This window comes from Phyllobates terribilis, unplaced genomic scaffold, assembly GCF_046119375.1.
Source record: "Phyllobates terribilis strain yellow unplaced genomic scaffold, ASM4611937v1 Scaffold_10__3_contigs__length_209671492, whole genome shotgun sequence".
In the NCBI taxonomy this organism is placed as follows: domain Eukaryota; kingdom Metazoa; phylum Chordata; class Amphibia; order Anura; family Dendrobatidae; genus Phyllobates; species Phyllobates terribilis.
The window spans coordinates 179,857,357-179,928,816 of record NW_027362770.1 but is presented as its reverse complement, the minus strand read 5'-3'; the positions used below and the strand labels follow the sequence as shown (position 1 = coordinate 179,928,816).

The 71,460-nt window shown below is 48.7% G+C and overlaps 1 protein-coding gene, 2 long non-coding RNA genes and 1 pseudogene across 5 annotated transcripts; 1 reads left to right on the top strand and 3 right to left on the bottom strand.

The window, feature by feature from the left end:
• Nucleotides 1–19,434: 19,434 nt before the first annotated feature.
• LOC141164746 (E3 ubiquitin/ISG15 ligase TRIM25-like) lies at nucleotides 19,435–23,251 on the bottom strand. The gene has a single exon (XM_073650258.1). It carries the CDS (start codon nucleotides 23,211–23,213, stop codon nucleotides 21,144–21,146), a length of 2,070 nt encoding a protein of 689 aa, XP_073506359.1. The 5' UTR covers nucleotides 23,214–23,251; the 3' UTR covers nucleotides 19,435–21,143.
• Nucleotides 23,252–42,728: 19,477 nt separating this feature from the next.
• On the bottom strand, nucleotides 42,729–45,924 carry LOC141164745 (E3 ubiquitin-protein ligase TRIM39-like; annotated as a pseudogene).
• Nucleotides 45,925–55,032: 9,108 nt separating this feature from the next.
• On the bottom strand, nucleotides 55,033–56,973 carry LOC141164744 (uncharacterized). 2 transcript variants are annotated; one of them, XR_012250942.1, is made up of 5 exons: nucleotides 56,401–56,973; nucleotides 55,941–56,309; nucleotides 55,724–55,859; nucleotides 55,483–55,644; nucleotides 55,033–55,236 (listed from the first exon to the last, which is right to left on the bottom strand). It is a non-coding gene; the product is annotated as an uncharacterized lncRNA (long non-coding RNA). The 2 variants fall into 2 exon arrangements; XR_012250941.1 differs by having other exon boundaries at nucleotides 55,033–55,412; nucleotides 56,401–56,972.
• On the top strand, nucleotides 56,964–58,531 carry LOC141164220 (uncharacterized). Of its 2 annotated transcripts, none has more exons than XR_012250887.1 (5): nucleotides 56,964–57,163; nucleotides 57,255–57,623; nucleotides 57,705–57,840; nucleotides 57,920–58,081; nucleotides 58,328–58,531. It is a non-coding gene; the product is annotated as an uncharacterized lncRNA (long non-coding RNA). The 2 variants fall into 2 exon arrangements; XR_012250886.1 differs by having other exon boundaries at nucleotides 56,970–57,163; nucleotides 58,152–58,531.
• Nucleotides 58,532–71,460: the final 12,929 nt, after the last annotated feature.

Sequence of the window (71,460 nt, the reverse complement as noted above, 5' to 3'; positions counted from 1 at the left end):
AACTAAGACAGTTCCAGTGTTGCCAAGACTTATTTCAGAGAAACGAAACAAGATTATAAGCTGACGGCTGCAATATCTGCCCAGAGACTGAGATAAGGAGATGTGGACCAATCACACTGGACTTTCATGGCTTACCCCGCCCCGGACAACCCCTTTCCCCTCCCCATTATGTAGTGTATTTAGGTTTGTGTATGTAGGAATAAACACAGAACATTGCTGAGAACGTTGTCTGTAGTAGTCTTTTGAGCGTGCTCTGAGTTTGAACCAGCTTGTTGTCTGACTCATTCTTTGAATGGTTGACCCATGCTCATAGTTTGAATTTGGAGTGACTGGAGGACGAGTGGAATGTCATCACGACCCCCACAGGGTGAACACCAAATACCAAACATGGAACGATAAGAGGAAAAATATAATAGAAACTCGTCACCACTTTTGCATTTATCACCCACTCCTGGTTTTGGCTTACAAATACTGCGGTAAAATACTGACCAAATACTGAACGTGTGAACGAGGCCAAAGGGTTCGGCCGTTTTCTCTTCTTAGTGCAGTTTTCCTCACAGACTGCTCAACACTTTTGTCTATAAAAAGGCCGCTTGTTATAGGACCATGTGACCAGATCAGGCCATCGGCCTCCTCCAATAGTAAAACACCTCACATGTGAAAGCTGCTTTTTTATTGGACGAGGCTGGTGGTACTAATTAGGAGGGAGAACAACTGATTAGACTCCTAATGCAGGGGGGTCAAACTCGAATACACAGAGGCCAAAATTAAAAACTTGGAGAAAGTCGTAGGCCAACCTTGATATTTATTAAAAACATGTCTACAATTGAGGAAGTCCTCACAGAATAATGACCCCACGTAGTCCTCCATACTAGTGATGAGCGAATGTGCTCGCAACTGCTCGGCGCTCTGCGAGTATTTCCGGGGTTGCTCGGTGGGAGCTCGGGTCCCCTCCCTGCATGTTTGGCGCTCTTTAGAGAACCAATGAACATGCGGGGATTGTCTGCCACACACTGTAATGCCGTAGCCATGTTGGTTGTGGGCATTACAGTGATTGGCTGGCCGCACAGCGTCATCAGGTCTATATCAGACCTGGCACCGCCATGCTCGTCACAGTCACTCCGGATCAGACAGTGTAGGGAGATTTGCTTGTGTATTAGGTAGTGTAGGGAGAAAAACCGTACATAACACATGTCCATCTTAACAAACAGTCCTTCTGAGGACTAATCCAACTGCATAGATATAGCATATATATAGTGTACTGTATGTGGCAGACTGCAGTGCATATAGCAGGAGGGTGCATTCCAGTTCTGTCTGCTGCTGGTGCTTTTACAGATATTTCTAGAAATAGGCCCAGATCTCAGGGGCCAGGAATAATTTTTTTTGGATCTTAATCCAGATTATTTGCTTAAAAACCAATCCAGAGAACACCGCTTTTCTGCGCCATTTGCTTGTTGGCACTGCAGAATACAGCCAGGTCCTTTCCATATTACAGCGCTAGAAATCCAACTATTTAAAACTGTGGTTTGTCCATCACACGGATCACATATAAGTGCGCTGAAAATTCTGCCATTTCTGGCCTCCATTGAAATTTTGTTGCAGTGTGTCAGCAAAGTTATTGACACGAGCTACAGACCAGCTATTTAAAACTCTGGTTTTCCGTCACATGTATCACATATCACTGCGGTTCAAATCCAGCCATTTGTAGTGAACGTGGAAAATATTGTCCTCCATTTAAAAGGAGCAAGGCGCGTGGCAAGGGACGAGAAAGTGGACGTGATGGTGATGATGGTGTATGCAGAGGACGAGGCCGAGGCCGTGGGCTAGCTGAAATTGTGCCACAACAAACACCCACATCTTCTCACTCGACCTTCCTGTCCCAATTAATAGGAGACCGTAGAACACCACTATTGAACACAGAGCAGTGTGAAAAGGTTATTGGTTGGATAGCAGATAATGCTTCCAGGCACTTTGCCACCACCACCACCACCACCACCCTGTCTTCCACACGGTCAAGTCTCAGTAGCCGTGAGTCTGGACCGCATATTCCTCACCCTGATCCTCCTTCCTCCCACCATGCCGAGTGCCCGGAGACAACTGATCCCACACTTGGACACTCCGAAGAGCTGTTCACTTTTCCATTTATAGATTCGGGCCTCTCGCCCGGTCCACTTGAAGTGGGGCAATAGGAGATCGCATGTAGCGATACCCAAATATTTGAGCAGCCACGGTAACACAAAGGCGACGGTGGGAAACTGTCACAAGAGGTGGATGATGATGAGAAACAATTGCCAGAAAGTCAGGAGGAGGACCAGGGTGTGGAAGTGGAAGACGAGGTGGTGGATGATATAGTAACTGACCCAACCTAGCAGGGAGACATACAGAGCGAGGACAGCAGCACACAGGGGGAGGGAGGCAGAGCACCCCAACAGGCAGGAAGAAGCAGTGTGGTGGCCGCAGACAGAAGGTGGGCAACCGTTCCCCGTAACATCAACATGACGGAAGTTGCCAGTACAACTATTAGGTTTTCCTGAGTCTGGTTGTTTTTAAAAGACTCTGCTGATAACCCCAAAAAGGCCATTTGCACCACCTGCTAGGCCAGCATCAGCAGGGGTAGCAAAACTACCAACCTGACTACCACCAGCATGATCAGGCACTTAGCAGCAAAGCACCCCACTAAGTGGGTTGAACCCCATGGTCCAGGAACAGTGTCTGGGGGTGGCACCACTGCTTCTTCCGCTGTTGTGCCTGCAAGCCAATCCTCTGTCCATGGCGCATGAGAAGATGCCTCCTGCCATGCACCTGTCGTTGCACACTCTCAACTAGCACCACCAACAAGCACGTCCATGTCCTTGTCCCAGCGCAGCGTTCAGTTGTCCCTACCCCAGTCCTTGGAATGCAAGGGCAAATACGCAGCCAACGCCCCACAGGCAACATTACTAAATTCACACATTTTGCGACTGCTTGCGCTCGAAATGTTGCCTTTTAGGCTCGTGGAGACTAAAGCTTTCCGCAACCTGATGGTGGCAGCCATCCCTCGGTACTCGGTCCCCAGCCGCCACTATTTCTCCCGTTGTGCCATTCCCACATTACACGAGCATGTGTCCCACAACATTAGCCATGACCTCAACAACGCAGTTACTGGGAAAGTCCACCTAACCACGGACACGTGGACAAGTGCTTGTGGGCAGGGACGGTACATCTCGCAGACAGCACACTGGGTTAACATAGTGGAAACCGGGACCCAGTCGGACCTTGGGACAGAACACGTCCTCCCGACGCCGAGAATTGCGGGCCCTAGGTCAATCAGGGTTGCCCCCACATTCTACAGCTCCTGCACTTCCTCCTCCTCCTCTTCAGCATCCATCTCCGAAATGACCACATCAGTCGCAAACTGGAAGCACTACCTCGGCCAAGCGGCAACAGGCTGTGCTGAAGCTATTATGCTTAGGTGACAAACCACATAACGCTGAAGAGTTGTGGACAGCTCTGAAAGAGCAGGCAGATCTGTGGCTGACACCACTGAATCTACAGCCAGGCATGGCCGTGTGTGACAATGGAGGGAACCTGGTGGCGGCTCTGAGGCGAGGCGAGCTCGCACACATACCATGCCTGGCCCATGTGCTTAACCTTTTGGTTCAGTGGTTTCTCAAAACCTACCCAGATCTGCCTGAGCTGCTTGTGAAAATATGCAGTATGTGTGGCCATTTCAGAAAGTCAACTACATATTCCTTCGGCATGGAAGTGCTTCAGCAACGTTTGCAGCTGGTGTGCGACGTCACCACGCATTGGAACTCAACGTTGCATATGTTGGCATAGATTTATGAGCAGCAGAGGGCAGTTGCTGAGTACAACACGCCAACTTCAACTCGCCAGTCAGTATTTAGGTCAGCCTCTGCACATAAGAGCTGATGAGTGGGCATGGATGTCAGACATCTGTGCCGTCCTCGAAAACTTTGAGGACTCCACCAAGATGGTGAGCTGCGATGATGCCATAATTAGGATCACCATCCCACTTCTCTGTCTACTGAAATGCTCGCTGCTCACAATTAAAGAGGAGGCATTGCAGGCAGAGCATGATAAGATGGAGCAAGGAACTATACAAGGTGACGCTACACAGCCCAGCCTCATATCATCTCAAAGCGGATTAGATGATAATGAGGAGGAGGAACAGGAGCTGGTTTCCTGCGCTACAGAAGGTACTACTCACACAAGTTTATACCGTTTGTTCAGCGTGGATGAGGAGAGGGAGAACCAGGAGGAGGACGAGGAGAGCATGGACTGTCGTCCTCTTGGTCAGGACAGGGAAGTCTTGGCTGTTGGCAGTCTGGCACACATGGCTGACTTTATGTTATGCTGCCTTTCCCGTGACCCTCGGGTTGTACGCATTTTGACCAACGCTAATTATGGGTTGGTCACACTTCTAGACCCACACTACAAGGAGAACTTTCTATCTCACCTTCCCGCGGCAGAGAGGTCTAATAAAATGTTGCAGTACCAGAAGGCCCTTGTTGAAGAATTATTAAAAAAATTCCCATCTGAAAACGCAGGCCGCAGAGGTCACAGTTTGTTGGACAACCAAGGAGTACAAGCGAGGGAGACACAAATACGATGTGACAGAGGTCTGGGACAGTGTTCTCAGACCCTCCCAGCGCCCAGACACTGATGCGCGGGTTACTCTGACAAGGAAGGAAACGTTTTGGAAGATGCTGAAGGACTACCTTGGTGACTGTACCAGCGTCCTCCGTAATTCCTCTGTGACTTACAATTGTTGGGTATCCAAACTGGACAAGTGGCATGAACTGTCTCTCTATGCCTTGGAGGTCCTGGCCGCTAGCGTTTTGTCAGAGATGGTTTTTAGTGCCACCGGGGGTATTATAACATATCTATATATATAATCGTCTTATCCCGTCTGTCTATCTGTCTGTCTGTCTTTCTGTCTGTCTGTCTGTCTGTCTAGGAAATCCCGCGTCGCTCATTGGTCTGGCAGCGGCCAATCAGCGCCGCGGGATTTCTGAAAAAAGATGGCGGCCGTTAGTGGCTCATCTGCGGGACGGAGCTGAGCGGCGATGCAGCCGGGAGATGAGCGCCGCGAGGCGCTCATCTCCCGGCCGGTACCAGCAGAAGGACCTCGACCGCCGGACCCATCTGCGGGACGGAGATGCAGCCGGGAGATGAGTGGCGCGAGGCGCTCATCTCCCGGCCGGTAGCAGCGGAAGGACCGCCGGCGTCGCTGACCTCCATGCGGAAGAGAGGACCGGGGAGCGGCGCTGTGGGTCGGGATACTTCTGCTGCGAGCGCCCGCTCATGTCCCGGGTTCTCGCAGCGGAAGTACCCGCACAGGCAGCGCCGCTCCCCGGTGCTCACCAAGACGATTCGATGATTGGTCGCGGTCTTCGGACCCGACCAATCACTGATGTTAGCGCAAAAGTTAAACACCGCTGTGCTGATTGGTCGCGGACGCTGCCCACGACCAATCACCGATTTGGGCGCCACATTTAAATATCGGCTGCGACCAATCAGCACAGCGGTGTTTAAATGTGGAGCCAAGATCGGTGATTGGTCGCGGCCGATATTTAAATTTGGCACCCAAATTGGTGATTGGTCGCGGGCAGCGTCCGCGACCAATCAGCACAGTAGTGTTTAACTTTTGCGTCAAGATCAGTGATTGGTCGCGGGCCAAGACGGCGACCAATCACCGATTTGTGCGGCACATTTAAATAGCGGCCGCGACCAATTGGATGTCAGCGCCGCTCCCCGGTCCTCCCTTCACACCGTAGCCGCATGGATGTCAGCGGCGCTGCCTGTGTGGATACTTCCGCTGCGAGAACCCGGGACATAAGCGGGCGCTCGCAGCAGAAGTATCCCGACCCGCAGCGCCACTCCCCGGTCCTCCCTTCACACCCTAGCCGCTGATGTCCCCACAGTATCCGCATGGTGTTACAAAGATCCGGACATTTGTGTTAAAAATCGCTGATTGGTCGCTGGCGCTGCCCGCGACCAATCACTGATTTGGGCGCCAAATTTAAATATTGGCCGCGACCAATCACCGATCTTGGCTCCACATTTAAACACCGCTGTACTGATTGGTCGCGGACGCTATTTAAATGTGGCGCCAAAATCGGTGATTGGTCGTGCCCAGCGTCGGCGACCAATCAGCACAGCGGTGTTTAAATGTGGAGCCAAGATCGGTGATTGGTCGCGGCCAATATTTAAATTTGGCGCCCAAATCGATGATTGGTCGCGGGCAGCGCCAGCGACCAATCAGCGATTTTTAACACAAATGTCCGGACCTTTGTAACACCATGCGGATACTGTGGGGACATCAGCGGCGCGGGTGTGAAGGGAGGACCGGGGAGCGGCGCTGCGGGTCGGGATACTTCTGCTGCGAGCAGTCGCTCATGTCCCGGCTTCTCGCAGCGGAAGTATCCGCACAGGCAGCGGCGCTCCCCGGTCCTCACTAATACGATTCCGCTCCCCGCTCCTCACCAATACGATTCGCTGATTGGTCGCGCTCTCCGCACGCGACCAATCAGTGATCTTGGCGCTAAAGTTAAACACCGCTCTGCTGATTGGTCACGGCCGCTGCCCGCGACCAATCACCGATTTGGGCGCCACATTTAAATAGCGGCCGCGACCAATCACCAATTTTGACGCCGCATTTAAACACTGCTGTGCTAATTGGTCGCGGACGCCAGCCGCGACCAATCAGTGAGCTTGGCGCCAAATTTAAACAACGCTCTGCTGGTTGGTCGCGGACGCCAGACGCGTCCAATCTGCGAGATTGGCGCCAAATTTAAACAACGCTCTGCTGCTTGGTCGCGGTGGCCGGCCGCAACCAATGAACGAGATGGGCGGCAAATTTAAACGCCGCTCTGCTGATTGGTCGCGGCCTTCTACTGCGACCAATCAGCGAGATGGGCGGCAAATTTAAACGCCGCTCTGCTGATTGGTCGCAGCCGGCCACCGCGACCAATCAGCGAGATGGCCGGCAAATTTAAACGCTGCTCTGCTGATTGGTCACGGTGGCCGGCCGCAACCAATCAGCGAGATGGGCGGCAAATTTAAACGCCGCTCTGCTGATTAATCGCGGCCGGCCACCGCGACCAATCAGCGAGATTGGCGGCAAATTTAAACGCCGCTGTGCTGATTGGTCGCGGTGGCCGGCTGCGACCAATCAGCGAGATGGGCGGAAAATTTAAACACCGCTCTGCTGATTGGTCGCGGTGGCCGGTCACGACCAATCAGTGAGAAGGGCGGCAAATTTAAACGCCGCTCTGCTAATTGGTCGCGGTGGCCGGCCACGACCAATCGGCGAGATGTCCGGCAAATTTAAATGCCGCTCTGCTGATTAATCACGGCTGGCCACCGCGACCAATCAGCGAGATGGGCGGCAAATTTAAACTCCGCTCTGCTGATTGGTCGCGGCCGACCATCGCGACCAATCAGCGATATCGCCGGCAAATTTAAACACCGCTCTGCTAATTGGTCGCGGTGGCCGACCACGACCAATCAGCGAGATGGGCGGCAAATTTAAACGCCGCTCTGCTGATTGGTCGCGGTGGCCGGCCGCGACCAATCAGCGAGATTGGCGCCAAATGTAAACACCGTTGTGCTGATTGGTCGCGGCCACCAGCAACCGCTACCAATCAGCGATTTTGGCGCTAAATTTAAACACCGCTCTGCTCATTGGTCCCGGCCGCCGGCCGGCTGAGACCAATCAGCGAGATTGCCGCCAAATTTAAACAACGCTCTCCGGTCCTCACTAACACAGTTCGCTGATTGGTCGCGGCCGCCACCCGTGACCAATCACCGATCTTGCCGCCAAATTTAAACACCGTTTTGCTGATTGCGCCCGGTCAGCCGCATACATATTCTAGAATACCCGATGCATTAGAATCGGGCCACCATCTAGTACGCAATAACAGTATAGGAAACCCACTCCTTAATAATGGGAAGACCTATTCAAATCGATATTCTACAATATTACCTCTCTTATCTGAAATTCGTTTATGGGTGAGCTATCGCAGTATGGATAGCGCATTACACCAATCAAGCCAGGTATTATTGTCTTACACTGCATACTGCTGCTGCAAAATAAAATTAAAATCTATTCTATTCCCTATTGATACCGCTGTTAGCTGCATTTACAATAGGGACAGGTGCAAGGTATCATCAACTGGAGATAAGTGTTGTTCATTGTCATCGAATACATCTCTTTCACAGTGCATTACTTGATATTTTCCATGCACTCGTTGACCGATTCATATTTTGTAATGGTGATCTTTGCTCACAAATTCATAAAAGCAGCCAGGGTTGCTCGTGTCCCTTCACAGTTTGTTCCTGCCACGTCCAAAAAAAACTTTTTGGGGCCAGTTAAAATCTATTTTTTATTGGACAATATTACCTTTCATATCTGAAGTTCGAGTACGGGTGACCTACAGTGGGTACGGAAAGTTTTCAGACCCCTTTACATTTTTCACTCTTTGTTTCATTGCAGCCATTTGGTAAATTCTAAAAAGTTCATTTTTTTCTCATTATAGTACACTCTGCACCCCATCTGGACTGAAAAAAAAACAGAAATGTAGAAATTTTTTCAAATTTATTAAAAAAGAAAAACTGAAATATCACATGGTCATAAGTATTCAGACCCTTTGCTCAGTATTGAGTAGAAGCACCATTTTGAGCTAGTACAGCCATGAGTCTTCTTGGGAATGATGCATCAAGTTTTTCACACCTGGATTTGGGGATCCTCTGCTATTCTTCCTTGCAGATCCTCTCCAGTTCCGTCAGGTTGGATGGTGAACGTTGGTGGACAGTCATTTCCAGGTCTCTCCAGAGAAGCTCAATTAGGTTTAGGTCAGGTCTCTGGCTGGGCCAGTCAAGAATGGTCACAGAGTAGTTCTGAATCCACTCCTTTGTTATTTTAGCTGTGTGCTTAGAGTCTTGTTGGAAGGTGAACCTTCAGCCAAGTCTGAGGTCCAGAGCACTCTGGAAGAGGTTTTTATTGCCCGCATTCATGTTTCCTTCAATTGCAACCATTCGTCTTGTCCATGCAGCTAAAAAACACCCCCATAGCATGATGCTGCCACCACCATGTTTCACTGTTGGGATTGCATTGAGTAGGTGATAAGCAGTGTATGGTTTTCTCCACACATACCACTTAGAATTATCACCAAAAAGTTCTATCTTCGTCTCATCAGACCAGAGAATCTTATTTCTCAGTCTGGGAGTCCTTCATGTGTTTTTGAGCAAACTCTATGCGGGTTTTCATATGTCTTGCACTGAGGAGAGGCTTCCGTCGGGCCACTCTGCCATAAAGGCCCAACTAGTGGAGGGCTGCAGTGATAGTTGACTTTGTGGAACTTTCTCCCATCTCCCTACTGCATCTCTGGAGCTCAGCCACAGTGATCTTGGAGTTCTTCTTTACCTCTCTCACTAAGGCTCTTCTCCCACGATTGCTCAGTTTAGCTGAACGGCCAGGTCTAGGAAGACTTCTGCTGGTCCCAAACTTCTTCAATTTAAGGATTATGGAGGCCACTGTGTTCTTAGGAACCTTGAGTAATGCAGAAATTCTTTTTGTAACCTTGGCCAGATCTGTGCCTTGCCACAATTCTGTCTCTGAACTCCTTGGGCAGTTCCTTTGAGCTCATTGTTCTCATTTGGTCTGACATGCACTATGAGCTGTGAGGTCTTATATAGACCGGTGTGTGCCTTTCCAAATCAAGTCCTATCAGTTTAATTAAACACAGCTGGACCCCCGTGAAGGAGTAGAACCATCTCAGAGAGGATCACAAGGAAATGGACAGCATGTGACTTCAATATGAGTGTCTGAGCAAAGGGTCTGAATACTTATGACCATGTGATATTTCAGTTTTTCTTTTTTAATAAATTTGCAAAAATTTCTACATTTGTTTTTTTCAGTCAAGATGGGGGCAGAGTGCACTTTAATGAGAAAAAAAATGAACTTTTTGAATTTACCAAATGGCTGCAATGAAATAAAGAGTGAAAAATTTAAAGGGGTCTGAATACTTTCCGCACCCACTGTATAACAGTAGGGATAGCGCCTTACAGGCATCTAGTCGGGTATTATTATATTATACTCTGTGCTGAAAAAAAAAAATCTGTTCCCTATTGATAATGCTTGATTGATGGTATTATCAGCTGGAAATGAGTGTTTATTCTGGTTGCATGCATCTTTACAACAATCCATAATAACTTGATAGATTTTTTCCATGCATTCATTGACCGATTCATAATTTTTAACAGTGATCTGTAATTAGAAATTGATGAAAGCAGACAGGGTTGCTTGTGTTCTGTCAGATGTCAAAGTCACATATCAAAGTCAGATGTCAAAGTCACTTTTCAAAGTCACATATCAAAGTCAGTTCTCAGACAGGGTATTTAGCTCAAATTGGCATTATTCTGTTGTTTGACTTTGATATCTGATCAAGTCCTAAAATGGACACTGTATTTGAAGATGAAGTGAAGTGAAGATGAAAACTGGAGCCAGAGGAAGGGACTAGTCAGAGCTGGAGTGTGAATATGAAGATCGAAGCCAGAGTCAGTGATGGAGAGTGAAGATGAAGACCGGAGCAAGTGGAATGGCCTAATCAGTGTTGCAGAGTGATGATGATGAGGACTGGAGCTGGAGGAAGGGCGTAGTCAGTGCTGGAGAGTGCGGATGAAGACCTGAGCCAGAAGAAGGGCCTAGTCAGGGCTGGAAAGTGAAGATGAAGAACGGAGCCAGAGGAAGGGCCTAGTCAGTGCTGGAGAGTGAAAGTGAAGACTGTAGCCAGAAGAAGGACATAGAGCTGGAAAGTGAAGATGAAGACGAGAGCCAGAGGAAAGGCCTACTCAGAGCTGGAGAGTGAAGATGAAGACCAGAACCAGAGGAAGGGCACAGTCAGAGCTGGAGAGTGAAGATGAAGATCGGAGCTAGAGGAAAGGTCTAGTCAGTGCTGGAGAGTGAAGATGAAGATGAGAGCCAGAGGAAGGGTCTACTCAGAGCTGGAGAGTGAAGATGAAGACCAAAACCAGAGGAAGGTCACAGTTAGAGCTGGAGCGTGAAGATGAAGACCTGAGCAAAAGGAAGGGCACGGTCAGAGCTGGAGAGGGTATATGAAGACCGGAATCAGACAAAGGGCCTAGTCAGTGCTGGAGAGTGAAGATGAAGATCGGAACAGAGGGAGGGCCTAGTCAGTGCTGGAGAGTGAAGATTAAGACCAAAGCAAGAGGAAGGGCCTAGTCAGTGCTGGAGAATGAAGATGAAGACCGAAGCCAGAGTCAGTGCTGGAGAGTGAAGATGAAGACTGGAGCCAGAGGAAGGGCCTAGTCAGTGCTGGAGAGTAAAGATGAAGACCGAAGCCACAGGAAAGGCCTACTCAGAGCGGGAGAGAGAAGTTGAAGACTGGAGTCAGAGGAAGGGCCTAGTCAGTGCTGGAGAGTGAGGATGAAGACCGTAGCCAGAAGAGGGGCCTAGTCAGTGCTGGATAGTGAAGATGAAGACCGGTGCCAGAAGAAGGGCTTAGTCAGGGCTGGAGAGTAAAGATGAAGACCGGAGCAAGAGGAAGGGCCTAGTCAGTGCTGGAGAGTGAAGGTGAAGACTGTAGCCACAAGAAGGGCCTAGTCAGAGCTGGAAAGTGAACATGAAGACCAGAGCCAGAGGAAGGGCCTACTCAGAGCTGGAGAGTAAAGATGAAGACCGGAGCAAGAGGAAGGGCCTACTCAGAGCTGGAGAGTAAAGATGAAGACCGGAGCAAGAGGAAGGGCCTAGTCAGTGCTGCAGAGTGTAACATACATGGTGGCGTTCTTGCATAGTGCTCCATCCCCCACTGTGCAAGATCGCAAACTTGATCATCAGTCCAGTCTGCTAGCCTTGCTTCCCTCCATGCTGTCTGCTTGCCTCTGTTCTGGCTGCTTAAGGGCGGCGCCCGATTACTTCCTGCTTATTGAAGCTGTTGCGGGCACACCCCTTATGCGTCCTCAGCCTATTGCTGTCCGTCACTGGATATTTAAATCAGCTCCACTCTGGAGCTGATGCCTGAGCATCTCGTTCCTTCAGAGGGCTTCTTGCCTCTGTTGTGCCAGGTCCTGTCTGAATTATCTCCTAGCCTGTTGTCTGTCCGCCTTCCTGGAGGCTGTATTTCCAGGCCAGTCTGAACACGCTCCTAGCCTGTTCGTTCCGCCTTCTAGGGGCTGCATACCTAGATCTGTTATCTGTGTTTTCTTGCCTGTCTGTCCACCTTCCTGGAGGCTGTATTTCCAGGCCAGTCTGAACACGCTCCTAGCCTGTTCGTCCCGCCTTCTAGGGGCCGCATACCTAGACCCGCTCCTGTATCTCGCTGCAGTGTCAGTTCTTGTCTGAACACTCTCCTAGCCTGTTACCTGTTTTTCTCTATGTCCGTACCTTCCTTTTTCCTGCAGAGTCTGAACCTGTACCTATCTCCTACTTGTTGTCACTGTACTTCTGTTTGTGAGTTTAGAGTCCACTCGCTACTTCATTGCTAGTACCTTGTGTGTATCTGGTTCTGCTTGTCCCTTTTCCCTTCCTCCGTATCTTCCTGTATTTTCCAGTCTGTTCCTTGTGAACAGAGCCCTGTCCTCTCTGCCTTGTCCACCGCACTTGCGGTTTCTCTCGGCTCTGACTTGCCCACCGCTCCTGCGGTTTCTCTCTGCTCTGACTTGCCCACCGCTCTGGCGGTTCCTTCCTGCTCTGCCTTGCTCACTGCTCCGGCGGTTCCTTCCTGCTCTGCCTTGTCCACCGCACCTGCGGTTTAGTTCTACTCTGCTTTGCTCACCGCTCCGGCGGTTTCCGCTCTGCTCTGCCTTGCTCACCGCTCTGTCGGTTCCTTCCTGCTCTGCCTTGCTCACCGCTCCGGCGGTTCCTCTCTGCTCTGCCTTGTCCACCGCACCTGCGGTTTAGTTCTGCTCTGCCTTTGCTCACCGCTCCAGACGGTCTCGCTCTCCTCTGCCTTTGCTCACCGCTCCAGGCGGTCTCGCTCTGCTCTGCCTTTGCTCACCGCTCCAGGCGGTCTCGCTCTGCTCTGCCTTTGCTCACCGCTCCAGGCGGTCTCGCTCTGCTCTGCCTTTGCTTACCGCTCCAGGCGGCCTCGCTCTGCTCTGCCTTTGCTTACCGCTCCAGGCGGCCTCGCTCTGCTCTGCCTTTGCTCACCGCTCCAGGCGGTCTCGCCCTGCTCTGCTCTTGTTCACCGCTCCAGGCGGTCTCGCCCTGCTCTGCTCTTGCTCACCGCTCCAGGCGGTCTCGCCCTGCTCTGCTCTTGCTCACCTCTCCAGGCGGTCTCACCCTGCTTTGCTCTTGCTCACCGCTCCGGCGGTCTCGCCCTGCTTTGCTCTTGCTCACCGCTCCGGCGGTCTCGCCCTGCTCTTGCTCACCGCTCCAGGCGGTCTCACCCTGCTTTGCTCTTGCTCAACGCTCCGGTGGTCTCGCCCTGCTCTGCTCTTGCTCACCGCTCCAGGCGGCCTCGTTCTGCTCTGCTTGTCTACCGCATCTGTGGTTCTGTTCCTGAGTCCCAGTCTGTATTGGACCTTATCCCGTCTGTGCTCCAACCTGCTAGTGCCTCCCTGTCTGCACTCCAGCCGTGCTTGCCAGTACCCCCTGCCTGCATACCAGTCGTGCTTACCAGTGCTCGCCTGCCTGCATACCAGTCGTGCCTGCCTATACCCACCAGTCAGTGTGCCAGCCGAACCTGCCTGTTCCTGTATTCCCCGGTGTGGGTCAACAGCCGTGTCCGGGGTCTGACCTGGAGTAGCACCTGGTCCCTCTGCTCGGTTCCTCCCTGGTGCACAGGCATCGTTAGCCGTCGTGCGACCTTGGTCGGATCGGGCAGATACTTAGTTACGCCCCTCCAGGCACTCTCCGGTTCATGGTCCAGTGGGATCACTAAACACGCACACGCCAGTCAGTCCGGGCGTGTGCATAACAGTAACAGTATGCTCAGGCCATGGTTCCCGTTGAGCCCCATGGCCTTTCGCTCTCAGAGACCTTTTTGAATCTGGGTCCCGCAAATACGTGCATCAAGGAAAAAATTTTTTTTCCTCTAGCCAAGGTCCAGGTGAATTACGCACCCGTCCAGATGGAGCTTTCTGCACCCGTTCCCCCGGATCCGCCACAGTACTATGGGGATCCAAAACAAAGCCATGCGTTTGTATGGCAATGCATGTTGCAGTTCCAGTTCTATGCTCCCGATTTTCCTACCGATCGGATTAAAGTGGGATTTATGATGTCCTACCTAGCGGGTGATGCCTTGAAATGGATCACCCCCCTATGGGAAGCACAGGATCCCATCATCCTTGACCTGCAGGCCTTCCTGGTGGCCTTTCTAATAGTCTTCGATGACCCTAATCCTGGGGCCTCTGCCGAAGGTTCCCTTCCCAGTGTCCCGGAGCAGCCCCGATGGGTGATGTGTGTGGGTAGCTCACCAGTTCTCCTGCCTGAAGAGACTGCTGCCCACCCAGAAACCAGACTGCAGATGGTCCCAAAGCAGGGACTCTCCATCTTTAATGAATCTGGCGATACGTCCATCGAGGCGGAGGATACTCCCAAGTCTCTGCACCCCTCTGACCTGGCGGAGGACCTCCAGTTGCCTCCTGAATCCTCCGGGATACCACCTGATGGCAAATGGAGAGAGACTTTCCTACACCCGGTACCCGATACTTTGCCCGCTCCGTCCAGTGAGCTTGACAAAGGGTACTTCAAAGCAGTGGTTACCCCCGAGTCCCTGCACCCCTCCAACCTGGCGGAGGACCCCCTGTTGTCTCCTGAATCCTCCGGGGTACCACCTGATGGCAAATGGAGAGAGACTTTCCTACACCAGGTACTCTATACTTCTCCCGCTCCATCCAGTGAGCTTGACAAAGGGTACTTCAAAGCAGTGGTTACCCCCGAGTCTCTGCACCCCTCCAACCTGGCGGAGGACCCCCTGTTGTCTCCTGAATCCTCCGGGGTACCACCGGATGGCAAATGGAGAGAGACTTTCCTACACCCGGTACCCGATACTTCGCCCGCTCCGTCCAGTGAGCTTGACAACGGGTACCTCAAAGCAGTGGTTACCCCCGAGTCTCTGCACCCCTCCAACCAGGCGGAGGACCTCCAGTTGTCTCTTGAACCCTCCGGGATGCTACCTGATAGCAAATGGACAAAGACTTTCTTACACCCTGTACCTGGTGTTTCGCCCACTTCATCCAGAGAGCTGGACCAAGTGCTGTCCGAAGCAATGGTTACCCCTGAGTCTCTGCACCCCTCCAACCAGCCGGAGGACCTCCAGTTTTCTCCTGAATTCACGGGGGTGCTACCTGATAATAAATGGAGAGAGACTTTTCTGTGTGCTGTTCCCGGTACTTCACCCATTTCATCTGTTGCTAAAGATGGCTTGATGGGAGGAAGCATCCTAGTTACCAAGATAATGAGACCAGGTTTGTTTCCTCTGGTGGACAGAAGAGGTAGTCCTCTTGAAGAGAAGGATTGGCCTCCAAATTCTCTGCGGAACACCCTTGCAGGCTTGAAGAGGGGACGTAAAGGGGGGGTACTGTAACATACCTGGTGGTGTTCTTGCATAGTGCTCCATCCCCCACTGTGCAAGATCGCAAACTTGATCATCAGTCCAGTCTGCTAGCCTGGCTTCCCTCCATGCTGTCTGCTTGCCTCTGTTCTGGCTGCTTAAGGGCGGCGCCCGATTACTTCCTGCTTCTTGTAGCTGTTGCGGGCACACCCCTTATGCGTCCTCAGCCTACTGCTGTCCGTCACTGGATATTCAAACCAGCTCCACTCTGGAGCTGATGCCTGAGCATCTCGTTCCTTCAGAGGGCTTCTTGCCTCTGTTGTGCCAGGTCCTGTCTGAATTATCTCCTAGCTTGTTGTCTGTCCGCCTTCCTGAAGGCTGTATTTCCAGGCCAGTCTGAACACGCTCCTAGCCTGTTCGTCCCACCTTCTAGGGGCCGCATACCTTGACCCGCTCCTGTATCTCGCTGCAGTGTCAGTTCTTGTCTGAACACTCTCCTAGCCTGTTACCTGTTTTTCTCTATGTACGTACCTTCCCTTTTCCTGCAGAGTCTGAACCTGCACCTAACTCCTACTCGTTGTCACTGTACTTCCGTTTGTGAGTTTAGAGTCCACTCGCTACTTCATTGCTAGTACCTTGTGTGTATCTGGTTCTGCTTGTTCCTTTTCCCTTCCTCCGTATCTTCCTGTATTTTCCAGTCTGTTCCTTGTGAACAGAGCCCTGTCCTCTCTGCCTTGTCCACCGCACTTGCGGTTTCTCTCGGCTCTGACTTGCCCACCGCTCCTGCGGTTTCTCTCTGCTCTGACTTGCCCACCGCTCCGGCGGTTTCTCTCTGCTCTGACTTGCCCACCGCTCTGGCAGTTCCTTCCTGCTCTGCCTTGCTCACCGCTCCGGCAGGTTCCTCTCTGCTCTTCCTTGTCCACCGCACCTGCTGCTTAGTTCTGCTCTGCTTTGCTCACCGCTCCTGCGGTTTCCGCTCTGCTCTGCCTTGCTCACTGCTCTAGCGGTTCCTTCCTGCTCTGCCTTGCTCACCGCTCCGGCGGTTCCTCTCTGCTCTGCCTTGTCCACCGCACCTGCGGTTTAGTTCTGCTCTGCCTTTGTTCACCGCTCCAGGTGGCCTCGCTCTGCTCTGCCTTTGTTCACCGCTCCAGGCGGTCTCGCTCTGCCTTTGCTCACCGCTCCAGGCGGTCTCGCTCTGCTCACCGCTCCAGGCGGACTCGCTCTGCTCTAACTTTGCTTACCGCTCCGGGCGGCCTTGCTCTGCTCTGCCTTTGCTTACCGCTCCAGGCGGCCTCGCTCTGCTCTGCCTTTGCTCACCACTCCAGGCGGTCTCGCCCTGCTCTGCTCTTGCTCACCGCTCCAGGCGGTCTTGCCCTGCTCTGCTCTTGCTCACCACTCCAGGCAGTCTCGCCCTGCTCTGCTCTTGCTCACCGCTCCAGGCGGTCTCACCCTGCTTTGCTCTTGCTCACCGCTCCGGCGTTCTCGCTCTGCTCTCCTCTTGCTCACCGCTCCAGGCGGTCTCACCCTGCTTTGCTCTTGCTCACTGCTCCGGCGGTCTCGCCCTGCTCTGCTCTTGCTCACCGCTCCGGTGGCCTCACTCTGCTCTGCTTGTCTACCGCATCTGCGGTTCTGTTCCTGAGTCCCAGTCTGTATTGGACCTTATCCCGTCTGTGCTCCAACCTGCTAGTGCCTCCCTGTCTGCACTCCAGCCGTGCTTGCCAGTACCCCCTGCCTGCATACCAGTCGTGCTTACCAGTGCCCGCCTGCCTGCATACCTGTCGTGCCTGCCTATACCCACCAGTCAGTGTGCCAGCCGAACCTGCCTGTTCCTGTATTCCCCGGTGTGGGTCAACAGCCGTGTCCGGGGTCTGACCTGGAGTAGCACCTGGTCCCTCTGCTTTGTTCCTCCCTGGTGCACAGGCGTCGTTAGCCATCGTGCGACCTTGGTCGGATCGGGCAGATACTTAGTTACGCCCCTCCAGGCACTCTCCGGTTCATGGTCCAGTGGGATCACTAAACACGCACACACCAGTCAGTCCGGGCGTGTGCATAACAGTAACACAGAGTGAAGATGAAGACTGGAGCCAGAAGAAGGGCCTAGTCAGAGCTGGAGAGTGAAGATGAAGATCGAAGCCAGAGTCAGTGCTGGAGTGTGAAGATGAAGACCAAAGCCAGAGCAAGGGCCTAGTCAGTGCTGGAGAGTGAAGATGAAGACCGAAGCCAATGTCAGTGCTGGAGAGTGAAGATGAAGACTGGAGCCAGACGAGGGGCCTAGTCAGTGCCAGAGAGTGAAAATAAAGACTGGAGCCAGAAGAAGGGCTTAGTCAGTTCTGCAGAGTGAAGATGAAGATTGGAGCCAGAGGAAGGGCCTATTCCGTGCTGGAGAGTGAAGATGAAGACCGGTGCCAGAAGAGTGGCCTAGTCAGTGCTGGAGAGTGAAGATGAAGACCGGAGCCAGAAGAAGGGCCTAGTCGGGGCTGGAGAGTGAAGATGAAGACTGGAGCCAGAGGAAGGGCCTAGTTAGTTCTGCAGAATGAAGGTGAAGACTGGAGCCAGAAGAAGGGCCTAGTCGGGGCTGGAGAGTGAAGATGAAGACTGGAGCCAGAGGAAGGGCCTAGTTAGTTCTGCAGAATGAAGGTGAAGACTTGAGCCATAGGAAGGGTCTAGTCAGTGCTGGAGAGTGAAGATGAAGACTGGAGCAAGAGGAAGGGCCTAGTCAGTGCTGGAGAGTGAGGATGAAGACCGTAGCCAGAAGAGGGGCCTAGTCAGTGCTGGATAGTGAAGATGAAGACCGGTGCCAGAAGAAGGGCTTAGTCAGGGTTGGAGAGTGAAGATGAAGAACGGAGCTAGAGGAAGGGCCTAGTCAGTGCTGGAGAGTGAAGGTGAAGACTATAGCCAGAAGAAGGACATACTCAGAGCTGGAATGTGAACATGAAGACCAGAGCCAGAGGAAGGGCCTACTCAGAGCTGGAGAGTAAAGATGAAGACCGGAGCAAGAGGAAGGGCCTACTCAGAGCTGGAGAGTAAAGATGAAGACCGGAGCAAGAGGAAGGGCCTAGTCTGTGCTGCAGAGTGAAGATGAAGACTGGAGCCAGAAGAAGGGCCTAGTCAGAGCTGGAGAGTGAAGATGAAGATCGAAGCCAGAGTCAGTGCTGGAGTGTGAAGATGAAGACCAAAGCCAGAGCAAGGGCCTAGTCAGTGCTGGAGAGTGAAGATGAAGACCGAAGACAGTGTCAGTGCTGGAGAGTGAAGATGAAGACTGGAGCCAGAAGAGGGGCCTAGTCAGTGCCAGAGAGTGAAAATAAAGACTGGAGCCAGAAGAAGGGCTTAGTCAGGTCTGGAGAGTGAATATGAAGACTGGAGCCAGAGACAGGGCCTAGTTAGTTCTGCAGAGTGAAGATGAAGATTGGAGCCAGAGGAAGGGCCTAGTCCGTGCTGGAGAGTGAAGATGAAGACTGGTGCCAGAAGAGTGGCCTAGTCAGTGCTGGAGAGTGAAGATGAAGACTGGAGCCAGAGGAAGGGCCTAGTCAGTGCTGGAGAGTGAAGATGAAGACCGGAGCCAGAAGAGGGGCCTATTCAGTGCTAGAGAGTGAAGATGAAGACCGGAGCCAGAAGAGGGGCCTATTCAGTGCTGGAGAGTGAAGATGAAGACCGGAACCAGAAGAGGGGCCTAGTCAGTGCTGGAGAGTGAAGATGAAGACCGGAACCAGAAGAGGGGCCTAGTCAGTGCTAGAGAGTTAAGATGAAGACCGGAGCCAGAAGAAGGGCCTAGTCAGGGCTGGAGAGTGAAGATGAAGACCGTAGCCCAAGGAAGGGCAGGATGAGGCAAGTATAATTTTTTTAAACTATTCTGAGCCCTAAAAACAATCAAACAAATAAAATCCTAAAAAAATAGGCTCCTGGTGAATCTGAATTGTTGTGATAATTTTATTATCCTCAAATTAATTCACTAATCTGCAATCCAATCTATTTTTAATACAATTTTACTGTGACCAGAAGTTTCTGAGAAAGATCAACTGAATGAACTGAAGTAAGGTTGTCATGTTTTATGACGATTTTACAAAAGTGATGTCTGGCAAAAAACAGCACATATAAACAGGAAGAGCGATAACCAGTTCTTCATGACGCTCATTAAATCATAAAACATTTGTGTGAATCAGAATTTCTGAGAAATTTAAAAAAAAATTCAGTTTGCTCATCTTGAAAGGAATTTGTCACTATGCTCTTGCTAACCCATCTGAGAGACATATGAAATAGGGACAGAAACCATGATTTCAACGATTTGTCACTTCCTGGGTTGCTTGCTGCAATTTTGATAAAATCACAGTTTTCTCTGCTGCAGACCTAGCAGTTCTCTGAATGCTGAACTCTGTATAACCCCGCCCATACCCCTGATTGGCAGCTTTCTTCATACACTGTGCATAGGTAGAAAGTTGGCAATCAGCGGTAGATGGCGAGATTATATAGAGCTCATAAATATGGAGGACTACATGGAAGCAGTAGAAACTAGTCCTCTAGTGATAATCTCCTGCAGATAAGACTGTGATTTTTTTTTATATACGGCAAGCCACCCAGAAAGTGACACATAGCTGGAATCAGGGTCACTGCCCCTACATTATAGAGCTCTCAAATTAATTGGCAAATACCTGGTGACAACTTCCCTTTAATACAATTTTACTTTTGCCCATAGACTTTATACTGTACATCCGGACAGTCCACACTTATTCTACAATGTAAATGCAGTCTAAGCAGCTTTCACAATATTGTACAGCTGTGGGGTAGGTAAGGTGCTGTAAGACACAGCCAGACTTCCCACAGAGAAGATAAACATGGTTTATTACCATGTTTACCTTCTCCATCTCTGTATACATAGCTCTGAACAACTAGTACTGTATATACCGATCAGCAAGTACTGACTGTGCTTCCTCCTCCAGACCCTATGGTCATGTGATCACTGGGTGTAAGGAGGGAACAGGAGCTGCTGGGTCCCAGGAAACCCAGTCAGCTCTGCTATGCAGCCAGGAGGCAGATATTTTCTTGTAAGTGAAGCCAATATAAGAGAAATCATCTAAAAAAGGAATGTATTAATATGTTAAGATGCCCCCCCAAAAGTTTTTTTAAGACCTTCAGAGGGACACAGCGTATAAAATAATTAAAAAAAATAACAGCAAAAATAAGAAAAAAAGTAGGAATAAAAAGTTAAAAAAAGAAGCACTGCCAGTCTAATTCACTTTGTCTAGCCCCGTGCCATCAAAAAAAATTTCAATATATAAAAATATTTTCTACAGAAAGGGGAATGCAATTTACAATGGTTTTAGCGACCCTTTGTAGTGGTAAAAAAAATAAAAAAATCACAATGTGAGAAATATACTGTACACATATCTTCTATTTTTCTTTATATTTTTCCCTGATATCAGTAAAAAAAAAGAAAAAGCAATACAAAAAGGACATAAAAAATAAGCCCCATATATTGTGCAAAAAAAGATCAATTGAATATCTGAACAAGAAAAAATTATAGATGTTAAAAGTGATTTACAATACTAGACATAACCACTGGCTGAATGCTCCACCAGTCATAGACTCTGCTCCCTGTAATGTCACTACGCTCTGGGTAGATTTCTTCTATGATGATGGATTCTCACAGTTTTTTTCCCCTGATATCTTTATAGAACTATTACATACATATAACACAGCATGAAGGGGCTCGGTGAAGGTGGCAGTGAAGGTATGTAAGTGTCTGATGGGGTCACACAGCTCATAAAAGGACAGTTGCCTAGCCTCATAATCCAGACATATCCTGACTCTATAACTGGAGATCTTGTGAGGTAACTGGATCACTTTACTGTTATGTCTCACTGAACAATGATTAAACCACCGCCCTTTATATAAACCCCAAGACTTGTTATTATATCCAATGAGTGACTGATCCCCCCTCCTGTCTATACTCGGATAACACATCCCCAAGATCCACCATCCTGATCCACTGATCTCCACATCCCAGTAATGTCGTCCTGAGGTAAATATCCTGCCGCTCATCACCTGATCATGCTGGCATCTCTTCTTTGTTTGTGGACGATTCGGTATATTCCATGTCCAGGTCGCAGTTTTCAGGTCGTCTGATATAAGGAGATTATTACAAGCTGTGTTTACATCCAGTAATATGTCTGCAGGACCCTCCCCGTAGAAGGTCACATTTAGAGCTCTTATTATATCGGATAATGTGTGTAATGTGTGTGCGATCAGCTTCGCACCCCGATCACCTCCATCATGTCCCCCTGTGTCCTCATCACCTCCATCATGTCCTCCTGTGTCCTCATCACCTCCATCAAGTCCCCCTGTGTCCTCATCACCTCCATCATGTCCTCCTGTGTCCTCATCACCTCTATCATGTCCTCCTGTGTCCTCATCACCTCCATCATGTCCTCCTGTGTCCTCATCACCTCCATCAAGTCCCCCTGTGTCCTCATCACCTCCATCATGTCCTCCTGTGTCCTCATCACCTCTATCATGTCCTCCTGTGTCCTCATCACCTCCATCATGTCCCCCTGTGTCCTCATCACCTCCATCATGTCCTCCTGTGTCCTCATCACCTCCATCATGTCCCCCTGTGTCCTCATCACCTCCATCATGTCCTCCTGTGTCCTCATCACCTCTATCATGTCCTCCTGTGTCCTCATCACCTCCATCATGTCCTCCTGTGTCCTCATCACCTCCATCATGTCCCCCTGTGTCCTCATCACCTCCATCATGTCCTCCTGTGGTCTCATCACCTTCCTCCTCCTCAGGATCACACAAGTCACCGGTGTCTGGTTCCTGTAAGACAGTCAGTGGATCCGTCATGTTACACAGCTTCTCAATGTGTCTCATCTTCCAGGACAGCTCGTCCTTCTTTATTTCAAGCTTCTGGATCCCATCAGACAGTGACTTCTGCTCTGCCTGTCTGGAGATCTCACTCAGGATACTCTTCTCCAGTTCGTCCACCCGTCTCCTGATGTCTATAAACAGGGCAGTGACTCTCTCGGCTTCTCCAGCTGCTTGTTCTTGAGCTTTACTCCTGCGCTCCTCCAGACTCTGGACTGTTTTTTCAGTCTTTTCTCTCTTTGTGACCAGTTTCTGGAGAACATTTTTCAGTTTCTTCTTTTTCTTCTCCGAGGCCTCAACCAGCATCTCCACCCGATGTCCTCGATGTTCTCCAACTGAACTGCAGGAAGCACAGACACAAGCAGCGTCCTCAGTGCAGTAATATTCCAGGATCTTCCGGTGGATGGAACATTTTCTGGTTTTCAGAGAAGTGCTGGGATCAGTGAGGACGTGATCTCCAGCTGTTTTGATGTGAACTTTTAGGTGTTTATCACACAGAGAAGCCTCACAGTGTAGACAGGATCTAACAGCAGATACAGAATAATCCACACAGTAAGTGCAGCAGATCCCGGTGATCTTCTGATGTGACTGAGTAGACAGGAAATTCTCTACTACGTTACACAGAGTTGTATTCCTCTGTAGTGGAGGCCACTTCTGAAATGTTGCTCTGCATTCAGGACAGGTATAAACTCCATACCCGCCCTCTGTATCCTGCACTCCATTAATACAGACCCAGCAGAAGTTGTGTCCACATCTCAGGGTTACGGGATCTGTATAAATGTTCATACAGATGGAGCAGATCAGCTCGTCTCTGAGATGAGCAGACGCCATGGCTTCTGGATTTGTAAGAAAAGTAATTGAAGGTGTGTTATCGGACATGTTCTGGCACGTTACATTGCACAACATACAAATGAAAACTTTTATTTTCAATGATATAAAAAGAAGAAAACTGCTCATTGTGTAGATCAATAAACCATGTGATTCGGTGTGTAATAGAAAGGCTGCTCACCTGGTAAGGTTGTGCAAGGAAGGCACAACACAGGAAGGAGTATAAGCAGATCCACAATAGTTGACTGCAGCTCCAGCCACTGATTCCAGGACATGTGAGTGCTGGGAATGGAAGGAAACCTCAAAGTAAAGAAAAATTGCGACAATGTGTGGGCGCTCCTTGTGGATTTCCTACATTTTGTTGAAACTAACGCGTTTCGGAGTTGATCCAACTCCTTCATCGGGTACATTTAAACAGGATGTCACCTCTGACCTTCATAGGGGTCATTGGTGACGTTACAATTCAGAGTTACATATGAAAAGGATTAACTAAAACAATGAAAAAACTGTGAACATTAAAAGCAATCGCCTTTAAAAATAAATGTCTTTAAAATACAATCTATCCGTTATTAACCAAATCCTCACAGTATTGCATTAAATGTTAGAAATAAAAACTAGGATATGTATTCTTCATTGAGCAGTCCCTCCTCCTGATGGGCCACATCCTATTCTATAAGAGATTCATAGATGATCTTTTCTTCACTTGGACAGGGATGCTAATTGAAGCACAAACGTATGCAGTATGTCAAGAGACAGGCTGCCCAGGCCGAAAGAGACGCTGCAGACCATCAGTCCAAGAGTTCCAGCTCGAGATGCCTTATACTTTTCTTTTGCGGCTTGAAAAACCTGCAGGCGACACCATTTACCTCAGCCAGACCTAGATGGGCACAATGACACAATTGGACAGAACGTATGTGGCACCCTGCTATTACAGGTACCACAGAACCCCAAAGGGTGCATGGACGGACTTCTCCACAAGAGGCCCTCATTACATAACAGACACCTCCACCCTTCCACCTCATACCACCAGAGGGAGTCTGTTAGGGATATATATACAGGAGGGTGGAGTTAGGTAGGTAGAGTGTGCTGGCACTTGAGATCAGTGAAGAGGCAGCACCTGTTGTGCTGCTGTGCTGAGGGCAAGCCAGGGCCCAAAGCACGTGCTGAAGCCTGAGGGCCTAGAGCGTGCCCGGAGGCAAGGAGAGGAGAGAGGAGTTAAGGGGGCAGAGGAGCATCTTAGGCTCACCCCAGAACACAAACCGGACACCGGGTCCGCGCCTACAGGATTCTCTACGCCCAGTAGGAACAACCTGTATACCAGGAGGATTCAAGACCCCTGGTCAACCTGAAGCTATAAACATTTACGGAACTAGGAACCACGAAGGCCCCAGCGTCCAGGGATAGTGGTAACCAGAGAAAAGTTCTACTACCAAGCAGACAGGTGAGAAAGTGAAACAGAAGCTAGGCCTAGTTCCAGGCTGGTCAGGAGCTTTAGAGAGAGGAAGAAACGGATCAGGAGGCCTACTACCCACTCACTGGGGAGAGTCCAGAAGTGCACCCTTCCTACTAAGTACGCTGGACCATACCTGCCGTTTACACCAGTAAAGGTACTGAAGCGAATCCCCTGTGTGCGTGTCCGTCATTCCCCCTGACCCAACCAGGCCACCTCTCACCTGCATCCCTTCCAGCAACCCTGCCCCGGGGGCCCACTCCGCCTGTGGGGAGCAGAAGCATCTCAGCTGCCATCCCATCACCCCCGGAGGTCTGCAGCAGCGCTGGTACCCATTACCAGGAGCCACAGGTGGTGTCACGAGACAAAACTGTTATTCATCCCTTCAAGTAACAAACCCCTTTTAAAGAGTGACCCCAGGGTAAGGGCCCGGGAGCCAACTGCCGTGACATCCCACAGAAGGTCAAGGCCCGGGTACCGAGTCTCCCCCATATCCCCCTGGGCGAGTCACGTATAACCTCACCTCAGGAGTGTATCAGAAAAAATGTCAGAGTCCACAGCGGGGATCAATTAAAGAATCGTGAGCAACTTGAAGATCACTCTCCGCCAATATACCCGAAGACTTTCAGTTACCAGCTTTGAGGAACTAGAGGATCTCATGGTCAAGGATCACTTTCTTCACATCTGTCCAGTAGATATACAAAATGTTTTATGCAAACGAAAACATAAAACTGCTGATCAAGCTGCAAAGATTGTGGACTCTTATGTTGCCAACAGGATGCCAGAAGCTAGGAAGCCATTGAGATTAAGCTGAAAGTGAAGTAAGCCAGTTGAGACCCTCTTCTTCCAGATAATCACCGGGGCCTACTACATCTACTTCTCCTGGGTCCCAATGACTCTTTAGTTTATAAAAGCCGATGTTTTATGTGTAACATGGTGGGACATGTTAGTGTCTTTTCTCCTAACAGGAAAAAAAAGTTCCAATAGACCGCAAAGCCTTCTGGGTCCTGAACTTCTGCCCTATTTGTGGCTGGACCTGAAGTGAGGAATAATGATAACTCTCAATTTGTCACCATGTGCAATACAGTTATGTTTGAGCTCAGAGACACAAAAGTAGAAGTAACTCTTGTGCGTCCAGAGATGGTGACCTTTAGGGATATACTTCCAGAAAAAGATATGTCTGTAGCAGGAGTTGGAGGGAGTCAGCCCCACCGTATGTATGGTCTGTGTGCATCTGGAGTGAGTAGCAGAAAAAGGACTGAGGGACGTGGGAGTATCATAGACTATCCTTACCAAAGTGTCGCTGGGCACTGTCCTGGGTAGTATGGTGTCCTAAAATGTTCCTTCATTGCAAGTGGTTGTCATAAATACAATTTAAGCAAGTGACCTACCTGAGGTTTTGTGTGAAATGTACTAATTAGGATGGAGAATAACTGATTTGATGTCCTAATGTATAATGCACTGGGCCTGCATGGAATAGATGTTGAGGAATGTACTTATGTTGTAGAAGTGACTTGCTGTTAGGAGGTTAAGATTCCACCCCAGGTACTGGCGGATATATCCCAGACAAAACTACCAGAAAATGAAAGCTCTAATATTACTCGGGAGTCTCCTCAAAAGCCTCCAATTAGAACCCACAAGGGAGAGTGGAGAAGCTGAGGTGTCTTGTAGACCACCTCCCGCTGGCTCTGACAAGGAAAGAGTGTACTGGGACCAGGGAAAGTTGTATAAGGAAACTCTCCCCACCAACACACAAAGGTTATAGGACTTTGAGAAGCTTCTGGTTGATCCTTATCCATTCTGGAATGATTTAGAATTGCTCATGAATTTTCTCTTGACTTAGCCAATTATTGTCGATCTCCACAATTTGTGAAAGAGTTGGAAAGATTGGGGATATCTATAAAACCCCATTGATTCCACTTCCAGTGATGAATGAGCCTTTCTTGCAAGCAGCTATTAGTATCACTGGGCCACTTGCAATGCTTATCAGGTTATTCTTACAGTTATTGACTATGCTGCTTGATCTGCAAAAGCTGTTGTCACGGGCGTGTCAGGTGTGACAGACAGTCGTCCTGGATCCAGCTGTAGAATATCCTTGCGATTGGCTCTGCAGGCACCTTCTTGATCTTTCCATCTCTGTAGTGATATCCTGCTCTCTCTAAGACCCAGCAGTATCCTCCATCTTCTGCTGCTAATTGACACACCCTTGCTGGATGTTTTAATACCTTCAGTCTCTCCAGAGAGTCGCCAGTGATGGTTCTATGTTTCTCTGTCCAGGCTTAGAGTACTAGTAGTCGGGTAGTTTCTTCTTTTGTGCCCTTGGAGGACAGTTGTCGTCATCTCTCTGGTGTCTGCTCAAGCTGCTAAGTGTATCCCCTTCGTTTGTCTACCTTGTTGTCTTTAGTTGTAGTGGGACCTGACTAGTGCTCACGCTGTCCTCTCCCTACCTAGGGCCTAGCTCTAGGGACATTTAGGGATTAGGGTCCTGCTCGGCGATAGGTGCGGGACCTATATAGGGATGATAGGTAGGCAGGGTGATATTAGATCTGCCTAAGGGTCTCCAGTCCCCCTTTCCCTAGTTGCTGGGCTTCCTTCCCCCTCTTCCTGTCGTTGTACACTTGTTCCTTCCCTTACCTTGCGTGACAGCTGTGGACCTGTTTCCAAACGAGCCGATAAGGTTGTAGATGCTCTAATGATTATATTTTCTCGTTTGGGTTTTCCAGGGAGATTTTGACTGAACAGTGGAGCCAACTCATGTCTAATCAAAGCAAAGCAACTGCACAAAATTACATGTGCAACATCTCCCGCGCATATTTTTACCATCTTAGATACACAAAACATAACATGCATCAGCATCGGTTAGGAATGACATTTTTAGTAAATTTGTAAATTAGTAAATTTGTCTGTGAATCTGCTCTGCGTCCACTAGGTGGCAGCAGGTGTACTGACCTTCTGAGGATCACTCATAGCCACAACTGCAAAAATAGAGTTTGAGTTTCTAAAATTTTCTATTCAGCTGAAAGAAAAATTACTTTGGAATATTGATAAAATCTTCATCTGAGCTTTGTACAATGGCGCCTGTGGTGTATCAGGAATGAAGATCCTGACATTATAATTACAATCTCAGTGAATCTGCTCTGCATCCACTAGGTGGCAGCAGAAACACAATAATAATGTAGATAAGTGACCACAGTCCAGACATTAAATACTGGCGGCACAGGAAGGCCTATAAGCCAAGGGCGATCTACCTGTGCCCACACTGCAACCTGGAGGCGGTTCAGGATGCTACACTGCACCAAATACTCAGCAGTGAGGGACAATCATTTCAGGAGACTCTCCGATCTCTTCTCAGACTTCAACTCCATTGAGGAGGAAGAGAAACTATATCTTATTGGGTGAAGACGAAAGCGCGGTGGACATAGCAGCACAATATGAGAGCGCGTGCCATAGGCCACGTTCACACATTCAATATTTGGACAGTATTTTACATCAGTATTTGTAGGCAAAACCAGGAGAGGAACAATCAGGAAAAATATAATAGAAACTCGTCACCACTTCTGTATTTCTCACCCAATCCTGATTTTTTCTTACAAATACTGATGTGAAATACTGACCAAATACTGAACGTGTGAACGTGGCCATAGACGGATATGCTATGGATTTCTATGCCTTTGTCTCTCATTCCCAGAATCCTCAGCCCTCAGTTCCTCGTTTCCCCACTTTTTTTTGGCAATGTTAATGTATATTTGGCAATAAAGTTTCTTTTAATTTGAATTTGATATAAAACCTTTTAATGGCCGACACAAACCGAAGACATGAAGATAAACAGCAATATAGGACTCTCCATCAGACGCAGCAACAGATCTAACAACACATAGATACAAAAGAGCAGCGATGTAATATAATAGGAGGACGGTGATCTGTTTCTCTGAGACCAAAATGGCCGCTGCAGAATCATGAGGAAGACTGTGGAAAGACTAAACCGCACCTCTCCTGTGTGTTCTCTGTCCCCAGATGGGCACAGAATAGTCGTCACTTGTGCCGAGCCTTCCCACACCAATAGAGAGGCCGGGAAGGCACGAGTCAGACTTTCCACCATTCTCCCCACGTCTCTGCAGCGGCCATTTTGGTCATTGAGAAGCCGAGCCCCGGTCTCATCTCTCTAGCTGACATCATACAGACTTACACATTGATAAATTCTTACACTGGTTGTTATTAGAAAATAAAAATCTATTACAGCGCCCTCTTTAGGTGTCTGGTCTCACGTGAAAGCTGCTGAGGTCTAATACCAGACATTGAAGGTTCGGACACTTTCTCTTGTTCGTGCCGTTTTCCTCACAGACAGTACAGCAAGTCTGTCTATAAAATGGCTGCCGGTGCAGAGTCATGTGACCAGATCAGGCCATCTGCCTCCTCCAATAGTAAAACACCTCACATGGGAAAGCTGCTTTTCTATTGGACGAGACTGGTGGCCTGATCTGGACTGATTGTGTGAAGTGTATATCTTGACGTCACTTGTGGCCTAGTCAGAGCTAGAGAGTAAAGATGAAGACAGGAACCAGAGGAAGGGCCTAGTCAGAGCTGGAGAGTGAAGATGAAGACAGGAACCAGAGGAAGGGCCTAGTCAAAGCTGGAGAGTGAAGATGAAGACTGGAGCCAGAGGAAGAGCCTAGTCAAAGCTGGGGAGTGAAGATGAAGACAGGAACCAGAGGAAGGGCCTAGTCAGAGCTGGAGAGTGAAGATGAAGACTGGAGCCAGAGGAAGGGCCTAGTCAGAGCTGGAGAGTGAAGATGGAGACAGGAACCAGAGGAAGGGCCTAGTCAGAGCTGGAGAGTGAAGATGAAGACTGGAGCCAGAGGAAGGGCCTAGTCAAAGCTGGAGAGTGAAGATGAAGACTGGAGCCAGAGGAAGAGCCTAGTCAAAGCTGGGGAGTGAAGATGAAGACAGGAACCAGAGGAAGGGCCTAGTCAGAGCTGGAGAGTGAAGATGAAGACTGGAGCCAGAGGAAGGGCCTAGTCAGAGCTGGAGAGTGAAGATGGAGACAGGAACCAGAGGAAGGGCCTAGTCAGAGCTGGAGAGTGAAGATGAAGACTGGAACCAGAGGAAGGGCCTAGTCAGAGCTGGAGAGTGAAGATGAAGACAGGAACCAGAGGAAGGGCCTAGTCAAAGCTGGAGAGTGAAGATGAAGACTGGAGCCAGAGGAAGGGCCTAGTCAGAGCTGGAGAGTGAAGATGAAGACTGGAGCCAGAGGAATGGCCTAGTCAAAGCTGGAGAGTGAAGATGAAGACTGGAACCAGAGGAAGGGCCTAGTCAGAGCTGGAGAGTGAAGATGAAGACAGGAACCAGAGGAATGGCCTAGTCAAAGCTGGAGAGTGAAGATGAAGACTGGAGGCAGAGGAAGGGCCTAGTCAGAGCTAGAGAGTGAAGATGAAGACCAGAGCCAGCAGAGGACCAAAGGGAAGTTGTGGCGCCAGAGCAGGTAAGGGACAATGTAAGTTTACTGTTTTTTTTTTTTTTTTTTACTTTTTAACTGTTCTGAGCCCTAAAAACAAATCAAACAAATAAAATCCTAAAAAAAAATATTTTGCTGTGAATCCAAATTTGCTAATCTGCAATCCAATCTATTTTTAATACAATTTTACTGTAACCATTCTTTGACCAGAAGTTTCTGAGGAAGATTACCCGACTGATTACCCGAACATATCATGTTTTATGATGATTTTACAAAAATTATGGCCAAAATCAACACATATAAATATGAAGAGCGATAACCAGATCCTTCATTAGGCTCATTAAATCATAAAACATTTGTGTTTCGTGCAAATCTAAATTAATGAGAAATTTAAAAAAAAATTCAATTTGCTCATCTTCAGGTCCGGGAGCATTTGGGAAACAGCAACCATAGTATGGTAAGTTTAAATGTAATATTTAATAAAACATTTCCAAAAGGAAATGCAAAAACCTAGAACTTTAGGAAAGCTGATTTCAGCAAATTAAGGGAAGAGCTTAATCGTGTAGACTGAGACCATGCCATGGTAACTGGGGATACCGAACGTAAATGGGGCAGGTTTAAGAAAATACTACTAGAATCCTGTAGAAAATTTATACCCTCTGGTAATAAAATATCCAGGAATAAAAACAAACCATCTATATATATAATCGTCTTATCCCGTCTGTCTGTCTGTCTGTCTGTCTTTCTGTCCAGGAAATCCCGCGTCGCTCATTGGTCCGGCAGCGGCCAATCAGCGCCGCGGGATTTCTGAAAAAAGATGGCGGCCGTTAGCGGCTCATCTGCGGGACGGAGCTCAGCAGCGATGCAGCCGGGAGATGAGCTCATCTCCCAGCCGGTACCAGCAGAAGGACCTCGACCGCCGGACCCATCTGCGGGACAGAGATGCAGCCGGGAGATGAGCTGCGCGAGGCGCTCATCTCCCGGCCGGTAGCAGCGGAAGGACCGCCGGCGCCGCTGACCTCCATGCGGAAGGGAGGACCGGGGAGCGGCGCTGCGGGTCGGGATACTTCTGCTGCGAGCGCCCGCTCATGTCCCGGGTTCTCACAGCGGAAGTACCCGCACAGGCAGCGCCGCTCCACGGTCCTCACCAAGACGATTCGATGATTGGTCGCGCTCTTCGGACCCGACCAATCACTGACCTTGCCGCAAAAGTTAAACACTACTGTGCTGATTGGTCGCAGACGCTGCCCGCGACCAATCACCGATTTGGGCGCCAAATTTAAATATCGGCCGCAACCAATCACCGATCTTGGCTCCACATTTAAACACCGCTGTGCTGATTGGTCGCCGACGCTGGGCGCGACCAATCACCGATTTTGGCAAGATCGGTGATTGGTCGCGGCCGATATTTAAATTTGGCGCCCAAATCGGTGATTGGTCGCGGGCAGCGTCCGCGACCAATCAGCACAGTAGTGTTTAACTTTGCGGCAAGATCAGTGATTGGTCGCGGGCCAAGACCGCGACCAATCACCGATTTGTGCGGCACATTTAAATAGCGGCCGCGACCAATTGGATGTCAGCGCCGCTCCCCGGTCCTCCCTTCACACCCTAGCCGCATGGATGTCAGCGGCGCTGCCTGTGCGGATACTTCCGCTGCGAGAACCCGGCCGCTATTTAAATGTGCCGCACAAATCGGTGATTGGTCGCGGCCTTGGCCCGCGACCAATCACTGATCTTTCCGCAAAAGTTAAACACTACTGTGACTGTGCTGATTGGTCGCGGACGCTGCACGCGACCAATCACCTATTTGGGTGCCAAATTTAAATATCGGCCATGACCAATCACCGATCTTGGCTCCACATTTAAACACCGATGTACTGATTGGTCGCGGCCGATATTTAAATTTGGCGCCCAAATCGGTGATTGGTCGCGGGCAGCGCCAGCGACCAATCAGCGATTTTTAACACAAATGTCCGGACCTTAGTAATACCATGCGGATACTGTGGGGACATCAGTGGCTAGGGTGTGAAGGGAAGAACGGGAAGCGGCGCTGCGGGTCGGGATACTTCTGCTGCGACCAGTCGCTCATCTCCCGGCTTCTCGCAGTGGAAGTAGCCGCACAGGCAGCGGCGCTCCCCGGTCCTCACTAATACGATTCCGCTCCCCGGTCCTCAACAATACGATTCGCTGATTGGTCGCGCTCTCCGCATGCGACCAATAAGTGATCTTGGCGCTAAAGTTAAACACCGCTCTGCTGATTGGTCGCGGCCGCTGCCCGCGACCAATCACCGATTTGGGCGCCACATTTAAATAGCGGCCGCGACCAATCACCGATCTTGGCTCCACATTTAAACACCGATGTACTGATTGGTCGCGGCCGATATTTAAATTTGGCGCCCAAATCGGTGATTGGTCGCGGGCAGCGCCAGCGACCAATCAGCGATTTTTAACACAAATGTCCGGACCTTAGTAATACCATGCGGATACTGTGGGGACATCAGTGGCTAGGGTGTGAAGGGAAGAACGGGAAGCGGCGCTGCGGGTCGGGATACTTCTGCTGCGACCAGTCGCTCATCTCCCGGCTTCTCGCAGTGGAAGTAGCCGCACAGGCAGCGGCGCTCCCCGGTCCTCACTAATACGATTCCGCTCCCCGGTCCTCAACAATACGATTCGCTGATTGGTCGCGCTCTCCGCATGTGACCAATAAGTGATCTTGGCGCTAAAGTTAAACACCGCTCTGCTGATTGGTCGCGGCCGCTGCCCGCGACCAATCACCGATTTGGGCGCCACATTTAAATAGCGGCCGCGACCAATCACCGATCTTGCCGCCACATTTAAACACTACTGTGATGATTGGTCGCGGACGCTAGACGCGTCCAATCAGCGAGATTGGCGCCAAATTTAAACAACGCTCTGCTGATTGGTCGCGGTTGGCAACCGCAACTATTCAACATTATTGGCGCCAAATTTAATCCCCGCTCTGCTGATTGGTCGCGGTTGGCAACCGCAACTAATCAACATTATTGGCGCCAAATTTAAACCCCGCTCTGCTGATTGGTCGCGGTTGCCGGCCGACATCAATCAGAAGTATTGGCGCCAAATTTAAACACCGCTCTGCTGATTAGTCGCGTTTGCCGTCCGCAACCAATCAGCAGTATTGGCGCCAAATTTAAACCCCGCTCTGCTGATTGGTCACAGTTGCCGGCCATGACCAATCAGCAGTAGTGGCGCCAAATTTAAACCCCACTTTGCTAATTGGTCGCAGTTGCTGGCCGCGAGCAATCAGCGATTTTGGCGCCAAATTTAAACAACGTTCTGCTGATTGCGCTCGGTCGGCCGCATACATATTCTAGAATACCCGATGCTTTAGAATCGGGCCACCATCTAGTCTACTATATAATTGTCTTATCCCGTCTGTCTGTCTGTCTGTCCTGGAAATCCCGCGTCGCTCATTGGTCCGGCAGCGGCCAATCAGCGCCGCGGGATTTCTGAAAAAAGATGGCGGCCGTTAGCGGTTCATTTGGCGGACGGAGGTCAGCGGCGATGCAGCGGGGAGATGAGCTAGCAGCACAACTACCCCGACCGGTGCCGTTGACCTCCATGCGGCTAACGTCGGAAGATCAGCGGCTTGGCCCGTTGATCTCCCGACATCAAGTGTGAACGGAGGACCGAGGAGCGGCGCCGCCGGTCGGGATGCTTCTGCTGCGAGCAGCCGCTCATCTCCCGGCTTCTCGCAGCAGAAGGAGCCGCACAGGCAGCGCCGCTCCCCGGTCCTCGCTAATACGGAGCCGCACAAGCAGCGCCGCTCCCGGGCCCACACTAATACGACGCTGATTGGTCGCGGCCGGCCACTGCAACCAATCAGCGAGATGGGCGGCAAATTTAAACGCCGCTCTCCTGATTGGTCGCGGCGGCCGGCCGACCGCGACCAATCAGCGAGATGGGCGGCAAATTTAAACGCCGCTCTGCTGATTGGTCGCGGTGGCCGGCCGCGACCAATCAGCGAGATGGGCGGCAAATTTAAACACCGCTCTGCTGATTGGTCGCGGTGGCCACGGCGACCAATGAGCGAGATGGGCGGCAAATTTAAATGCCGCTCTGCTGATTGGTCGCGGTGGCCGACCGACCGCGACCAATCAGCGAGATGGGCGGCAAATGTAAACGCCACTGTGCTGATTGGTCGCGGTGGCCGGCCGTGACCAATCAGCGAGATGGGCGGCAAATTTAAACGCCGCTCTGCTGTTTGGTCGCGGTTGCCGGCTGCGACCAATCAGCGAGATGGGCGGCAAATTTAAACGCCGCTCTGCTGATTGGTCGCAGTGGCCTGCTACCGCGATCAATCAGCGAGACGGCCGGCAAATTTAAACGCCGCTCTGCTAATTGGTCGCGGTGGCCGGCCGCGACCGATGATCGAGATGGGCGGCAAATTTAAATGCCGCTCTGCTGATTGGTTGTGGCCGACCACCGCGACCAATCAGCGATATCGGCGGCAAATTTAAACGCCGCTCTGCTGATTGGTCGCGGTCGCCGGACGCGACCAATCATCGAAATAGGCTGCAAATTTAAACGTCGCTCTGCTGATTGGGCGCGGTGGCCGACCGCGACCAATCAGCGAGATGGGCGGCAAATTTAAACGCCGCTCTGCTGATTGGTCGCGGTGGCCGGCCGCGACCAATCAGCGAGATGGCCGGCAAATTTAAACACCGCTTCGCTGATTGGTCGTGGTGGCCGGCCGCGACCAATCTGCGATTTTGGCGCCAAATTTAAATACCGCTCTGCTGATTGCGCCCGGTCGTTCGCATACCTATTCTAGAATACCCGATGCGTTAGAATCGGGCCACCATCTAGTCTATATATATAATTGTCTTATCCCGTCTGTCTGTCTGTCCAGTAAATCCCACGTCGCTCATTGGTCCGGCCGCTGTCTGTCCAGGAAATCCCGCGTCGCTCATTGGTCCGGCCGCGGCCAATCAGCGACGCGGGATTTCAGAAAAAAGATGGTGACCGTTAGCGGCTCATCTGCCGGACGGAGGTCAGCGGCGATGCAGCCGGGAGATGAGCAGCGCTAGCAGCAGAACTACCCCGCCGCTGACCTCCATGCGGCTAACGTCGGGAGATCAGCGGCTTGGCCCGCTGATCTCCCGACGGCAAGTGTGAACGGAGAACCGGAGAGCGGCGCCGCCGGTCGGGATGCTTCTGCTGCTGCAGATTCTGCTGATTAGTCGCGACCGCCGGCCGTGACCAATCACCGATTTTGGTGCCAAATTTAAACACGCTCTCGAGTCCTCACTAACACGGTTTGCTGATTGGTCGCGGCCGCCGCCTGCGACCAATCACCGATGTTGCCGTCAAATTTAAACACCGCTTTGCTGATTGGTCGCGGTTGCCGGCCGCGACCAATCAGCGATTTTGGCGCCAAATTTAAACACCGCTCTGCTGATTGCGCCCGGTCGGCCGCATACATATTCTAGAATACCCGATGCGTTAGAATCGGGCCACCATCTAGTGGATAAATAAGACTGTACAAAGTTTAATAAGAATGAACAAAGGGCATTCAAAATCTTGAAGGCCGAGAACACAGAAATAGCATTTCAGGAGTATAAAGACCTAAATAAGAAATGTAAAAAAGAAATCAAGCTAGCAAAATTATCTACAGAGCAACAAATCGCCAGAGACATTAAATTAAATCCACAAAATTTTTATACATACATCAATTCCAAAAAGAGAAAATCAGATGGTATCGGCCCCTTAAAATACGATAATAATAAGATAATTATAGAGGACAAAGAAAAGGCTGAGATATTAAACAGACAATTTTCATCCGTGTTCACCAACAATAAGTCTCTTCCAGGGATCTTTCAACAGGGCAAAAATCAAAGTTCACCACCTGATATAACTAGTTTAACACAAAAAGAAGTACGCCTGAACAAATTAAACATTGACAAATCCCATGGACCAGATGGTATTCATCCACGGATACTGAGGGAATTGAGCTCAGTAATTGATAAACCGCTGTATCTCGTATTCTTAAACTCTCTTGTAACAGGGGTAGTGCCACAGGATTGTAGGATCACTGATGTGGTACAGATATTTAAGAAAGGTAAGAAGGTGGATCCAGGTAACTACCACCCGGTAAGTCTAACATCAGTAGTGTGCAAAGTTTTTTAGGGCATCATAAGGGATAACCTGCAGAATTATATTGCAGAGAATAATATAATGAATGATAATCAGCACGGATTCATGAAGAATAGGTCGTGTTTAACCCCTTAATAACATCTGACGTACTAATACGCGTCTGTGCCCTGGGACTTAAGAGCCAGACCCGTATTAGTACGTCATCGCGATCGCGCGCGCACACAGGCTGTGCGGGCGCGATCGCCGCCGGGTGTCAGCTGATTGTCACAGCTGACACCCGGTACTATGTGCAGGGAGCGGTCACGCACCGCTCCCAGCACATTAACCCCCGCGATGCTGCGATCGAAGTCGATCGAAGTCGATCGCGGCATTGCGGGGGCAAGGGGAGGTGATCGGCGATACTCACCTCCTCTTCCGGCTTCCAGCGCAGTCTGCAAAGGCTTCCCGGGTGTTGCCATGACGACCCGATGTCGTCATGACAACATCCGGGTCACCAGAGAGCAGGAAGATTGCTTGGACATGCGCAGTGCATCTCCAAGCAATCTTCACACTGTGCACTTCTGACAGCCTTCATGGCATAGGGATGGTGCTCCATTCCTGTGCCATGCAGGCGATCAGAAAAAAAAAAGTGAAAGTCCCAGAGTGGGACAAAGTAATAAAGTGTATAAACTGTGTGAAAGTGGAAAAAAAAAAAAAAAAAAAATGTGCAAAAATATTATAAAAAAATAAAAAAAATAATACACCAAAAATAAAAATATAATGTACCCATCAATAAATATTATTATAAAAAAAATAAAAAAAAACCAATAAAAGTACACATATTTGGTATCGCCGCGTCCGGAACAACCTGACCTATAAAACTGTCCCACTAGTTAACCCCTTCAGTGAACACGGTAAAAAAAAAAAAAAAAAAAACAAGCAAAAAACAATGCTTTATCACCATACCGCCAAACAAAAAGTGGAATAACACGCGATCAAAAAGACGCATATAAATAAAAATGATACCGCTGAAAACGTCATCTCGTCCCGCAAAAAACAAGCAGCCATATAGCTCCATCAGCCGAAAAATAAAAAAGTTATAGCCCTCAGAATAAAGCGATACTAAAAAATATTTTTTTCTATAAAATAGCTTTTATTGTGTATAAGCGCCAAAACATAGAAAAATGATACAAATGTGGTACCGCTGTAAACGTACTGACCCGAAGAGTAAAGCTGCCTCATCAATTTTACCACACGCGGAACAGAATAAAAAAAAAAAAAAAAAACAATTCCTGAATTGTTGGTTTTTGTTTATTCTGCCTCCCAAAAATCGGAATAGAAAGCGATCAAAAAATGTCACGTGCCTGAAAATGGCACCAATAACAACGTCAAGTCATCCCGCAAAAAACGAGCCGTCACATGACTGTCTGCCAAAATCTGGAAAAATTATAGCTCTCAAAATATGGCGATGCAAAAACTAGATTTTACAAAAAATGCGTCTTTTAGTGTGTGACAGCTGTCAGTCATAAAAACCCCATATGATTCTGGCATTGCTGTAATCACACCGACCCGAAGAATAAAGTCGTCTAATCACTTATACCGCACAAGGAACGGCGTCAAAAATAAACTCTTGAGTTAGGATTGGGCTAGGGTTAGGGCTGGGTTTGGGGCTAGGGTTCTGCTGGGGCTAGGGTTGTGCTGGGGCTAGGGTTGTGCTGGGGCTAGGGTTGTGCTGGGGCTAGGGTTGTGCTAGGGTTAGGGCTGGGGTTGGGATTTTTTTCAAAAGTAAGAAAAAAAGATGACGATATGGCGACTAGTGTTGAGAGCAAGTGCTCGCTACTTGAGTTTGCATCGGGTGCTCTGGTATGCATTTAGTATCGTGGGTATTTGAGTGACATGCTCGAGTCTCTGCCCCATATGCTTCGCGGCCAAAAAACTTTACGGGGATTGCCTGCCATGCACGAGCGATCCCCGCATGTTTTTTTTTGGGTGTCTAATAACCGTGAAACATGCGGAGCAGGGACTCGAGCATGTCACTCGAGCACACGCTGTACATGGTGCATACCTGAGTACCCGATGCAAACTCAAGTAGCGAGCACTTGCGCTCAAGAATAATGAAAACTTATTCAATATGATGACCTAACGTAAACAAATAATGTGCCGTACCTCTGGGTTCAAAATGTTCACTATACACCTTAATAAAATCTTTGAGGGGTATAGTTTCCAAAATGGGGACACTTGTGGTGGAGCTCCACTGTTTAGGCACATCACGGGCTCTCCAAACGCGACATGGTGTCCGCTAACAAATTGAATGGAAAATCGGCTCAAATTGTTAGCGGACGCCATGTTGCGTTTGGAGAGCCCCTGTGTGTCCAAACATTGGAGCTCCCCCACAACTGACCCCATTTTGGAAACTAGACCCCCCAAGGCACCTATCTAGATGCATAGTGAGCACTTAGAACCCCCAGGTGCTTCACAAATTGATTCGTAAAAATGAAAAAGTGAAAATAAAACACTTTTTCATTTTTATGAATTAATTTGTGAAGCACCTAGGGGTTCCAAGTGCTCACTATGCATCTAGATAGGTGCCTTGGGGGGTCTAGTTTCCAAAATGGGGTCACTTGTGGGGGAGCTCCAATGTTTGGGCACACAGGGACTCTCTAAATGCAACATGGTATCCGCTAACAAATTGAATGGAAAATCGGCTCAAATTGTTAGCGGACGCCACATTGCGTTTGGAGAGCCCCTCTGTGCCCAATCTTTGGAGCTCCCCCACAAGTGACCCCATTTTGGAAACTAGACCCCCCAAGGCACCTTTCTAGATGCATAGTGAGCACTTGGAACCCCCAGGTGCTTCACAAATTGATTCGTAAAAATGAAAAAGTGAAAAAAAACAACACTTTTTCATTTTTATGAATCAATTTGTGAAGCACCTGGGGTTCTAAGTGCTCACTATGAATCTAGATAGGTGCCTTGGGGGGTCTAGTTTCCAAAATGGGGTCACTTGTGGGGGAGCTCCAATGTTTGGGCACACAGGGACTCTCCAAATGCAACATGATATCCGCTAACAAATTGTCGGCTCAAATTGTTAGCGGATATCATGTTGCATTTGGAGAGTCCCTGTGTGCCCAAACATTGGAGCTCCTCCACAAGTGACCCCATTTTGGAAACTAGACCCCCCAAGGCACCTATCTAGATGCATAGTGAGCACTTGGAACCCCTAGGTGCTTCACAAATTAATTCGTAAAAATGAAAAAGTGTTTTTTTTTTCACTTTTTCATTATTACGAATCAATTTGTGAAGCACCTGGGGGTTCCAAGTGCTCACTATGCATCTAGAAAGGTGCCTTGGGGGGTCTAGTTTCCAAAATGGGGTCACTTGTGGGGGAGCTCCAAAGTTTGGGCACAGAGGGGCTCTCCAAACGCAATGTGGCGTCCGCTAACAATTTGAGCCGATTTTCCATTCAATTTGTTAGCGGATACCATGTTGCATTTAGAGAGTCCCTGTGTGCCCAAACATTGGAGCTCCCCCACAAGTGACCCCATTTTGGAAACTAGACCCCCCAAGGCACCTATCTAGATGCATAGTGAGCACTTGGAACCCCTAGGTGCTTCACAAATTGATTCGTAAAAATGAAAAAGTGTTTTTTTTTTTCACTTTTTCATTATTACGAATCAATTTGTGAAGCACCTGGGGGTTCCAAGTGCTCACTATGCATCTAGAAAGGTGCCTTGGGGGGTCTAGTTTCCAAAATGGGGTCACTTGTGGGGGAGCTCCAAAGTTTGGGCACAGAGAAGCTCTCCAAACGCAATGTGGTGTCCGCTAACAATTTGAGCCGATTTTCCATTCAATTTGTTAGCGGATACCATGTTGCATTTAGAGAGTCCCTGTGTGCCCAAACATTGGAGCTCTCCCACAAGTGACCCCATTTTGGAAACTAGACCCCCCAAGGCACCTATCTAGATGCATAGTGAGCAGTTGGAACCCCCAGGTGCTTCACAAATTGATTCATAAAAATGAAAAAGTGTTTTTTTTTTCACTTTTTCATTGTTACGAATCAATTTGTGAAGCACCTGGGGGTTCCAAGTGCTCACTATGCATCTAGATAGGTGCCTTGGGGGGTCTAGTTTCCAAAATGGGGTCACTTGTGGGGGAGCTCCAATGTTTGGGCACACAGCAGCTCTCCAAACGCAACATGGTGTCGCTAACAATTTGAGCCAATTTTGCGTTAAATTTGTTAGCGGACACCATGTTGCATTTAGAGAGCCGCTGTGTGCCCAAATATTGGAGCTCCCCCACAAGTGACCCCATTTTGGAAACTAGACCACCCAAGGCACCTATCTAGATGCATAGTGAGCACTTGGAACCCTCAGGTGCTTCACAAATTGATTCATACAAATGAAAAAGTGTTTTTTTTTTTCACTTTTTCATTGTTACGAATCAATTTGTGAAGCACCTGGGGGTTCCAAGTGCTCACTATGCATCTAGATAGGTGCCTTGGGGGGTCTAGTTTCCAAAATGGGGTCACTTGTGGGGGAGCTCCAATGTTTGGGCACACAGGGACTCTCTAAATGCAACATGGTGTCCTCTAACAAATTTAACGGAAAATCGGCTCAAATTGTTAGCGACACCATGTTGCGTTTGGAGAGCCGCTGTGTGCCCAAACATTGGAGCTCCCCCACAAGTGACCCCATTTTGGAAACTAGACCCCCCAAGGCACCTATCTAGATGCATTGTGAGCACTTGGAACCCTCAGGTGCTTCACAAATTGATTCATAAAAATGAAAAAGTGTTTTTTTTTTTCACTTTTTCATTGTTACGAATCAATTTGTGAAGCACCTGGGGGTTCCAAGTGCTCACTATGCATCTAGAAAGGTGCCTTGGGGGGTCTAGTTTCCAAAATGGGGTCACTTGTGGGGGAGCTCCAATGTTTGGGCACACATGGGCTCTCCAAACACAACATGGCGTCCGCTAATTATTCAAGCAAATTTTACAATCAAAAAGTCAAATAGCGCTCCTTCCCTTCCGAGCCCTGCCGTGCGCCCAAACAGTATTTTTTCCCCAAATATTGGGTATCTGCGTGCCCAGGGGAAATTGCACAACAAATTTTGGGGTCCATTTTTTCTTGTTACCCCTGTGAAAATAGAAAAAATTGGGTCTAAATTAACATTTTTGTGAAAAAAGTTAAATGTTCATTTTTTTCTTCCACATTCAAAAAATTCCTGTGAAGCACCTGAAGGGTTAATAAAGTTCTTGAATGTGGTTTTGAGCACCTTGAGGGGTGCAGTTTTTAGAATGGTGTCACTTTTGGGTATTTTCTGTCATAAAGACCTCTCAAAGTGACTTCAAATGTGATGTGGTCCCTAAAAAAATGGTTTTGTAAATTTTGTTGGAAAAATGAGAAATCGCTGGTCAACTTTTAACCCTTATAGCTCCCTAACAAAAAAAAATTTTGGTTCCAAAATTGTGCTGATGTAAAGTAGACATGTGGGAAATGTTATTTATTAACTCTTTTGTGTGACATATCGCTCTGATTTCAGGGCTTAAAAATTCAAATTTTGAAAATTGCAAAATTTTCAAAATTTTCACCAAATTTCCGTTTTTTTCACAAATAAACGCAAGTGATATCGAAGAAATTTTTCCACAATCATGAAGTACAATATGTCACGAAAAAACAATCTCAGAATCAGGGGGATCCGTTGAAGCGTTCGAGAGTAATTACCTCATAAAGTGACAGTGGTCAGAATTGTAAAAATTGGCCCGGTCATTAACGTGCAAACCACCCGCGGGGCTTAAGGGGTTAACCAACATGTTGGGGTTCTATGAGGAGGTAAGTGCAAATCTGGATGTTGGTAATGCGGCTGATGTGATTTATCTGGACTTTACGAAGGCATTTGATACTGGACTTGGGGGTCAGTTCAAAGTCGGGCAACTAGAATATTACAAGGGATGGAGGCCTCTCATATGATGAGCGGTTGGAAAAGTTGAGCTTGTTTAGCTTAGGAAAACGACGCCTCAGAGGGGGATCTCATTTACATGTATAAATATATGTGTGGTCAGTACAAAGGACTGGCACATGACTTATTCCTTCCAAAGACCATAGTAAGGACCAGGGGGCACTCATTATGGGTGGAAGAAAGGCGATTCCGGCACATAAACAGGAAAGAGTTCTTTACAGTCAGAGCAGTCAGGCTGTGGAATACCCGACCACAAGAGGTATTAATGGCAGATACTATAACAGCGTTCAAAAAAGGGCTGGATGATTTCCTCGATACACATAACATTGTGGGCTACAGTTAAATTAGACAAAATGTTACACCTATAGTAGTACTTTTGAGCCAGGGTTCTTGGACTGATCGCCTTTCTCGGGGCCAAGAAGGAATTTTTCCCTGTGATGCAAATTGGCTGAATGTGTCCTGGGATTTTTGCCTTCTTCTGGATCAACAGATTTAGGTACAGGGAGTTTAGTAATACCATAACAGTAAAACAAAAATAAAACTAATTAAAAAAATATAAACTGGTTTATTTGTAATTGTAATAGTGCTGTAATAATAAAAATGGTAATACATTTGTGAGGCCTAGTTCCAGTAAGTTAGTGTAGTGTTGGTATGGGGAGTACAATTGGGGGAGAAAGGTTGAACTTGATGGGCCTAGGTCTTTATTCAACCTACGTTAATTCTATGTAAAGGAATCTCTCACCTGGTTTTTGCTACCCCATCCAAGAGGAATATGATGTTGGGGGCAGAGACCATGATTTTAGTGATGTACTACTTCCTGGGTTTCTTGCTGCAATTTTGATAAACTTTCTCTCTGCTGTAGATCTAGCAGTTCTCTGAATGCTGAGTTTTGTATATCCCCATCCACACCACTGATTGGCATCTACACTGTGCATAGGCAGAAAGCTGCCAATCAGTGGTAGGTGTGGGATTATATAGAACTCATAAATATGTAGTACTACATGGAAGCAGTGGAAACTTGTCATCTAGTGATAATCTCCTGCAAATAAAACTGTGATTTAAAAAAAAAAAATACAACAAGCAGCCCAGAAAGTGACACACAGCTTGAATCAGGGTATCTGCCTTTACATCATGCTGCTCTCAGATTAATAGGCAAAAACTTGGTGACAGATTCCCTTTGATATAATTTTACTTTTGACAAGTGTATTACAGAAATTTCTTAGAAAGTTTAACTTTATTTGGACTACCCATAGACTTTATACATCTGAGCTGATCCCTTATTCTAGAATGTAAATGCAGCCTAAGCAGCTTTCATAAGATTGTTCAGCTGTGGGGGAAGGAAGCTGCTGTAAGACACAACCATGTCTGCCTTCTCCATCTCTGTATATGCAGACCTGAACTAGCACTGTGTATACAGATCAGGAAGTACTGACAGTGCTTCCTTCTCCAGACCCTGTGGTCATGTGATCACTGGCTGTAGGGAGGGAACAGAAGCTACTGGGTCCCAGGAAACCAGTAAGCTCTGCTATACAGCCAGGAGGTTGAAATTTCCTTGTAACTGAAGCCAATATACAAGCCCCAGTTACAAGGGAAATCAGCTAAAAAAAGAATGTATTAATATGTTAAAATGCCTCTAAAAAGGTTTTTTTAAGACAAAAATAAGAAAAAAAAGCATCAATAAAAAAAGTTAAAAAACAAGGCACTGCCAGTTGAATTCACTATGTCTAGCCCTGTCCCATCAAAAAAATGTCCAATATATAAAAATAATTTCTAAGGAAAGGGGAGAGCAATTTGAAATGTTTTAGCAGTACTTTTTGGTCCTAAAAATAATAATCAAAAATCATAAAATGAAAGAAATATACACGTATTTTCTATTTTTCTTTATATTTTCCCCTGATATCAGTAAAAAAACAAAGAAAATACAAAAGGAGATAAAAAGTAAGCTCCATATATCGTGAACAAAAAAGATCATTTGAATATTAGAACGAGAACAATTATGGAGCTGTTAAAATCGAATGTACAATACTAGATGTAACCAGACCGTTCATGAAGCTCCTCCCACTGGCTGAATGCTCCACCAATCATGAAGATTCCGCTCCCTGTGATGTCATCAGTCGCTGGGTAGATTTCCTCTGATAATGTTTCCTCACAGCTGCTCCCCCTGATATCTTTATAGAACCATTACAGGCATATAACGCAGCATAAAGAGGTTCGGTGAAGGTGGCAGTGAAGGTGTGTAAGTGTCTGATGGGGTCACACAGATCATAAAAGGACAGCTGCCCGGCCTCATAATCCAGACATATCCTGTATTTATCACTGGCGGTCTCGTGAGATAACTCGATCACTTTACTGTCATGTATCACTGAATACTGATTAAACACCAGCCCTTTATATAAACCCCAGGACTTGTTATTATTTCCAAAGTATGACTGACGCCCCCTCCTGTCTATACTGGGATAACACATCCCCACCATCCAGTTAGTTGATCTACTGATCTCCACATCCCAGTAATGTCGTCCTGAGGTAAATCCCCTCCTGCTCATCACCTGATTATACTGGAATCTCTCTGCTGTTTCTGGACGATTCTGTCTTATTCTTGTCCAGGTCGCAGTTTTCAGGTCGTCTGATATAAGGAGATTATTACCAGCCGTGTTGACATCCAGTAATATGTCTGCAGGATCCTGCACATAGAAGATCACATTTATATCTCTTATCATAGCAGATAATGTGTGTGATATGTGTGAGATCAGCTCCGCACACCGATCATGTCCTCCTGTGTCCTTATCCCTTCCCTCCTCCTCACACAAGTCACCGGTGTCCGGTTCCTGTAAGACAGTCAGTGGATCCGTCATGTTACACAGCTCCTCAATGTGCCTCATCTTCCTGGACAGCTCGTCCTTCTTTATCTCCAGCTGATGGATCAGAGCAGACAGTGACAGTGACATCTGCTCTTCCCGTATGGAGATCTCACTCAGGGCCCTTTTCTCCAGGTCGTCCACCCGTCTCTTGATGTCTATAAACAGGGCAGTGACTCTCTTGGTTTCTTCAGCTGCTCTTTCTTGAGCTTTTCTCCTTCGTTCTTCCAGGTTCTGGACTCTTTCCTCAGTCTTCTTTCTCTTTGTGATCAGTTTCTGGAGAATATTTCTCAGTTTCTCCTTCTTCTTCTCAGAGGCCTCATCCAGCATCTCCACCCGGTGTCCCCGATGTTCTCCAACTAAACTGCAGGACACACAGATACAAGCAGCGTCCTCAGTGCAGTAATATTCCAGGATCTTCCTATGGATGGAACATTTTTTGGTTTTGAGAGAAGTGCTGGGATCAGTGAGGACGTGATCTCCAGCTGTTTTGATGTGAACTTTTAGGTGTTTATCGCACAGAAAAGCCTCACAGTGTAGACAGGATCTAACAGCAGATACAGGAGAGTCCACACAGTAAGTGCAGTAGATCCCGGTGATCTCCTCCTGATGTGGATGGGTAGACAGGAAATTCTCCACTACATTACACAGAGTTATGTTCTTCTGTAGTGGAGGCCACTTCTGAAATATTGCTCTGCATTCAGGACAGGAATATTCTCCATACCCGCCCTCTGTATCCACCACTCCGTCAATACAGACCCGGCAGAAGTTGTGTCCACATCTCAGGGTTACAGGATCTGTATAAATGCTCATACAGATGGAGCAGATCAGCTCGTGTCTCAGATCAGCAGACGCCATGGCTTCCGGATTTGCAAACAAAGGAAGTGAAAGTGTAAGTTATTGGTTTAGCATGTGACAGCTCGCATGGAGGCCAGGAGTAATGAGCTACAGGGCATGCATCACTACTGTTATAGCACAAATCATTGCAACTTGATCAAATACAAACCTTCTGATGTGCCTGTGATAATACACCGTTGAAACCAATGGAGGGTTAAATGAGGGTTAAATAGAGGATATGAGGGAGTGTGATCAACTAAGCCTGTAGGGCAGGGGTGGGCAATTAATTTTCCCGAGGGGCCACATGAGAGACCGTGACTGTTGGGGAGGGCCGAACCAATAGGCTGAAATTAATTCTGCTCAATATTAATATTAACATGAGCATGAGCCCCACACAGCCTCCCCATGTCCAGCATGAGCCCCACAAAGCCCCCCATGTCCAGCATGAGCCCCACACAGCCCCCCCATGTCCAGCATGAGCCCCACACAGCCCCCCATGTCCAGCATGAGCCCCACACAGCCCCCAAGTCCAGCATGAGCCCCACACAGCCCCCCCCATGTCCAGAATGAGCCACACACAGTCCTCCCGTGTCCAGCATGAGCACCACACAGCTCTCCTGTGTCCACCATGAGCTCCACACAGCCCCCCATGTCCAGCATGAGCCCCACACAGCCCTCCGGTGTCCAGCATGAGCCATACACAGCCCGCCATGTCTAGCATCAGCCCCACACAGCCTCCCATGTCCAGCATGAGCCCCACACAGCCCTCCCATGTCCAGTATGTGCCCCACAGAGTCCTCCCGTGTCCAGCATGAGCACCACACAGCTCTCCTGTGTCCACCATGAGCCCCACACAGCCCCCTATGTCCAGCATGAGCCCCACACAGCCCTCCCGTGTCCAGCATGAGCCATACACAGCCCCCCATGTCCAGCATGAGCCCCACACAGCCCTCCCAAGTCCAGCATGTGCACCACCCACCCCCCCCATGTCCAGTATGAGAGCTCGAGAGCCTCCTCATGTCCAGCATGACAGCCCTTCCAAGTGTCCAGCATGACAGCCCCCCAGTGTCCAGCATTAAAGCCCCCCAGTGTCTAGCATTAAAGCCCCCCATGTCCAGCATGAGAGCCCCCCCTGTGTCCAGCCTGACAGCCCTCCCTAGTGTCCAGCATGAGAGCCCCCCCTGTGTCCAGCATGAGAGCCCCTCTGTGTCCAGCATGACAACCCTCCCTAGTGTCCAGCATGAGAGCCCCCCTATGTCCAGCATGAGAGCCCCCATGTGTCCAGCATGACAGCCCTCCCTAGTGTCCAGCATGAGAGCCCCCCCTGTGTCCAGCATGAGAGCCCCCCTGCGTCCAGCATGAGAGCCCCCCCTGTGTCCAGCATGAGAGCCCCCCCTGTGTCCAGCATGAGACCCCCCTGTGTCCAGCATGACAGCCCTCCCTGTGTCCAGCATGAGAGCCCCCCACTATGTCCAGTATGAGAGCCCCACTATGTACAGCATGAGAGCCCCCCTGTGTCCAGCATGAGAGCCCCCCCTGTGTCCAGCATTAAAGCATCTCTTGTGTCCAGCATTAAAGCCCCCCTGTGTCCAGCATCAAAGCAAAGCCGTCCCTGTGTCCAGCATTAAAGCCCCCCCTGTGTCCAGCATATACTTACTTCACTCCCCGTTTCCCTACGCTCCTGTCTCTGATGCACTGACTCTCCACAGTGTGCAGGCTGATGCCATTGTGTCAGCTGTTTCTAACGCTGATTGGTGGAAGAGGGAAGTGGCGGCCCCTCCTCCACCAATGCATTCACCGCGGATTGAGACCACGGATTGAGACAGCGGTGACGGTGTGCAGGCGGGCAGTGACGGCGAGCGGTGACGGCGTGCGGTGCAGTGCGGCCCGTGGGCCACTGTTATCAGCCCTTCGGCTGTCTCGGTCCGCGGGCCGCACGTTGCCCAGCTCTGCTGTAGGGAGATCTAGTGTATGAGGTGTGGGTGCAAACAGTGTCTCACTAACAACTCAACAATAGCTACTAATGTGATGGTATACAAATACTGAGAGACTAGGAGCATTCTTAATAAATGAAGGAGCTAAAGCAGTTTATTATATGAATTATTTAGAGTGATATCTGATAAACCCTCAACTGGTGAGGTGGGGTTTTTGTCACGCAACTGGTGATGGGGGGGGGTTTCCTATACCCCAGTGTTTAGAAATCTCTTATTTTTACACAAAATGCAAAGATCACGTTTGTTTTAATCGTTTTCTTATTGGCGATTGATTACACATGAGTATAATAAATTTGTGACACCCACAAATGGATGGAAGCTTGTGAGACACGAATCCTCATACCAACATTTTTCAATGAATGGCAGCAGAACAAAAATTCCCTGGGGTGTGGCAAACCCCACCTCACCAGTTGAGGGTTAAGTGCCACAGAATATGCTTCTAATGGGGATTGATTGAAAGTATATGGGAATAGACATCATGAATTAAGTAGCTTATTTTAATTGTGGGTAAGTTGCAATAGCAGAAGACTTTGCGCGTATAACGGGCTGCCTAGGGTTATCTAGGGATACAATTATAACTCCATTTGTAATACATGGCAGTGATAGTGTGGCGCCCCTAAGGGTTCAGTCGCCACAGAGGTACTGCACCTCACCCAGAGGTGTGGTGTCTCCTTCTCTCAGGTAAGGAGGGAGTGCTGCCCGGAACCCCAACACCTGCATCCCACACTACACTGCTCCAGGTCAGCTGGAAGGGCAAGATGCAATGTATTCCTGCTGAGCCCTGTCCCTGGCTGGAGTGGGGGGGGACCAAAGGTAGGGGGAACCAGTAGTGGGTGTGGGTGGAGGAAGTAGTTAGAGGGAGCACTTGGTGAAGGAGGTATATAATGGGAAGCCATATTAGGGTGGCAGGTCAGTTGACAGGGACAGTTCAGAAGAACAGTCTGGGAGCAGAGTCTCATTAGGAGCTCTGCTCCACTACAGGGGCCTAGTGATAGAGGCCCAGGAGGGGAGCAGGGAGTAGGCTCCGTTCTAAGAAGGGATCCTAGGGGGTACGGCGCGTGCAGGACGGCACCCTTACGCCCCGAATCTGTCAGAAGACAGAGGGATCGTAAGCCGCATTCTAATCCCCTGAGGGTCAAGCAAGTCTGTGCAACTCCGACGGACAGGAGGGATTTCAGAGTACCCGAACAGGATTGAGAGTGGGCCGCGCAGGGCAAGAGGGAGAAAGACCCAGAGTGAAGACGGTTTAGATAGGAACATAGAAAGTGGGGTTCTGCTAGGTATTCCCAAGCTGCCTGAGGAAGGATTGAGCCCCTGCCTGGTGAACGCAGTGCGACGTGGGAGGCCTGCACCTGTACAGTGCACCTGTGGACTGTCTTAAGAACTGTGAGTAAAATCTCGGATGACTGCACTGTACTGCCTCCGTCCATTCTTTCATCGGCGCCATTGTTCCCCTGCACTACAATGCCCAGCGCAACCCCCGCTCTCACTTCACTGGCCTGTGGCCTGCTCCACCTGTGGGGAGCCGTCCCATCACAAGCTGCCCTAACATCTGCCTCAGAGGACTGTAGCAGCGCTGGTGATCCTCACCAGACACCACAGGTGGCGTCACGAACTTTCTATAAATTCCAATTAAATAAAACCCCTTTAGCACTGACCGCCCTGGGTCATGGACCGGGTCAGCCACTGTGATATCCCCCAACAGCGACAAGAGGTCCGGCTGCCGAGTACCCCACGGCCCTGGGGGCGCGTCAGATCTGGCGTCACGAACAGGATACGTGACCAGCCCGCCATCTGCAGGTATTGTGTGCCTAAAGAACTGTTTTTCTACATTGAATGTGGCGCCCGCCCCAGAAGAACGGGCGCCATTATGGGCGGGCTAAAGGACAACAATATGGAACCTCCCATCGTGGGCCGGGTCCCGGAATGGCGCCAAAAGCCAACCCTGCCCCTTGCAACAGTGACTGTCCTCATAGATGTGTCCGTCAAAGCAGGGAGGCCGTCACAGGGAGTGACCGACAGCAAATCGCCATGGGACCGCCCCCGAAAGAAAAGAGGAGACGGAGAGAAGGAATGGAGACAAGGTGTGGCCTTAATCAGTCTGGCCAGACCGCACCCGGCAGCCAAGATGGAAGGATGCAAGTGACTCGCCCCCTGGGCCGTGGGGCACTCGGAACCGGGCTTCAGGGCAATACTGGGAGTAGTGGTGGCGACCCGGTTCCGTGGCTCAGGGTGGTCAGACCAGTGGTAGTCTACGATGTGCTGTAGGTAATGTCCGACTACGCCACCTGTGGTTTGCGGTCAGGGCTAACCACCGCTGCAGTGCAGACCGCTGGGGCTGATATAAATGTGCAGCACTGAATAGTTCAACTCCCCACGGGAGGAGTATGGCCCCAGGGCAGTATATATAATGGATGATGGAGGGGATAATTCCGACCGCGATAGCCAGGAAACGGAGGCCTCTTAAACAGTTCAGGGTCTTTATTAGAACAGGTAAAATGACCCAGAAACAGGCCCGGCTAGGAGGGGGCCTGGATGTCTGAGAACAAGTGGGAAGCTGGCCCTGGTCAGGGTGAGGGTGTAGGCCTACCGTGCTCTCTGTGCTCCTTCTGGCTATTTCCCTCCTTGTAGTGTAACAGCCCACATTCCCGAGCTCACCGTGTCCTCTCGCCCGTATGGCTTGCAACTTGGGTCCCTTTCTACTCCCGGCCTGGCACGGCTTTGCTGGTCCCTTCTGCTGTGGCGGAGCCTCCGGGCTTCTTAGGCCAAGGAACATACAGTCCCCTGCAGACTGGTTATCTGCTGTAGGACTTGGAATCCTCCCAGCCTCAGACACCAAAGTCTGGTAGATTAGTTTCTTTGTCTGCCAGGACAGGCTCACTTCGCCTCTTGTCCCTGGCTTGTGGCTCTCCTACTGCCACACGTCCTCTTAGGCTGCAACACAACTGTCTGTCCCTGCTCTGGGACACCTCTCAATCCAGAGACAGGTTGTCCAGTTCTCCCTAACCCTGCCCCCAGCTCCAGCTTTTATAGGGGCAGCCTGCACCCCCTACTGGTCTGGGACAGGAGGTGCTGCATGCTAATGGTCCTTGACTAGAGGACCTCCCCCTTGCTCTCAGACACAGCTTTATTATATTTGTGGCATCCAGGCCAGGGTGACACACAAGGATCAAGCCTCCGCCTCTGGCCTGCTGGAGTGTCAAGCGGCTCCCCTCACCCTGGAGGGAGAAGTCGGGAAACTGTCCCCGGAGGACGCAGAGTTTATTCAAAACGAGGTCCTGGAGCTGGGCCAACAAGTGGAGCGGGCCCAGCAGGCAGCGGTCTCAAAGTGGAGGAATGAGCTGCTAGGGAAGTTGGCGGCACGGCGGTAGATGGCACCGGATGCCAGCAGCAGCACCCCTGCCCCGGCGGAGCTTGCCGAATACCAGGAGGCCGTATACGACACAGGAGCAGGTAGGAAAGAGTCCCCTGTCCCGGGAGCTGCATGCGCCGACCTGCTCCTAGGCCTCATCCACCCGCACTCCCCGTGTGCGGCCATGCCCTGGCTGGAACAGCTGTGCAACCCGGAACCTCCACCCCCGGGCGCTGAACCAGAGGATCCTTCACCTAGTGCCCGCCCGGAACCTCCTCCCCCAGGCGCTGAACCGGAGGACATCCCCTGGAGTGCCCATCCGGAACCTTTACTCCCAGGCGCTGAAGCTGCGGGCCTACTGCTGGGAGCCCTCCCACCGCCTCCACCTCCGGCACCCGAGTGGGTGTACGGAGCACCGGTCTTAGACTGGACCGCCCGGATTGAGGACCAGTAGTCGTGCCCGCTACTCCCAATACCAGCGCCCCCGGTTGCTTACACCAGCGGAGTAGAGTTATGCTGGGACAACCGGGGGGGGGACCTAATGGGGTTCTCACAAGAGACCAAGGCCGCCGCTCTGCAGAGGAAAGAGTTCTGCAGGCGGGAGCTCCGGCAACTGGAGAGGGAGCGGCGTGCGCGGCAGGCGCACTGTGAGCGCCTGGATGTCCGAGACAAGGCCGCAAAGGTGCAGGTCCGCCAGGCGGAGTCAGCCCACCCCAGCCCCCGCGAGGAAGGCCTCATGGTGAAGTTCAACCTAAAGGCTGGGTGGGGCTTTATCAGGAGTCTCGAGTTTGCAAGGGACATATTTGTGAACCGGTGGGATGTGAAGCCCGAGCTGGAGGAAGGCCATCCCGACCGGAACCTGTATCCAGGGGATCGTGTCACGTACACCCGGCACCATGTTGAACGTGGCTGGTACGCCCTACACGTGTATCGTATCGGCGAGGACACACCCCTGCAGGACATCCCTCATGACCCGGCTGGGTCAGGGAAGAATGAAAAGTACCCCAGGCGGGGACCCCACTAATAGGATAGTTGGTGGGACAAATTGTATAGTCACCCGTAGGGGTGCAGTATCGAAAATGTTTTTCTATATAGTGTGTGTTTTCTTAACCGGTTCAGGACCGCCCAGTGTATATAAACGTCGGCGCTGCCTGGGCTCTGTGCAGCGCCGACGTTTAAAAACGGTGGGTGGTCCTGCAGCGCTCAGGACCCCCAGGGTCCTGCAAGCGCTGCGGTTCCGGTGCAGAGCGATAGCTCTGACAGGGGACATCATCGGGACCTGATTGTATCAGGTCCCAATGATGTTAACCCTTTGCTATCTTCTATATGCCGCGATCTATAGTGCTCACGGCATATAGAAGATAGTGAGAGGAGAGGGGGTCGTCAACTTACCTCTCCGACGGCCCCCTGATGTCTTCCAGGACCTGCCGTTGTTATGGCAGCCGGAGGTCACATGACCGCCTCCGGATCTACCATATATGGTGTCCTGCTAGGCTCAGCCTGCAGCTGAGTCCAGCAGGAGACACTGACTGTGAAACAGTCAGCAAAGATGTCATGCAATGCAATTCATGTCTATTGCATTGCATGAGATCAGTGATTAGATAAATAAAAATTAATGTCCCATACAGGGACTATGTAAAAATGTAAAAAAAAAGTCAAAAAAATGTTTTCAAACTGTTAAAAAAAAAAATCACAAAATAAATAAAATATTAAACCAATAGATCCGTATATTTATGCAAAAACAAAAAAAGTACACATATTTGGTATCGCCGCGTCCGAAACAACCCGATCTATAAAACTGTCACACTAATTAACTCCTTCTGTGCACACCGTAATAAAAATAAATAAAAAACGGAGCAAAAAACTATGCTTTTTCATCATATCGCCAAACAAAAAGTGGAAAAAAATGCGATCAAAAAGCAAAATGGAAATAAAAATGGAACTGCTGAAAATATCATCTTGTTCCGCAAAAAAAAAAAGCCGCCATACAGCTCCATCAGCCGAAAAATAAAAAAGTTATAGCTCTCAGAATAAAGCGATGCAAAAAAAAAATTTTTCTATAAAATTGTTTTATTGTGTAAAAGCGCCAAAACATAAAAAAAATATACAGTAAGTGTAGTATCGCTGTAAACGTACTGACCCGAAGAATAACGCTGCCTTATCACTTTTACCACACGCAGAACGGCATAAAAAAACCTCAAAAAACAATTCCTGAATTGTTGGTTTTTGTTAATTTTACCTCCCAAAAAACGGAATAGAAAGCGATCAAAAAATGTCACGTACCCAAAAATGGTACCAATAAAAATGTCAACTCATCCCGCAAAAAACAAGCAGTCACATGACTCTGTCGGCCGAAATATGGAAAAATTATAGCTCTCAAAATATGCCGATGCAAAAACTAGATTTTGCAAAAAAAAGCGTCTTAGTGTGTGACAGCTGTCAGTCATAAAAACCCGATATAAATATGGTATCTCTGTAATCGCACCGACCCGAAGAATAAAGTAATCTAATCAGTTATATCACACTAGGAACGGCGTAAAAAATAAATAAAACCAATTCTTCACCTGCTAGTGATTTGTTTATTATGTCTCCCAAAGATCGCAGTAAGGCTCTGCTCACATTTATCCTGCGCTCTGCGCTGAGCACTTACACCAGAGTTTCCGTGTAAATCTCTGAAATACGTGATTCAGACGGAACCCATGACGGAAGATTCCCTGTAATGAGGCAGATATAGGCCACTGTGGATGCAGTCTGGCCTGTGATGCCACGGTGTCAGTTTTTTTAGGCGTGCATAAAAGTGCGGTTGGCCACAGTTTTGTGCACTTCTGAAAAAAAGGACACCGCTAAACAGAGGCCAGACGGAGTCCAGAGTAACTCTGCTGCCTCATTACAGTGAATGGATCCCGCAGGGGTTTCATCTGAATTACATCACTTGGAAATTTAGATGGAAACCCCGATGTAAGTGCTCAGCCTCGAGCGCCGGATAAATGTTACGTAAAATGTTCCCAATAAAAGCCTCAACTCAGTCCTCAAAAAAAGCTAGTCCCCACTCAGGTCCATCATCTGTTAAAAATATTCCAAGTTACTGGTAGCAGAAAGGCTCTGGAAAAGCGAAATGGCCCTTGCCCCCCAAAAGAAATTCAGAAAATGTTGTGCTCCCAAATCCAAATGCCTATTCTACAATAATTTGTTCTCCAATTGTCAAATAGCGCTCCGTCACCCCCAGATCTCACCGTATGGCTGAGCGGTACGATACAGCCACATATGGGGTATTGACACTTTTAGAAGAAATTGTGTGACGCATTTCGGCACCATTTTTACCCATTGCCCTGTGTGAAAATGTAAAATCTGAGGGTAAAACATTTTTTTGTGGTAAAAATATAATTATGTTTTTTTCACTGCCCAATGGTATAAATTTAAAAATTAAAAAGTACTCACTACTTCCCTAGATGAATTCCTTGAGAGGTGTAGTTTACAAAATGGGGTCACTGCTGTTTTGGCATGTCAGCGACTCTTCAAATGTGACATGGTGTCTGCAACCTATCCCAGCCAACATAGCGCTCCTTTCTCTTCCGAACCCTGCCGTACACCAAAGCAGTGGTTTTCCCCCACATATGGGGTATCGGCGTGTTCAGGAGAAATTGTACAACAAATTTCATGGTGCAATTTCTCCTGTTATCCTTATGATAATGCAAAATTAGGGAATGAAAAACATTTTTTGTGGGAAAAATGTGAACATTTTATTTTTACGTTGTTCTATAGTAAAAATCGCGCTATCGGTAGTGAAAAAGAGATCAGGAGAAGAGTACTATTATTTTATAAAAATAAGATTTATTTGTTTGGATGCTAGCAATAAAAACTTAATAAAATACAGGATTTAATACAGGATTTAAAAGACGAGTGTAGACAACAATATTTCGATTGGGGTAAAAGAACTAATGGTATACAAGGTGTAATAAATAGTAAAATCCAGCGGTTAATCTGGTGTGGTAAAATGCCTGTGGTGGCTTGGTACCTGGAAAGAAGAGGAGTTTGGTTAGGGCTATTGTTCTCTAGTAATGAATATGCTTAGCTGGCTGTGGATCTGTTACTCTCCAGGTATCAGAGTGGGTAAAGTGCAGGTGTGCACTAGGGCTGTGGTCCGTCAGGATTCTTAGAGTGGGGCGTGGTCCTGAACGCTTTGTTATGCTCCTGGAGATTTAATGATATGGGGTTAGTGCTGTTAGCTCTGGGTAGGTAGATAGTGGGGTTAGCGACTTACCCACTGAGGAGCTGTTCTGCTTTTGGAGATTGCTTGTTAGCACTCCCTCAGTGGGGGGTGCAGCAGGAGGCTCTGGATTGTATCTCACTTTGTTGCAGAGATGTGACAGGGGGGCTTTTTGATTGCCAGTAGGCGTAGTAACGCTTGAGGATACTCAATGTCCTGTATATAGATATGGAGGAAGGGTTAGGAACTGAGGAATACAGGAATAGTCCACAGTGTGGTAAACCTAGATGTTTACCTGTGCGTGATTATCAGTAATCCAGGGGTGCAACAGGAGGCTCTGGATTGTATCTGTCTCTGAGCAGAGATGTAGTAGGAGGCTACTGGTTGCCGGGTGATAGGGGGCGTTGTGGCACTCAAGGATAATTGATGTCCTGTATATAGATGGGGAGGGAGAGTTAGGAGCTGAGTTATACAAACAATAAGCCACAATATAAGTAAGCCCGGTTGATTACCTTGTTAAGGGTCCAGGTGTGAAATGGTCAGTCACCTTCTTTATCTGTGGCTGAAGGCCTAAATCAAGGGAAGGTGTTCAGGAGGTTCTGCAAGAGGGTTCAGCCTAGTGGTAGGTGCAGCAGGAGGCTCTGGCTGAGTAATTTACTGGCTAAGTAGCAGTGGGTCTTGTCCCTGGACGCTGAGGTGCAGCAGGGGACCGGCTGCAAATGTGGCAGGAGGCCTGGTCTGGATAAGTATATTCAAGTAGGTGGAAGGCTTTGGTGGCAGGCTGTGTAGTAGATATCCGGGCAAGGTCTATGGTTGTGGAGTCCGGTTTTCAGGCACGGTCCCTACTCGTATGGAGTCAGGCAGGCCGCGTTCCTGGAATCCTGTCGGTAATAAAGAGGTGAGTATGTGTGGTTTTGGTCCTTGTGGTGGCGTGTGTCATAAGCGGTGGGGGCCGTGGCCCAGAGTACTTACGGTCCGTAGTCCTGCGGAGATGTCAAGGAGTTGTGGGGCCCGGGGCGAGAGCGGGGTCCCGGCCGGTGACCGCCGCTACTCACGGGCTTCCGGGTAAGTGGAGCAGGAGAGGAGGGGCGGAGAAGGTGAGGGGGCGCGTTCTATTGGAAGCGCGCGAGAGGCAGAGAGACGAGCTGACACGTGGTGTGCAGCGTGTATTGAGGACGGATGCCTGTGGGCGCCTTCTCTGCTGGGTCAGTCAATTCCAACGCGTTTCGACAGCTGACGGCTGTCTTCATCAGGGATAGTCTGGCCCAGTAGGTGGAGTCCTTTATATACCTGTCTATAATGATGTCATGGCAACGGTCCGCTGTTGGTGGCGTTGTCATGGTAACTATCAGTCGTTGAAAGCAAATAGCTCAATTTCGCTGTTAAGACCCCATGGTCTCAAGGTGTTTAATTTAAAAATCCACTCGCTTTCTTTTCTTGACATATGTTTGATAAAATCACCCTGTCTCCAATGTTTGTGAAACGCGTTGGAATTGACTGACCCAGCAGAGAAGGCGCCCACAGGCATCCGTCCTCAATACACGCTGCACACCACGTGTCAGCTCGTCTCTCTGCCTCTCGCGCGCTTCCAATAGAACGCGCCCCCTCACCTTCTCCGCCCCTCCTCTCCTGCTCCACTTACCCGGAAGCCCGTGAGTAGCGGCGGTCACCGGCCGGGACCCCGCTCTCGCCCCGGGCCCCACAACTCCTTGACATCTCCGCAGGACTACGGACCGTAAGTACTCTGGGCCACGGCCCCCACCGCTTATGACACACGCCACCACAAGGACCAAAACCACACATACTCACCTCTTTATTACCGACAGGATTCCAGGAACGCGGCCTGCCTGACTCCACACGAGTAGGGACCGTGCCTGAAAACCGGACTCCACAACCATAGACCTTGCCCGGATATCTACTACACAGCCTGCCACCAAAGCCTTCCACCTACTTGAATATACTTATCCAGACCAGGCCTCCTGCCACATTTGCAGCCGGTCCCCTGCTGCACCTCAGCGTCCAGGGACAAGACCCACTGCTACTTAGCCAGTAAATTACTCAGCCAGAGCCTCCTGCTGCACCTACCACTAGGCTGAACCCTCTTGCAGAACCTCCTGAACACCTTCCCTTGATTTAGGCCTTCAGCCACAGATAAAGAAGGTGACTGACCATTTCACACCTGGACCCTTAACAAGGTAATCAACCGGGCTTACTTATATTGTGGCTTATTGTTTGTATACCTCAGCTCCTAACTCTCCCTCCCCATCTATATACAGGACATCAATTATCCTTGAGTGCCACAACGCCCCCTATCACCCGGCAACCAGTAGCCTCCTACTACATCTCTGCTCAGAGACAGATACAATCCAGAGCCTCCTGTTGCACCCCTGGATTACTGATAATCACGCACAGGTAAACATCTAGGTTTACCACACTGTGGACTATTCCTGTATTCCTCAGTTCCTAACCCTTCCTCCATATCTATATACAGGACATTGAGTATCCTCAAGCGTTACTACGCCTACTGGCAATCAAAAAGCCCCCCTGTCACATCTCTGCAACAAAGTGAGATACAATCCAGAGCCTCCTGCTGCACCCCCCACTGAGGGAGTGCTAACAAGCAATCTCCAAAAGCAGAACAGCTCCTCCGTGGGTAAGTCGCTAACCCCACTATCTACCTACCCAGAGCTAACAGCACTAACCCCATATCATTAAATCTCCAGGAGCATAACAAAGCGTTCAGGACCACGCCCCACTCTAAGAATCCTGACGGACCACAGCCCTAGTGCACACCTGCACTTTACCCACTCTGATACCTGGAGAGTAACAGATCCACAGCCAGCTAAGCATATTCATTACTAGAGAACAATAGCCCTAACCAAACTCCTCTTCTTTCCAGGTACCAAGCCACCACAGGCATTTTACCACACCAGATTAACCGCTGGATTTTACTATTTATTACACCTTGTATACCATTAGTTCTTTTACCCCAATCGAAATATTGTTGTCTACACTCGTCTTTTAAATCCTGTATTAAATCCTGTATTTTATTAAGTTTTTATTGCTAGCATCCAAACAAATAAATCTTATTTTTATAAAATAATAGTACTCTTCTCCTGATCTCTTTTTCACTACCGATAGCGCGATTTTTACTATAGAACAGTTATTTTATTGTAGTGTATCTACTACGGACATTAGTGGTTCCCTGTCCACAATTATCGCTGCCATTGGTAGTAGTTAGCCTGATAAGCGCCTTTTACACATATAATATTTTATTTTTACGGATCAATATTATAAACTTCTGTGAAGCACCTGGGGGTTCAAGGTGCTCACCACACATCTAGATAAGTTCCCTAAGGGGTCTAGTTTCTAAAATGGTGTCACTTGTGGGGGGTTTCCACTGTTTAGGCACATTAGGGGCTCCCCAAATGCAACATGGCGTCCGTTAATTATTCAAACAAATTTTACATTTAAAAAGTCTAATGGCGCTCCTTCCCTTCCGAACCCTGCAGTGCGCCCAAACAGTGGTTTTCCCTCACCTATGGAGAATCAGCGCGCTAAAGAGAAATTGCACTACAAATTGTGTATTCCATTTTTTTCTTGTTACCCCTGTGAAAATAAAAAAATTGGGTCTAAATTAACATTTTTGTGAAAAAAAGTTAAATGTTCATTGTTTTCTTCCACATTCCAAAAATTCCTGTGAAACACCTGAAGGGTTAATAAAGTTCTTGAATGTGGTTTTGAGCACCTTGAGGGGTGCAGTTTTTAGAATTGTGCCACTTTTGGGTATTTTATGTCATAAAGACCTCTCAAAGTGACTTCAAATGTGATGTGGTCCCTAGAAAAATGGTTTTGTAAATTTTGTTGGAAAAATGAGAAATCGCTGGTCAACTTTTAAGCCTTATAGCCCCCTAACAAAAAAAAAATTTGGTTCCAAAATTGTGCTGATGTAAAGTAGACATGTGGGAAATGTTATTTATTAACTCTTTTGTGTGACATATCGCTCTGATTTCAGGGCTTAAAAATTCAAATTTTGAAAATTGCGAAATTTTCAAAATTTTTGCCAAATTTCTGATTTTTTCACAAATAAACGCAAGTGATATCGAAGAAATTTTACCACTATCATGAAGTACAATATGTCACGAAAAAACATTCTCAGAATCAGGGGGATCCGTTGAAGCGATCCAGAGTAATTACCTCATAAATTGACAGTCGTCAGAATTGAAAAAATTGGCCCGGTCACGAAGGCAAAAACAGGCTCTGGCGCGAAGTGGTTAATGAGCCTTGAAATTTGTAGTAAATTTTCTGTGATTCTGCTTTGCATCCACTAGGTGGCAGCAGGTGTATGCTTTTTCTTTATTGCTTGTATGTCTAGACAGATCAGCTACACTGCACCAAATACTCAGCAAAAGAGAAAAGGAAGCAGAAAATTAAATCTCCCCAAAAATGGGTGCAAGCACTAAAGTATTCTGGTCCAAGGGCACTTAAATCCAAGAAAAAAGACAATCCGTTGTTCACATGTATCACTTTGTTTGACAAAGACCACTGAGGGTGAAACGTTACATGTCTAGAGAATAAACACATGGAATGAAGCTGCAGATCTTCCCCAACTCTCAGTTCCTTATTTCCCACCTGCTTTGGTAATGCTGATGTTCTTGTTCCTGCCAATAAAGTTTCTCAATATGAATTTGATATAAAACCTTTTAATGGCTGACACAAATAATAAAAAAAAAAAGTTAAACATTAAACTTTCGAGACAAGACAGGACTTTTTATCAGGCATGGTATAACAAAGGGTTAATCAACACATAAAGGATATATAGATTCATAGATAATACATAAGGAGTAACCCAATTAAATATAACATATACACACTTCCTCCTCTAACTATAATAATCCAACAATACAGTTGAAATATATTATAGAGATTTACCCAGTGTACGTCAGTATAGTTAACCGGTTAGTATCTACAGTGCCTACAAGTAGTATTCAACCCCCTGCAGATTTAGCTGGTTTGATAAGATGCAAATAAGTTAGAGCCTTCAAACTGCAAACGAGAGTAGGTTTTATGAACAGAAGCATAAATCTTACAAACCAAAAAGTTATGTTGCTCAGTTGAATTTTATTAAATTTTAAACATAAAAGTGTGGGTCAATTATTATACAACCCCTATGTTTAATATTTTGTGGAATAACCCTTGTTTGCAATTACAGCTAATAATCGTCTTTTATAAGACCTGATCAGGCCGGCACAGGTCTGTGGAGTTATCTTGGCCCACTCCTCCATGCAGATCTTCTCCAAGTTATCTAGGTTCTTTGGGTGTCTCATGTGGACTTTATTCTTGAGCTTCTTCCACAAGTTTTCAATTGGGTTAAGGTCAGGAGACTGACTAGGCCACTCCAACACCTTGACTTTTTCCCTCTTGAACCAGGCCTTGGTTTTCTTGGCTGTGTGCTTTGGGTCGTTGTCTTGTTGGAAGATGAAATTATGACCCATCTTAAGATCCTTGATGGAGGAGCGGAGGTTCTTGGCCAAAATCTCCAGGTAGGCCGTGCTATCCATCTTCCCATGGATGCGGACCAGATGGCCAGGCCCCTTGGCTGAGAAACAGCCCCACAGCATGATGCTGCCACCACCATGCTTGACTGTAGGGATGGTATTCTTGGGGTCGTATGCAGTGCCATCCAGTCTCCAAACGTCACGTGTGTGGTTGGCACCAAAGATCTCTATCTTGGTCTCATCACACCATAGAACCTTGAACCAGTCTGTCTCAGAGTCCTCCAAGTGATCATGAGCAAACTGTAGACGAGCCTTGACATGACGCTTTGAAAGTAAAGGTACCTTATGGGCTCGTCTGGAACGGAGACCATTGCGGTGGAGTACGTTACTTATGGTATTGACTGAAACCAATGTCCCCACTGCCATGAGATCTTCCCAGAGCTCCTTCCTTGTTGTCCTTGGGTTAGCCTTGACTCTTTGGACAAGCCTGGCCTCGGCACGGGAGGACACTTTCAAAGGCTGTCCAGGCCGTGGAAGGCTAACAGTAGTTCCATAAGCCTTCCACTTACGGATGATGCTGCCAACAGTGGAGACAGGTAGGCCCAACTCCTTGGAAAGGGTTTTGTACCCCTTGCCAGCCTTGTGACCCTCCACGATCTTGTCTCTGATGGCCTTGGAATGCTCCTTTGTCTTTCCCATGTTGACCATGTCTGAGTGCTGTTCACAAGTTTGGGGAGGGTCTTAAATAGTCAGAAAAGGCTGGCAAAAGAGATCTTTAATCCACACATGTGAAGCTCATTATTCTTGGTGCCTGAACTACTTCTTAATACTTTAGGGGGACCAAACAGAATTCTTGTGGTTTGAGGGGTTGAATAATAAATGACACTCTGAATTAACTTTTAACGTTTTAAAAAAAAAAAAAAAAATTTGCTGCAGTGCATTTCCCACTTCCAGGCTGATCTACAGTACAAATGTCACAATGCCAAGTTAATTCCGCATGTGTCAACCAGCTAAATCTGCAGGGGGTTGAATACTACTTGTAGGCACTGTATATATATAATCGTCTTATCCCGTCTGTCTGTCTGTCTGTCTCTCTATCTGTCCAGGAAATCCCGCGTCGCTCATTGGTCCGGCAGCGGCCAATCAGCGACGCGGTATTTCAGAAAAAAGATGGCGGCCGTTAGCGGCTCATCTGCGGGACGGAGATGCAGCCAGGAGATGACCGGCGCGAGGCTCTCATCTCCCGGCCGGTAGCAGCAGAAGGACCTCGACCGCCGGGTTGGGATACTTCTGCTGCGAGCAGCCGCTCATCTCCCGGCTTCTCGCAGCAGAAGTAGCCGCACAGGCAGCGGCGCTGACATCCATGCGCTTAGGGTGTCAAGGGTGGACCGGGGAGCGGCGCTGCGGGTCGGGATACATCTGCTGCGAGCAGTCGCTCATCTCCCGGCTTCTCGCAGCGGAAGTAGCCGCACAGGCAGCGACGCTCCCCGGTCCTCACCGATACGACTCCGCTCCCCGGTCCTCAACAATACGATTCGCTGATTGGTCGCACTCTCCGGCCGCGACCAATCAGTGATCTTGGCGCAAAAGTTAAACACCGCTGTGCTGATTGGTCGCGGCCGCTGCCCGCGACCAATCACCGATTTGGGCGCCACATTTAAATAGCGGCCCGCGACCAATCAGCGATCTTGCCAACACATTTAAACACTGCTGTGCTGATTGGTCGCGGGCATCGTCCGCGACCAATCAGCGATCTTGCCGACAAATTTGCCGACAATCAGCGATCTTGCCGACAAATTTAAACACTGCTGTGCTGATTGGTCGCGCATGCTGCCCGCGACCAATCAGCGATTTTGGCGCCAAATTTAAACAACGATCTGCTAATTGGTCACGGCCGCAAGTCGCGACCAGTCAGCGATTTTGGAGCCAAATTTAAACAATGCTCTGCTGATTTGTCACGGCCGCCGGCCGCAACTAATCTGCATTATTGCTGCCAAATTTAAACACCGCTTAGCTGATTGGTCGCCGGCCGCGACCAATCAGCATTATTGGCACCAAATTTAAACAACGCTCTGCTGATTGGTCGCGGCCGGCGACCATGACCAATCAGCGAGATTGGCGCCAAATTTAAACACCGCTCTGCTGATTGGTCGCGGCTGCAACTAATCAGCATTATTGCCGCCAAATTTAAACACCGCTTAGCTGATTGGTCGCGGCCGGCGACCGTGACCAATCAGCGATATTGGCGCCAAATTTAAACACCCCTCTGCTGACTGGTTGCGACCGCCGGATGCGACCAATCAGCATCATTGGCGCAAAATTTAAACAACGCTCTGCTGATTGGTCGTGGCCGACGTCCGCCAATGGTGTCAAATTTAAACACACTCTCCAGTCCTCACTAACACGGTTTGCTGATTGGTCGCGGCCGCTGCCTGCAAACAATCAGCAGTATTGGCGCCAAATTTAAACGCCGCTCTGCTGATTGGTCGCGTTCGGCGACTGCGACTAATCAGCATTATTGGCGCCAAATTTAAACACCACTTTGCTGATTGGTCGCGGTGGCCGTCCGCGACCAAACAGCGATATTGGCGCCAAATTTAAACCCCGCTCTGCTGATTGGTCGCGTTCGCTGGCAGCGACCAATCAGCATTATTGGAGCCAAATTTAAACCCCGCTCTGCTGATTAGTCGCGACCGCCGGCCGTGACCAATCAGCGATATAGGCGCCAAATTTAAACACCGCTTTGCTGATTGTTCACGGTTGCCGGCCGCGACCAATCAGCGATTTTGGTGCTAAATTTAAACACGCTCTCCAGTCCTCACTGACACGGTTTGCTGATTGTTCGCGGCCCCCGCCTGCGACCAATCACCGATATTGCAGCCAAATTTAAACACCGCTTTGCTGATTGGTCGCGGTTGCCGGCCGCGACCAATCAGCAATTTTGGCGACAGATTTAAACACCGCTCGGCTGCTTGCGCCCGGTCGGCCGCATACATATTCTAGAATACCCGATGCGTTAGAATCGCGCCACCATCTAGTCTAAATATATAATCGTCTTATCCCGTCTGTCTGTCTATCTGTCTGTCTGTCTTTCTGTCTGTCTGTCTGTCTGTCCAGGAAATCCCGCGTCGCTCATTGGTCCGGCAGCGGCCAATCAGCGCCGCGGGATTTCTGAAAAAAGATGGCGGCCGTTAGCGGCTCATCTGCGGGACGGAGCTCAGCGGCGATGTAGCCGGGAGATGAGCGCCGCGAGGCGCTCATCTCCCGGCCGGTACCAGATCTGTGGGACGGAGATGCAGCCGGGAAATGAGTGGCGCGAGGCGCTCATCTCCCGGCCGGTAGCAGCGGAAGGACCGCCGGGGTCGGGATACTTCTGCTGCGAGCGCCCGCTCATGTCCCGGGTTCTCGCAGCGGAAGTATTCGCACAGGCAGCGGCGCTGACATCCATGCGGCTAGGGTGTGAAGGGAGGACCGGGGAGTGGCGCTGACATCCAATTGGTCGCGGCCGCTATTTAAAAGTGCAGCACAAATCGGTGATTGGTTGCGGTCTTGGGCTGCGACCAATCACTGATCTTGCCGCAAAAGTTAAACACTACTGTGCTGATTGGTCGCGGACGCTGCCCGCGACCAATCACGATTTGGGCGCCACATTTCAATATCGTCCGCGACCAATCACCGATCTTGGCTACACATTTAAACAACGCTGTGCTGATTGGTCGCCGACACTGGGCGCGACCAATCGCCGATTTTGGCGCCACATTTAAATAGTGTCCGCGACCAATCAGCACAGCGAAAATACGCCACGGAGGAAGACCGAAAAGCAGCAGAAGCAGCAAGAAAACGACATCGTCGAGAGCAACAGGCACCACAACACACTGCCGCCAGACAAGCCCAGGATGCGGAAGCTCACAAAAAACGCCGAGAACAGGAGACACCGCAATACACTGCCGCCAGACAAGCCCAGCATGCGGAATCTCACCAAAAACGCCGGAAACAGGAGACACCGCAACAAACTGCCGCAAGACAAGCCAAGGATGCGGAAGCTCAACTAAAATGCCGGGAACAGGAGACACCGCAACAAACTGCCGCAAGACAAGCCCAGGATGCGGAAGCTCAACAAAAACGCCGGGAACAGGAGACACCGCAACACACTGCCGCCAGACAAGCTCAGGATGCCGAATCTCACAAAAAACGCCGGGAACAGGAGACACCGCAACACACTGCCGCCAGACAAGCCCAGGATGCGGAATCTCACGAAAAATGCCGGGAACAGGAGACACCGCAACACACTGCCGCAAGACAAGCCCAGGATGCGGAAGCTCAAAAAAAACGCCCGGAACAGGAGACACCGAAAAACACTGCCGCCAGACAAGCCCAGGATGCGGAAGCTCACCAAAAACGCCGGGAACAGGAGACACCGCAACACACTGCCGCCAGACAAGCCCAGGATGCGGAATCTCACCAAAAACGCCGGAAACTGGAGATACCGCAACACACTGCCGCCAGACAAGCCCACGATGCAGAATCTCAACAAAAACGCCGGGAACAGGAGACACCGCAACACACTGCCGTCAGACAAGCCAAGGATGCAGAATATCGCAAGAAACGACGGGAGCAGGAGACACCGCAACACACTGCCGCCAGACAAGCCCAGGATGCGGAATCTCACCAAAAATGCCGGGAACAGGAGACACCACAATACACTGCCGCCAGACAAGCCCAGGATGCGGAAGCTCACAGAAAAATTCGGAAGCAGGGGACAACACCACACACTGCCGCCAGACAAGCACAGGATGCGGAAGCTCACAGAAAAATTTGGCAACAGGAGACACAACGACACACTGCCGGCAGACAAGCCCAGGATGCGGAAGCTCACAGAAAACTTCGGGACCAGGAGACACCACAACACACTGCCGGCAGACAAGCCCAGGATGCGGAATCTCACAGAAAACATCGGGAACAGGAGACACCACAACACACTGTCGCCAGACAAGCCCATTATGCCGAATGTCACAGACAACGTCGGGAACAAGAGACACCACAACACACTGCCGCCAGACAAGCCCAGGATGCGGAATCTCAACAAAAACGCCGGGAACAAGAGACACCACAATACACTGTCGCCAGACAAGCCCAGGATGCGGAATCTCACAGACAACGTCGGAAACAGGAGACACCACAAGACACTGCCGCCAGACAAGCACAGGATGCGGAATCTCACAGACAACGTCGGGAACGGGAAACACCGCAACACACTGCGGCTAGACAGGAACACGATGCGGAATCCCATAGACAATGTCGTCTGAATGAATCTCCAGAATCCAGGACAAACCGAGAACAACACGATCGACAAATTTATCAAAAACTAATGCTCTACCAACTAAGGCAAACCCAGCAGAACATTCAACAACTTCCACGTTACGTAACAGACAATGAAACTATCATTATTCAACACTACTGTGGGAAGATGAATGTAGTTTGTTCAAAATGCGAATCTATGAATTTTATCGAGGAAAAACCATCTGACAATCAGTTTACTCAATGCTGCCAAAAAGGAAAAGTGATGCTACCAAGATGTCACTACTCAGATCTGTTTGAGCAGTTGATGAAAGGAAAGCATGAACACAGTAGAAATTTTATGGAAAATATCAGAAGTATCAACAGTTCTCATGCGTTTGCTTCATTTGGTGCCAACATTGCACCGCCCCCTGGATTCGGACCGTATTGTTTTAAAATTCATGGTCAGATCTACCACCGCACTGGAACACTTCACCCAGAACTAGGACAACCACCAACATTTGCACAATTATACATAGAATCATAGAATCATAGAATGGTAGAGTTGGAAGGGACCTCCTGCGTCATCTGGTCCAACCCCCTGCTCAAAGCAGGATTCACTAGATCATCTCAGACAGATGTCTGTCCAGCCTCTGTTTGAAGACGTCAATTGAAGGGGAACTCACCACCTCTCGTGGCAGCCTGTTCCACTCATTAATCACCCTAACTGTCAAAAAGTTTTTTCTAATATCTAATCTGTGTCTCTTCCCATTTAGTTTCATCCCATTGCTTCTAGTCTTTCCTTGTGCAAATGAGAATAAAGATGATCCTTCTACAATGTGACAGCCCTTGACATATTTGTAGACAGCTATTAAGTCTCCTCTCAGTCTTCTTTTTTGCAAGCTAAACATTCCCAAATCCTGCAACCGTTCCTCATAGGACATGGTTTGCAGACCAGTCACCATTCTGGTCGCTCTTCTCTGAACTTGCTCCAGTTTGTCTATGTCTTTTTTAAAATGTGGTGCCCAAAACTGTACACAGTATTCCAGATGAGGTCTGACTAAAGAGGAGTAAAGACCGATAATGACTTCACGTGATCTAGACTGTATGCTTCTGTTAATACATCCCAGAATTGTATTTGCCTTTTTTGCTGCTGCATCACACTGTTGACTCATGTTCAGTCTATGATCTATTAGTATACCTAAGTCTTTTTCACATGTACTGTTGCTTAGCTCTATTCCTCCCATTCTGTATATGCTTTTTTCATTTTTATTGCCCAGATGTAGTACTTTGCATTTTTCCCTGTTAAAAACCATTCTGTTGGTTGCTGCCCACTGCTCCAGTTTATTTAGGTCTTTTTGAATCCTCTCTCTCTCTTCTCTAGTATTAGCTATCCCTCCTAGCTTTGTATCATCAGCAAATTTAATCAGTTTACCCTCAATTCCTTCATCTAAATCATTGATAAAGATGTTGAACAATACAGGTCCCAGGACGGAGCCCTGTGGTACCCCACTTGAGACATTCATCCAGCTGGATGTGAAGCCATTTACAACCACCCTTTGAGTCCGATCACTAAGCCAGTTATGAATCCACCTAACAGTTGCCTGGTCCATTGCATACTTGGTCATTTTTTCAATAAGGATGGTGTGAGATACTTTGTCAAATGCTTTGCTGAAGTCAAGATATACTATATCTACAGCATTTCCCTGATCCAACCAGTCAGTGATTCTGTCATAGAAGGAAATTAAGTTAGTCTGACATGACTTGTTAATTACAAACCCATGCTGACTCTGGTTAATCACTTCATTCTTATCCATGTACTTACATACATGTTGTTTAATAATTTGTTCAAAGATCTTTCCTGGTATAGAAGTTAGACTCACCGGCCTATAGTTCCCTGGGTCCACCTTCTTCCCCTTTTTGAAGATAGGAACAACATTTGCTCTTCTCCAGTCTTCTGGGACTTCTCCTGTTCTCCAAGAATTTTCAAAGATTATGGAGAGTGGTTCTAAAATTTCTTCTACGATCTCCTTCAGTACTCTGGGGTGTAATTTATCTGGACCTGGAGACTTGAACTCATTTATGTTAGCTAAATATTCCCTCACAATCTTTCTGTTTACAGATAACTTGGATTCTTCTATTCCTTTAAAAGGACAGTGAAGATCAGTTGATGTTACATTTTCTTTCTGAGAGAAAACAGATGCAAAATAGGAATTAAAAAGTTCGGACTTCTCAACATCCTCTCTTACCATTTCTCCATTTTCATCCTGTAAAAATCCTATAGCATCTTTGACTTTTCTTTAACTTTTGACATACCCCCAAAATCCTTTTTTATTGCTTTTGACATCTCTTGCAAGCCTTAATTCATTGTCAGCTTTAGCTAACCTGATACGTGCCCTTCAGGATCTGCAGACTGCATTATAATCTTCTTTAGATATGCCTCCCTCTTTCCATTTAATAAACATTTCTTTCTTTCTTTTTAGCATGTGTTTAAGTTCTGTGTTCATCCATCCTGGTTTCCTTAAATGCTTCCCATTCTTCCTACTTTTCGGGATTGTTAACGATTGTGCTTTGAGAATCTCATTTTTAAAAATTTCCCATCCTTCCTGGACATTTTTGTCCTTAAGGACATCCAGCCATTGGATCCCTCCTATTCTCTTTCTGAGTCTCTTAAAATCTGCCTTTCTAAAATCTAACCTTGAAGTTTGAGTCTTCACATGTCTTCCTCCTCTAGTTATCCAAAATTCTATAATAGCATGATCACTGCCTCCTAGGGTCCCAGCCACCTTTACCTCCTCAACCATTTCCTCCCTGTTTATAAGGATTAGATCCAAAGTATTAGATCTTTGATCTAAATGAGGCTACAGAACAAAGGATGAATCGAAAAGAAAATGAAAAGTGTAATGCAGAACTGATGAACCTAATTGCTGTACATTTACAAACAATCAGCCCATTTGCTGCCGCGTATCGCATGCTAAAAGACGTTGAAGCTGAGGAGGAACAGAGAGCTATACAAAATGGGACGGAAATGCCTTCTATTATCATGGCCATTAAACAAGAACGTCAACAAGATCCCCGATGTTACAACAAACCACGTGTAAATGAGGTCGCAGTTGTTTTTCAAAACGATGATAGAGAGCCTCCTTTTCAAAGAGATATATTAGTCCATCTTAAGCCAGACAAAAACAACCCTTTCGTTCCTAAAACACAACGGATTAGCATTTTGCACAGCAACCTTGATGCTCTTCTGTATCCGCTATTCTTTCCAAGCGGTGATCAAGGGTGGTATGAAAACCTACACCAGCAAGGAACTTCAAGAAGAATTACACAACTACAGTACTACAGTTTTCTTCTGTCTGTGCGAAATTACTTCAATCCTATTTTAAATGGTGGGAAACTGACACAACAGTACTTAGTAGACGCATACGTTAAAATTGAAGCAAATCGGCTCAATTTCATACGAAGGAACCAAAAACAACTTAAAGTTGAAGACTACTGCGTTCTTAAAGAACATTTGCAAAAACAATCCATTCAAAAAGGAATTCCAATTGGAGAAACAGTAATTCTCCCGTCGTCCTTTGAAGGTAGCACCCGCAACATGCAACAGCGTTATCAAGATGCAATGGCAATAGTAACAAAGTATGGAAGACCTGACATTTTTTTAACAATGACCTGTAATCCTAAATGGCCGGAAATTACAGAAAATCTACAACCCTGTGTGATGAAAGCCGGCCGGTGGGTGCAGCTCTCTGGCGCCCCCTTACCTCTCAGGTCAGTCAAGGTACTGCACCTAGAGAAAGTAGTGCCAGGTAGCTGCAACCAGCGCAGGGAACACGGTAGTGTGTTATCCCTTCAACGTCACTAAACCGTAACGTCACTACACAGCACAACTCGCTAGCGCCCTCTTAGCCTCAGGTCAGTCAAGGAACTGCACCTAGGATAAGCGGTCGCCAGGGAGACTGTCCTGTAACCTACTGGGTATCGGGGCCCTCTGTAGTGAGGGCGGTATATATATCTTCCTTGGCCGCGCCAGGAATATATATATCTGAACCTCCGACCGTCACTACCAGCCTTCCCCAATCCCCAGTTGGTATGCTGCCACCAGTCCCTATTTTAGATATACGCCCAGTCCGTGAATGGGCCTATATCGGGTCAGGAACCAACCCTGGGTAGCGTTTTGGCTTGAGCCGAGCTCACACGGACGTGCGTTCGTTATGCAGAATAAAAGGCAGGCCCACAATTACTTGAGGTAATTGATTATAATAATACACTAGATACACGATATACAACTAAATATACACAGGTATAAGGTCAGGCTAAACTATACAACAATGGAATACAACACACAGAATCACCACAGCATATCAGTTACCGGTTTCTTGATTTTCTTGTGACGCAGGGAGAGGATTCTGCGGTCGCAGGCACGGTTCTTTGTTACAGGCTGAGGCCTACCACCGCATGGTCAAACTGCTCCTCCCCTTGGTGGCCTCAGCTGGTGCTCAGATGTTCAGCACCCCACTCTTGGGTCAAGACTGACTTGTCTCTTGTCTGTCCTGCTATCTTACCTGCCTCGTCCCGCCAACTGCTGGTGAGGTCAGCTGGCTCAGTCTCCACCCTCAGGTCTAACTTCGATCAGAAGCCCAAATTCTATGGAACCCAATAACTTCTTCTGGGATGGTCTCATGATACCCCCAGGGGTTCCCATGGATTCGGGCCGCCGTAACCGACCTTTTGATATCAATTATGATACCATACGGTCCTCAGGAATGGCTCCGCGCTATATCTTGGCTTCCAGAGCACGTACAAACGTCTACCGCGGAGGCTTGTGTGCGCAATGGCTCCGGGACGCCGTGATATTTTTTTATTGGCCCATCCCATGCAACATGCGTGTACTTTTCATGTTTCTATATCTTATGCCTCCATGCTTGTGACAGACAAAGAAACTAGTCCTATGGGACAAATGGTCAGGTACAGATAGACGAAGCACCCCCCCCTGCTGGCTGTGTTTCCTCTCGAAGTCTTTGAAGCTCCTAGCATTCAAGTGTTAAGTAGGCTTCTTATCTTACAGGAGCCTGGATGGGGGGAAACTATCTAGTTGACGTTTTAACAGAAGGTCCCAAGGGTGGGGGCTGCTGAAGTGTGGCCATCCCTGGATATGATTTATCATTACCAAGATGGCGGCTACAGGTTCATCACACCTCCCCCTATACGAGGGCGCGAGGGGGTAGCACATTCCTGTGTTCCCCCGTGCGTCCTT

Coding starts and splice junctions, on each gene's coding strand:
- LOC141164746 (XM_073650258.1), bottom strand. CDS start 23,213: ATGGCGTCTGCTCATCTCAGAGACGAGCTGATCTGCTCCATCTGTATG.